The sequence below is a fragment of the Vipera berus genome (assembly GCF_964194415.1).
Source record: "Vipera berus genome assembly, chromosome: 2".
NCBI classification, from domain to species: domain Eukaryota; kingdom Metazoa; phylum Chordata; class Lepidosauria; order Squamata; family Viperidae; genus Vipera; species Vipera berus.
The window spans coordinates 282,354,877-282,426,965 of NC_138203.1; the positions used below are offsets into that span (position 1 = coordinate 282,354,877).

The 72,089-nt window shown below is 40.1% G+C and overlaps 2 protein-coding genes across 2 annotated transcripts in view; both read left to right on the forward strand.

The window, feature by feature from the left end:
* Positions 1–15,089: 15,089 nt before the first annotated feature.
* LOC308661348 (vomeronasal type-2 receptor 26-like) lies at positions 15,090–48,380 on the forward strand (the record flags this gene model as incomplete). Its single annotated transcript, XM_081316270.1, has 7 exons — positions 15,090–15,344; positions 17,663–17,726; positions 34,987–35,255; positions 41,481–41,777; positions 43,603–43,743; positions 46,077–46,203; positions 47,476–48,380. 7 exons carry the CDS (start codon positions 15,090–15,092, stop codon positions 48,378–48,380), a joined length of 2,058 nt encoding a protein of 685 aa, XP_081172396.1.
* A 13,839-nt stretch (positions 48,381–62,219) lies between these two features.
* The window catches only part of LOC308661351 (vomeronasal type-2 receptor 26-like), a gene marked incomplete at both ends in the record, with an annotated part of 20,098 nt that continues 10,228 nt past the window's right edge, over positions 62,220–72,089 (forward strand). The window contains one exon of the mRNA XM_081316272.1: positions 62,220–62,264. Within this exon, the coding sequence (XP_081172398.1) occupies positions 62,220–62,264 (45 nt within the window). The remainder of the gene's footprint in view (positions 62,265–72,089) is intronic.

Sequence of the window (72,089 nt, forward strand, 5' to 3'; positions counted from 1 at the left end):
CAGGAACCCGCCGCAAACACTACACTAAGCGTGGCGGCTCCCCCCTGAATTTTGCTTCCAGGGGTGGAAGTCTTTGAATGGATCGTTGTGTGCACCGCGGGCAGTATTGCCCCTCATCCTGATCCCCATCTGTGGTTCTGGGGGGTGGGTATTTCTGAGGCAGCAACTCCTGTTCCAGTGGACGGCCCCAGTGTTGCAGGTGCCGGATCCCCCCACTGTCTCTCCAGTTGCACCCCCAGGTGCTGTTGCGGCTGTGGTACTCAGCTTTCTCCTCTCTTAGTGAGCTAAAGTTTTTCTTCATCAGGTTAATAACTCTCTCTAGGGCCCACTCCTCTTCATGCAGGGAGCTCTCCATCTCTTGCCTCCATTCAGGTTGGTGGCCACCCCGCCTCAGGGTCACTTTCCTCAATGCTTTTCCCCACTCATTTTTCCTTCAATGCCCATTGACCACCGCAGCTTGTGGTTGTGCGTCTCCGCCACCTCTTTCCTGGAGGAATCAGATGCTTCATCTTCTGATCGTTGGTGGTGTTTTGGTTGAGGGGAAAACTCCCTTTCCATGGGGCTTTCCTCCTGCCTTGCTTCATTGTTAGACATTGTATTTTTTGTGAAGTCCCCCAGTAAGGGTTTTCTTTCCAGGTTGACTCTTACTGCAGATCCTGTCTAATGTCAGGACCCACCCCAATCCACATCTTAGGAAAGAAAAAACTCTTGAGCCAGGAATTGTCCAAAAGGAGCTTTTACTAAAACATGATTGGTAATAATAATAATAATAATAATAATAATAATAATAATAATAATAATAATAATAATAATAATAATAATAATAATAATAATAATAATAATAATAAATTTAATTTAATTTAATTTAATTTATTAATATTTCTATACCGCCCTTCTCCCGAAGGACTCAGGGCGGTGTACAGGGCAAGAATAAAACACAGAAATTTACAAAAACTAAAAGATAATTAAATACATGCCCGATTAAAAATACAGTTGATACATGGTAAAAAAACCCAATAAAAATAGTAAAAAAACCCCCACCAATCCCCCCTCAGGCCAGGCCGGCTTGTTCAAATAAGAACGTCTTTAGATCGGTGCCACCAGCCGACATTCTCTGACCGGTGGCACCCTGAGGAGGCCCTCTCTGTGGGACCGCACAGGGCGGAGGGAAGTAGACGCCGGCAGCAGGTGTTCCCTAAGGTACTCCGGACCCCTGCCATGTAGGGCTTTAAACACCATTACTAGCACCTTGAATCTCACCCGGAAGACAACTGGCAACCAATGCAGCTCACGGAGCAGAGGTGTGACATGGGAGTATTGGGAGACTCCCAACACAACTCTCGCGGCTGCATTCTGTACCAGTTGGAGCCTCCGGGTGGTCCTCAAGGGAAGCCCCATGTAGAGAGCGTTGCAGTAGTCTAGACGAGAGGTCACAAGCGCGTGAGTGACCATGCATAAATCATCCCGGCTTAGATAGGGCCGCAACTGGCGCACCAGGTGAACCTGGGCGAAAGCCCCCCTAGTCACAGCCACCATGTGATCTTCCAAGGTGAGCCGTGAATCTAGGAGGACTCCCAAGTTGCGAGCCCTATCTACGGGGGGTAATAATTCACCCCCCATAGAAAGAGATGGAATATCCGAATAGACCCGGGATGAAGGTATGCAAAGCCACTCGGTCTTGTCGGGGTTGAGTTGAAGTCTGTTCCTCCCCATCCAGACCCAAACCGCCTCCAGGCAATGGGACATCACGTTGAGGGCATCACTGGGGTGGTTTGGGGTCGAAAGAAAAAGCTGGGTATCATCAGCCACGAATGATCTCACCCAGCGGTTTCATATAGATGTTGAACAGGAGAGGCGAGAGGACCGACCCCTGAGGAACTCCACAAACGAGAGACCTCGCGGTTGACCTCTGCCCTCCTGTCAACACCGACTGCGAGCGTCCCTGGAGATAGGAGGAGAACCACTGTAAAACCGTGCCTCCCACTCCCAATCCCCTGAGACGCCGCAGCACGATACCATGGTCGATGGTATTGAAAGCCGCTGAGAGGTCTAATAGGACTAGAACAGAGGAATGACCCCTGTCCCGAGCCCTCCAGAGATCATTCACCAGCGCGACCAATGCCGTCTCCGTGCTGTGCCCGGGCCTGAAACCCGATTGGTACGGGTCTAGATAATCCGCTTCATCCAGGACCAAAGGGAGCTGATGCGCCACCACACTCTCAACAACCTTCGCAAGAAAGCGAAGGTTGGAGACCGGACGAAAGTTGTTCAATACAGCTGGGTCCAAGGCAGGCTTCTTGAGGAGGGGCCTCACCACCGCCTCTTTCAAGACGGCAGGGAAGCTACTCTCACTCAAAGAAGCTGATATAACTGCCTGGAACCAGCTGCGTGTCCTCTCCCGGGCTGCATAAACCAGCCAGGAAGGGCACGGGTCCAATAAACATGTGGTGGAGCTCAGTCTCCCCATAATCCTGTCCACTTCTGTCCATAATCCTGTCCACTCCTGTCAATAATAATAATAATAATAATAATAATAATAATAATAATAATAATAATAATAATAATAATAATAATAATAATAATAATAATAATAATAATAATAATAATAATAATAATAATAATAATTTTATTTATATACCACCCTTCTCCCGAAGGACTCAGGGCAGTGAACAGGGCAAGAATAAAAAAAATACAGAGATACAAAAGTTAAAAAAGAATTAAATATATGCCCACTAAAGACAGTAAATACAAATATTAAAATAACAATAAAAAACCCCACCAATCCCCCATCTGGCCAGGCCAGCTTGTTCAAATAAGAACGTCTTTAGATCGCGGCGGAAGGAGCGCAGATCGGGCGCCATCCGGAGCTCAACCGGTAACTGATTCCATAGCTCCGGGGTGCCCACAGAGAAGGATCTCCACCTGGGGGCCACCAATCGACATTCTCTGATCGGTGGCACCCTGAGGAGGCCCTCTCTGTGGGAACGCACAGGGCGAAGGGAAGTTGATGCCGGCAGCAGGTGTTCCCTAAGGTACTCCGGACCCCTGCCATGTAGGGCCTTAAACACCATTACTGGTACCTTGAATCTCACCCGGAAGACAACTGGCAACCAATGCAGCTCACGGAGCAGAGGTGTGACATGGGAGTATCGGGAGACTCCCAACACAACTCTTGTGGCTGCATTCTGTACCAGTTGGAGCCTCCGGGTGGTCCTCAAGGGCAGCCCCATGTAGAGAGCATTGCAGTAGTCCAGACGAGAGGCCACGAGCGCATGAGTGACCGTGCATAAGTCATCCCGGCTTAGATAGGGCCGCAACTGGCGCACCAGGCGAACCTGGGCGAAAGCCCCCCTAGTCACAGCAACTATGTGATTTTCCAAAGTGAGCCGTGAATCTAGGAGGACTCCCAAGTTGCGAGCACTATCTACGGGGGGTAATAGTTCACCCCCCATAGAGAGAGATGGAATGTCTGGAATAACCCGGGATGCAGGTATGCAAAGCCACTCAGTCTTGTTGGGGTTGAGTTGAAGTCTGTTCCTCCCCATCCAGACCCGAACCGCCTCCAGGCAATGGGACATCACGTTGAGGGCATCACTGGGGTGGTTTGGGGTCGAAATGAAAAGCTGGGTATCATCAGCGTACTGATGATACCCAACTCCAAAGCCACGAATGATCTCACCCAGCGGTTTCATATAGATGTTGAACAGGAGAGGCGAGAGGACCGACCCCTGAGGAACTCCACAAATGAGAGACCTCGAGGTCGACCTCTGCCCCCCTGTCAACACCGACTGCGAACGTCCCAGGAGATAGGAGGAGAACCACTGCAAAACCGTGCCTCCCACTCCCAATCCCCTGAGACGCCGCAGCAAGATGGTCGATGGTATCGAAAGCCGCTGAGAGGTCTAATAGGACTAGGACAGAGGAATATCCCCTGTCCCGAGCCCTCCAGAGATCATTCACCAGCACGACCAATGCCGTCTCTGTGCTGTACCGGGCCTGAAACCCGATTGGTACGGGTCTAGATAATCAGCTTCATCCAAGAACAAAGGGAGCTGCTGCGCCACCACGCTCTCAACAACCTTCGCCAGAAAGCGAAGGTTGGAGACCGGACGATAGTTGTTTAAAATTGCTGGGTCCAAGGCAGGCTTCTTGAGGAGGGTTCTCACCACCTCCTCCTTCAAGGCGGCGGGAAAACTACCCTGACTCAAAGAGGCAGTAATCACTGCCTGGAGCCAGCCTCGTGTCCCATCCCGGGCCACATAAGTCAGCCAGGAGGGGCACGGGTCCAACAAACACGTGGTGGAGCTCAGCTTCCCCATGATCTTGTCCAACTTCTTCAGGAGTCACAGGGTCGAACTCTTCCCAGATTAAATTGACAAGGCCGCCCGTATCCTCAACGTCAGACTCTGCCCAGTCGGAGTCCAAACCGGTCCGGATCCGAGTGATTTTGTCCAACAGAAATCGGCTAAACTCCTCGGCTCGACCCTGCAAGGGTTCCTCCCTCACCTCCTGATTAAGGAGAGAGCGAGTTACCCTAAACAGGGCGGCCGGGCGATTATCTGCGGACGCGATGAGGGTGGCAAAGTGGTTAGACCTTGCCACCCTCAACGTCACGAGATAAGTTCTCGTAAACGACCTTAGTCGTAACCGGTCGGATTCGGATCGGCTTTAGGTTACAAACCATGGGTTTTTTTGTATATAAGTTAGAATCTCCTTCAGACTGGTGAGAAATCCTCAAGTGCTGGGATTTGTGTTGCAAAAAGCCACTGGTTCTTCTAACCAGTGTGTGCATTAGGTTTTGACTGAATGAGATGAATATAATCATAACTGGTTGGAGGTCCTGTTGGTCCATGTGGGAAATTAGATGCAGATCTGAAAGACAAAGTTTATTCTTTTGAAGAAAGCAAAGTTCACATTCTGGACAAAGAGGACCACTTGTTTGAAAGAGGGGTCAAAGAGACCATCTATGTTAAAACCAAACAGCCATCTCTCAATAGAGGGTGAGGGATACAACATCACCTATCTATTTACCACACAATCCTTTCAAAAGTCCCAAGAAGGTTCCACATCCATTTGCACTTTGATTGAGGTGACTCTGAGAATTCAGATAAACCCCCAAGTGTCCTCAATCACCCTCAGAGAGTTAATGACCAGATGACTGCAAAGAATGTAAATCTTTCCATTCCCCACCATTCAATCAGGACTGAAAAAGCTTCTTGGGTGAGAAGCAAGACATTTTCAAGGGGGAAAAAAGTTCATTTGCCTTTTGGAAAAAGCACCCTTGGGACAAAATATGCCTGACTTACCCTCTTTGAGGGACATGTTCTCGTGACCTCAGCGCCATCTCATCTCACTTCAGTTCTAGAAACTAGGCAGTCAGTTGTCTTAGTTCACCAACATGGAAGCCAAATCAAATAAAGAAATAAAATGTATAAAGAAAGGGGGAAAAAACATCTCCTTTAATGTTAACAGCTCTAATTGGTAAGGAATTTTTCCTTTATAACTTAACTGAAGAATAGTTTTGAATTACTATCAAAGGGAACTAGCTTTGCAGTATTTTATATACTCCAGAAGAAACCTTTCCAGATTCAACAAGTCAAAAATTTCTTTCTTCATCAGAGATTTGTTGTATTTTAACAAATCTAATAGAATAAAAATGTATTATAATAATGCTTTTTGCCTAAAATTTAATATAAGTTCATCATACTTTATAACAATAGATATATGAAGAATGGAAGAATGCATCTTAATGCAGCCATAAAGAATAGAATAGAATAGAATAGAATAGAATGGAATGGAATGGAATGGAATGGAATGGAATGGAATGGAACGGAACGGAACGGAACGGAGTGGAATGGAATAGAATAGAATAGAATAGAATAGAATAGAATAGAATAGAATAGAATAGAATAGAATAGAATAGAATAGAATAGAATGGAATGGAATGGAATGGAATGGAATGGAATGGAATGGAATGGAATGGAATGGAATGGGAATAGAATGGAATGGAATGGAGTGGAGTGGAGTGGAGTGGAGTGGAGTGGAGTGGAGTGGAATGGAGTGGAATGGAATGGAATAGAATAGAATAGAATAGAATAGAATAGAATAGAATAGAATAGAATAGAATAGAATAGAATAGAATAGAATAGAATAGAATAGAATAGAATAGAATAGAATAGAATAGAATAGAATAGAATAGAATAGGAGTTGGAAGGAACCTTGGAGGTCATCTAGTCCAGGCCATGCTCAAGCAGGAGAACCTATAACATTTCAGACAAGTAACTGTCTAGTCTCTTCTTAAAAACCTCCAGTGATGGAGTACCCATGAAGGCAAGCTGTTCCACTGGTTAATTGTCCTCACTGTTAGGAAGTTTCTCCTTAATTCCAGGTTGCTTCTCTCTTTGGTCAGTTTCCAACCATTGTTTCTTGTCCTGCCCTCTGGTGCTTTGGTGAATAATGTGACCCCTCTTCTTTGTGATAGTCCCTCTAATACTGGAATACTGCTATCATGTCACTCCTGTTTCTTCTTTTCTTTAGAGTATCCAAACCCAAGTCTTGCAGCTGTTCCTCATATGTTTTAATCTCCAGGCCATTTTAGTTTCTCTTCTCAGAACTTTTTCCAAAGTCTCAAGCTCTTGGTTGCAGTATTCCAGGTGTGGTCTTACGAGGATTTTATAAAACAGTACTAATAATTTGCATGATCTTAATTCTATGCCTCTTTTTATACAACCCGGGATTGTATTAGTTTTTTGTTTTGTTTTTTGGCTGCTGCTGCACACTGCTGGCCTGTAGTCAAGTGATCATCCACTAGGACTCCAAGGTCCCTCTCCTAGTTACCGTTTTTGAGCCAGGTCTCACCTAATCCTTTGATTTTCCCTGCCTAAATGTAAAACTTTTCTTCCCTCCACAAAGAGGAAGCCATTAGTTGTTATTTAATTCTAAAATCTTTTCCCAGTTCCTTCCTTCCACACTTTATTCAGTAGAAAATTCATTTATTGCCATGAGATATGCCAGAGGTAAAAGTCAGGAACTATATGAATCTTTCCCTGTATCTCCTACAATCATTTGGAACTAGTTAGAGAATTCATATTTCTTCAAGTGAAGCCCAGAGAGATGACTCAACTAAACTTCATATGTACCTCCATTTTTCATGGATGCTTAGTCCAGACACATTTTCTTTGGCATTCCTTGTTTTTCTCCTTAGCCTTTACCTCAATCCAAATGTGTGGAAAATTGTCATCCTGGATTTGCCAAGGGGAAGTGAGAAGGACAGCCAATTTGTTGCTATGACTGTGTTCCTTGTCCAGAGGGGACCATCTCCACTCAGGAAGGTGGGTGACACAAAAGAAAAGAGCAGACTTATGAGATTCCTCTACACCATTTGCTCAATAGTAGTAACTGTGAGAGGGATCTCGGAGTCCTAGTAGACAATCACTTCAATATGAGCCAGCAGTGTGCTGCAGCTGCCAAAAAAGCCAACACAGTGCTAGGCTGCATTAACAGAGGGATAGAATCAAGATCACGTGAAGTACTAATACCACTTTACAATGCTTTGGTAAGGCCACACCTGGAATACTGCATCCAGTTTTGGTCACCACGATGTAAAAAAGATGTTGAGACTCTAGAAAGGGTACAGAGAAGAGCAACAAAGATGATTGGGGGATTGGAGGCTAAAACATATAGGGAACAGTTGCTGGAATTGGGTATGTGTAGTTTAACGAAGAGAAGAGTGAGGGGTGACATGATAGCAGTGTTCCAATATCTCAGGGGCTGACACAAAGAAGAGGGAGTCAAGCTATTCTCCAAAACACCAGAAGTCACAACAAGAAGCAACGGATGGAAACTCATCAAGGAGAGAAGCAACCTGGAACTAAGGAGAAACTTCCTGACAGTTAGAACAACTAACCAGTGGAACAACCTGCCTCCAGAAGTGGTGAATGCTCCAACACTGGAAGTTTTTAAGAAGAGACTGGACAGCCATTTGTCTGAAATGGTATAGGGTTTCCTGCCTGAGCAGGGGGTTGGACTAGATGACCTCCAAGGTCCCTTCCAACTTATTATTATTATTATTATTATTATTATTATTATTATTATTATTATTATTATTATTATTATTATTATTATTATTATTATTATTATTATTATTATTATTATTAGAAGTCAATTTAAAGAATATGTTCAAGTTCAAAAGTTATCTTGTTTATTTTCAAACTGCATAATTTCTTATCTAAGGGGAGGAATAGCAAAAACATTTTGAAGGAGGGACAGGATAGAGATAGGAGGGTATGGCACTTTGTCAGTGGTGTTTTTGTTTATTTTGAAACACACAACTTCATACCTAAAAGGAGGAAGACCTTAAAGGGGAGGCTGAATAGAGATGGGAATATATGACATTAGGGGCAAGTTTTACTATAGCCAAACAAAATATCACTTCTGGTTTTTATTTTGAATCTCTCTTTCTACCTTTATCTTTATATAAATATCTGAATTCTTTGAAACTTGAAGAATTGTTTTAGATCCATCCTTTGGAATGATCTTTGCAATTTATTCTATGCAGGTCTCCTCTTGAGCATCACTAGAAGGAATTGCTGACCCACATTCAGGTGATATGTGCAGTTATGGGTGCACCTCCTTACATGAATGTTATCACTGATGAGAGTAGTGATTCCAAATGATTTGCAGAACTAGTTTTTGCTATTTTTTCTATTTTTAAAAAGTATATATTCTTATCTTGTTTCTGTGGAGAAGTAAAGAGATGTATCTTAGAAAATCCTCCTGGTATCAATTGTTTTCCAAAGAAGTTATTTCTTGAAAAGTGAAAGGATAGTAGATTAAAGAAATGTTTCTTTTGGGGTTTGCAGATACAGAAATATGCACCAAGTGTCTGGATGATAAATATCCAAATAAAGATCATATGCAATGTATCCCCAAAGTTAAATCCTTCCTGTCTTATGAAGAAAATCTGGGGATCATCCTGATCTCTTTTGCCTTGCTCTTGTTTCTAACCACAATGTTTGTATTAATCATATTCATTAAATGCTGAGAAACTACAATTGTCAAAGCCAACAACAGGGACCTCTCTTACATCTTTCTGGTCTCCCTCCTGCTCTGCTTCTTGTCTTCTTTTCTCTTCATTGGTCAACCAAAGAAAGTCACCTGCCTTCTCCGACAAACAATGTTCACCATCATCTTCTCAGTTGCCATTTCTTCTCTCTTGGCGAAAACATCACAGTGGTGCTAGCTTTCTTGGCCACAAAACCAACTCCATCATCCTTTCTTGTTCTGCTGTCCAAATTATCATCTGCTCCATCTGGCTGGGAGTATCACTCCCATTTTCTGACTCTGACTTCCACTCTCAGCCTGGAGTGATCATCCTGCAATGCAACGAAGGCTCAGTTGTTATGTTCTATACCACCCTTAGCTACATTGGCTTCTTAGCTGCCATTTGCTTCACGGTGTCCTTCCTAGGCAGGAATCTTCCTGGGGCTTTAATGAAGCCAAACTGATCACTTTCAGCATGATGGTCTTCTGCAGTGTCTGGGTGACTTTTTTGCCCACCTATCTGAGCACCAAAGGGAAATACATGGTGGCTGTTCAGGCTCAGCAGAATTTCTGAGGGGTTCTCCCTAACCAATAAGACCGGCTCATCCTAAATATGGCTGCTACATGACTATTAGCAGACACAACGAGAGTGGAAAAATATTGCTGTTTCACTATCTTTTTCACCATGAGGTAATCTCTTTTTTATATATACAAGTTTTATTGATTTTTAATATTTGCATATACATATATTTGTGAAACAATATGGTGGTTGGGTAATTAAAATAAGAAATAACCATTTGTAAATAGTTCAGGTTACATCAACAGAGATGCCCTCTCTAATTCCCTTAGTGATTACATAGTCAAAATAAGCAAGTTAGTATATTTCTAGTTATAACCAAATAAATCTACAAAATTCAAAATATATTTTCACTAATACATATCAATATCCTGTTTTTAAGTTTTATCTAATTGCAATAGAATATTCTTGCATAGCCTATAGTATATGTATGTATGTATGTGTGTGTGTGTGTGTGTGTGTATGTATATGTATATGTATATGCATATGTATATGTATATGTTAAGTGTTTGTTAAGTATTTATATATATAAAGCTTAATTTTGGTTGACCCACAATTCCCTATTTCAATAAAGGATAATTCTTTTGTCTACACTACTTATATTGTTCATTACAAAACAATCATATGTTTTACCATTAAAGTCTAATTTTCATCTTAGCAAATCACCAGTTATTAGAAATATATTTTTTGCCTTAACCATTCAACAATTATTAAAATGCTATCTTTTATATATAAAATTCTAGATTCTATACTATAGTTCAAAAATAGGCACTGAATATTCTATAAGGCATCTTAAGGTAAAGGTAAAGGTTCCGCTGCACATGTGTGCTAGTCGTTTCCGACTCTAGGGGCCGGTGCTCATCTCCGTTTCAAAGCCAAAGAGCCAGCGTTTGTCCAAGGACGTCTCCGTGGTCATGTGGCCGGCATGACTAGATGCCAAAGGCGCACGGAACACTCTTACCTTCCCACCGTAGTGGTCCCTATTTTTCTACTTGCATTTTTACGTGCTTTCGAACTGCTAGGTTGGCAGAAGAAGGCATCTTAACCATACATCAATTATTAAAATATTATCTTTTGATATGTCATTCTAAAATCTATAATATAATTCAGAGTTATATTTCCTAAGTCTAAAAGCTAAATGTAAAACCAGTGGTATTTCTTTAGAGATTCCCCTTAATCAATAGAGAGATTTTTTTATAGTCTATCTTTAGGGATCCCAAAAGAGAATCAAGTTCAGTCTTTTAAATCTAACTCTTGCCTTCCTTTTGTGCCAATTATACTTTGGTCTTGGTATCTTTAAATTCTCAAATGTATCTTCCTTTCTTCCTGTACCCCTTATTTGAGTCCAGGGAGTGTATCCAAATGTCAGTTTTGCAAGAAACATGTCCCCTCTGTAACCATTGTATTTTTGCTTTAGTAGTTCAGTTTTTGGTGATTGATATAATATAATTGTCATTAAATCAGTCAAATCTTTTTGTTCTTCCAGTTCTATCTGGGTTAGGTAGAAAGTAGTAGCTGACGTAGTGTTTTTTTCATTTGATTAATTGAATTCTCAGTATAGTGTATTTGAAGGCCTTTAGTATCTTCACTCTTGGTGTTGCTTTCTTCAGGTGCTGTTGCTTTTTAGCTTGTAAGTTTTGTAGTTGCTATTAAAGTTTGGACTTAAAGATTTTCTGTAGGTTGCTTTTGTTTTTCTTTGAAATCTCCTGTTTTAGTGTTAGTTTCCACTTCTTCTATTTGGTTTTGGGTTATCTTTTCCTCATTTAAGATTAGAGTTTGATTTGGTGGCTTTAAATTGTCAGATTTTTCATACAGCTTGGCTTTAATTTGCTCTGTCATTGCCAAAATCGTGTCCAGTATCAGTTTATAATCAAGTGGTGGGGTGTAATCATCCATTTCGTTGTTATTTACAGTTAAATCTTCCATGGAGGCTGTTTTAATAATAATCAAAGATTTTCCACCTCCTGAAGATTTGTATTCAGTGCCAGGTGTTCCCACACTTATCTTCAAGGACAGCTGTGTTATTCAGACAGCTTTCACAACAGAAAAAGGAAATTTACTTGCTGTACCAGGTTTTGCCACAAGATGTCATCAATAACATAACATGCAATGTAAGAGGGTTTTTTCCAAATTATTATAGAACTTTTGTAGAATTAGTTCAATTTTTTTCTTTAATTCACAGTTTAAAGAGAGAATAGGATAGTGAGTCCCCAGCAACAAAAAGAAGCTTTTTAGTAAAAGCAGCTGAAACTGTTTAGATTCTTTGCTGCATTAATTGGATTTCTTTAGTAACTTTGAGGCTTTAAGCTTTGTTCCCAAAGTAGATATTCGCCATTTTCTCAAAAAATGGGGAAGGAGATTTTCAGGAAAGTCCCACAGGAAGATGATTAAGGGAATAGGAAAGGTAAAAGCTCACCCAGGTCCTCCAGATTGCTTTGTAGTGCTAGGTGGTAATTTTGGGCTTTCGGTAGGGAGCAGCTTAGTGATCGGCCATCTTTATGGCTGGTCTCTTCTTCTTCATGCCAAAGGAGATGATCCCAGATTCCAGCAGTGGGCTGCTGCCCTTCCACGATCACAGGGAAGTCCTCCTCTCAGTAATCGCCCCTCCAGGGTGATTTTTTCAGGATCCTCCGAACAAGAAAGAAATGGACGGCAGGAGACAGACTGTCCCTGCACGTCTGGAAGCACTGCATGCACGAACCGGAAGCCAGGTAATCTCTAATATGGACTCTTACATGTGGTTGGTCAGATTCCCTTAGAGTTTTCCTCCAAAATTCTCTACAAACCCTTCAGGTGTTTTAGCCCCTGGAGCTTCTCCACCAACCAAAGTACACTCCAGTATTAGCAAAAGTTGGAGGTGTGACCAAAGAACCAATCCACCTGCCCATTTCAGGTAGGGACTAAGGCCTTACCTGGATCAGCAGATCCAATGAAAGCAAACTTGTTAAACATAAACCTGACATTCAAAAGAAACAGATGGATTTGGTAGCCAGACATTGTGAGTAGAAACCTAATAAACATAATGGGGAACAAACTTTGAGTAGCAGATCAGATATCACCAAGTATGACCCACCTTCTATATGTTATGATCAGGATGGTTGTATCTATTCTGCTTCTCTTTCTCACTCAAACTCCCTGTTGCCTCTTATAAACCAATGTGGGAATATCAGTGCGCTCCTCTTCTAGATAGGAAACATAACCCCAAGAGGGGGAAAAAATGTCTCTGAGGCATCAGGAACACAGGGAATGCCAATCACACCTACCAACCATTTGGCAATCTTTCCAGGTAGGGAGAATTTTCAAAAGAATCTCAGGGATGGATAGGCCAAAAGGGCCCCTCTTCACCAACTGTGTCCACAGAAAAAGAAGAGGGACCTCAAGTTCCCCGCAAAACAGTTTCTGGAGGGTGAGGCAAAAATCAGGTTACACTATCCTCTATGCTATGGACACTGCCACCATCACAGGTGCACACCTGACAGCCCAATATTTGTTAAATAAACTAAGATACTTCAAAATATAAAGGATCTCAGTGTCAGAGAAATATGGAAGGGCAATGGAGAGAGCATCAAGGACAAAATATTAAAATGTTCTATCCACTCTAAAACTTTCTCCCTATGAACCATATGGTACAATCCACAGTCTGACATTTTCCTGCTCTTAGTCAGCTCCCATCCCAAAAAAATGAATGTTTCTAGAGAACAATGGAAATCAAAATTTCACTTCACTCACAAGCAATTTTAAAATTATCTCCAACGTAGGATTCATATAGGAAGATCTAATAGAAAACAAAACCATAAATGAGCCCACCTCTTAACATTAGACAGGGCTCAAGGGTACTGATTACTTAATAGGCATTAGAACACAGCACTAGAGTTACGTGTCACTAACCTAGAATATCACCAAACTCCATACACTGTAGCTGTAACTGAAGTTGTCTCCAGTGCTCTCTGGAGACAATATCTCACATTGAAGGACAGCAGAAGACATTATCTGCGTGTTGAGCTATCTTCCTCCAGCATCAGTTTCTGGACATGTCCTGACAGGAATGACCACAACCGTTACAGGACACTGCCTCTGAGGGTGGTTTTGTGATTTTTCACTAAGATACTAAAATGCTGCAACTGTCCCTTTACAATGTGGAACCGTGGAAGGAGTTCAGAATCCCAAGAGAAGTTTCTTCTCACTATAATTTTCATAACCGTGGTCTTTAAGACCTCTTTTGCTACTTCTTGGCTCTGATGTAAACATCGGATTGAGGAAAGATGAAAGGAATCTTGCATCAGAAAAGGATAAATGCCATAGGTCACACTCTGTGTGGCACAGGTTTTTGGACAGGCAGAGATTGTGCTTTTGAGTCTACCTTTCTCTCCTTTCCAAGTGAAGATTGGTTTGTTTCTATCTGAATCAGGAAAGTGAGATTGCTTTGATTTCTTCTAACTCTTCTTGTTGTTCATGTTTAGAAAAAGGAAGGGGATTGATTCAGCCCTATAAGTTATGGATCTTCTTCTTCTGATTCTGCTGGTTTCTCAGGCACTTTCTGTGAACCTTAGAATGAAATGCCCATTAAATTTTGAGAACCAGGATAGGGAAAAACCATGGAACTATTACAGGCCAGGAGACCATTTCATTGGTATAGTCACCACTGAAACAACATCATCATCTAGAACATTACCGTTCAACAAGGCTCCTTCTAGTCAGTCTCGCTCGTAAGTTATTCAATGTGATGGAATTGCATTCCATCCATTTGCAGTTCTAACACTCTTCTTTTCTTTTGATTTCACTTCCTCCTTACTGATACTGCAGGACCTGCCTAATTTCTTGAATCATTCTGATTTCTATGTCTTTCCTCTTTTGTTTTCTATTGTGGAAGAGACAGAAATCCAAACATAAATCAAATAAAACCTGAAACAAGTCAAGATTATTTATTCATTATTTATTCAATACTGATCTCATCACCTGAATACTAAGTTTGGTTTAAAGTAGTAACTTTAGGGTTGCAGATTATTCTGCCCACCTCATTTCCATATTTATGTAACCATTCATTGATACAGTATCCAATGCCTGATCCATAGAGAAACAGAGGATTACTTTTTACAATTGCTTTTCTGGATCACTTATGAAAGGTCCCCCTTCATTATATGATGGTTCTACTTCAGTGATTGAATGATTTTGAATACAGGTTACTGGACAGATGGATATTAGGATTGGTAGAAATAATAGTGTATTTGTGATTCTTAATCATAGTAGAGGATTATCTCCATCCCATCTTCTCCATGCTCATAAAAATTACTTGCTGATGGGTGGCTATCATTTGCCTTTGGCTTTGGATCTGCAATGGCATAAGACACATTAGGCTTGTGGAAACAAAGAGGATTAAATTGAAAAATAATTTTGTTGTTTCTGTTGATGATGATGGTAACAAAATGAATATTTTTACAGTAGGACAAATTATTTTAAACAGCTAATCCTGATGTTTGCCATTCAAACGGTCAACCAGAATCCCCAGTTTTTGCCCAATCTCACACTTGGCTACAACATCCATGACAACTATGTCAGTACCCTTGGCACTTCAGATGCCTTGATGGACATGCTTTCTACTGGGCAAGCCAATGTTCCCAACTACAGCTGTGGAAGGAAGGAACACCTTTTGGCTCTTCTTGATGGAGCTAAAAGAGAAACCTCCATTCAGATGTCAACATTAATAGGAGCCTACAAAGTCCCACAGGTTTGTATGTGTGTGTTTCTCTATCTAGTAAGGTGAGTGGAGAGATCTTGGGTGAGCAATAGATCCAAGCATATTTTTTTCTATGGAATTCAAGAACCGCTTTTCACCATGGTCTTTATGGATGTCATGGTTATGGATTGGCATGCTCTGTGGGTAACTGGGGGGAAAAGCAGACATATTCTGTTATGACACCATTCCCATTGCTTTGGGCACTTCTGATGCACATTTGTGAAGGTGACAAGAGGCTCTGTGTCCAATCAAAGTGTCTTCTGACTGCTAGTTGGTGTTCATAGATGTGCTGTGCTAGTGTTTTGCCTGTTTATCATACAAAGTGGCTGTTGCAGTCCTTACATTGCATGTTGTAGATGACTTCTGTTTTTTCTTCTGGGGCTGATGGGTATTTCATGAAAGGAGATGATTTAGAACAAGGTCATAAGTGAATTTGCTGCACGAATTTAAAGAAATGGTAACATTCCAGCTTCCTGACCCCAATGTATTATAATCTATAGTGCAAAGGTTACTGAAATGCTCTTATGTACAGCTGATGTTTAGTACTAAAAATATGTCACTAAAAGGGCTTCAGCTGTTGCCTTCAGAGCTGATTTGTTCTGTCTAAAATCCAGAAATATATTTAGTAGACTAAAATTAAAACTATAGAAAATGAGAGAATAGCCAACATTCTTTCTTTTAGAATACACACAATTTAATTAAACACCTCTTGAATTGTACAACTAGTTTGTTTTTTGGTTTTTTTGCACAACTGGAGAACGAGCTAAGAAGATTACTGCAGAATGAACTCTGGATACTAAAGGGAAAGATACAGCCATCCTCATTAAATATAGCACATTGAAATGGATGAACCACTACAAATGGACCTTCCAAATTGCAAAGAATTTCAATGCAGAAATGCAAAACTATGTTATCATGGCATAATATTCAAACAATATCTGAACACTTGAATGCAATGGTTAGTTAGGGAAGATTTAACCAAATCCCTTTTAACAGAACATGCTTATATTTGCAGAGATCCAGAGTTAGAAGAAATAAAACACCTATTATTCCAATGCCAACTGTATAAGCAAAGAGAGATAAGTATCTTGGACTGTACAATGGACCAGTGACCTATTGTGATCCTTATATTAAAAAGAAACATATTTCCTTATGTGGTCAGAATTGCAAAACAATGTATAATAGAGGCATTTATTTCAACAAAACTATTCTTGGAGATTCTGTGGATCAGCTCTCTCCACACCTTCCAATCTCACATTGCTTCTTTGAGCTGTTCTATGCTTTGGCTGGTATCAGCTTTGAGGTTGTCCAGCCACCATGTTCTTTGGCGGCCTGGTTTCCTTTTACTGCTAATGTGGTACAGAACTATGAGTTGCATTCTTTATTATTTTTTTCTTTTTAACTTTTTATTTTTATATACACTCTTGTTAATGTTCCAAATGTTATACCCTGCATCTTGATATGGTTTGAGTAACTAACAATATACTATTCTAATATTTCCATGAGTAGCATTTATTAAAACCTAGTGTTTTGGACTTGATCTGATTCCAAATGTAGCATAGTATTCTTCATTGCTTTTTTCAGATCAGTGATGCAACTGTTTCAGAGGCTCTCAATGATAAAAGTCAATTCCCTTTTTTCCACCGGATCCTCCCCCCAAAAGGTATCACGTATCCAGCAATTGTCCAACTGCTCCTCCATTTCAGATGGACTCTGATTGGACTCTTTACTTCAGACACAGAGGAGGGAGAGAATTTCATGAGGACTTTCACTCCTATGCTAGTTAGGAATGGAATTTGTGTTGTTATATCACGACGATTCTCAGCAATTGGACATACAACACCCCTCACAGATGCCATCTCTAATTGGAGACAAGTCAATGTCTTTGTGAACTATATAGAAACGGTTATCATTTGGGAGAGAATTCATACTGTCCAGTTAACTTTTGAAGGTATGCCAGGACGCATTGAAGGGAAAGTCTGGATACTGGAAAGCATTGAACATTTGGTTTTGGGACAGAGAAGCCTTTACAAATATGTCCATAGTATTTGGAGCTTTGATTTTCAGTGGAAAAAAAATCCAAAAGATGACGCCCTTGGAACCAAACTCTTTGTGAAATGGGAAAATCAGTATTTTCGCTGTTCTTTTTCAAAGCACATTTTTTCTGTCAAAGGCCGAAAAAGATGCACCCAGAAAGCACCACTGGAGCCTGGAGAGGAAAGAAGGAGGATATGGATCCCTTTTCACCACCATTTACACAGTCTTATTAGAACCCTGGCCTACACCTTGAAAGCTGCATATTCTTCCAGATCCAGGGCAAGAAGCAAGAAGGGCAAAGAGAGGTTGGGGGCTCTGAGGCTGCAGCCATGGCAGGTATGTAGTCCCTACCAGGATCCATGAAACTTCAGGAGAGACGGAGAGGAACCTTCTCAACCCCTCTGTGCTTGCTACAAAAGGCCAACAGTTTCACCAATCTAATCACTCAGGGAACAACCTTGCAGGGGATGGGAGACAAGAGACCTCTTCTGGGAGGACTACTAGATTCTGCAACAGTTTTTTTTTTATTAAAGAGTTTTACAAAAAAATTTTTACAATATATATCCCCAAAACCCACCCTCCCCAAACCACCCCCCTTCCCCACCCACTTCCCAGAGCTGAATACAGGGTTATAGATATAATAATCATATTCTAACTAAGATTATCCATTATAAAATTAACCAAATTCATAATGTGCTTTAACTCCCCTTTAACATAGATACATTCAAATTATTAAAAACATAATAATAATAACTTAAACAAAAATATAATCAATACTAATACTAAAATTAATAACAATCTAAAATCTACTCATAAGCTAAATGGAACTTTTTAGTCCCATATTTATTCTGAATATAATCTATCCATCTCCAAACTGAAATATATCTTTCTTGCGAGTGATCCTTCAAATAAGCAGAAATCTTAGACATTTCTGCAAGATTCGATACCTTAAGTAACCATTCTTCTGATTCTGCAACAGTTTTGTTCCTTATGCCATCCATCTTGTAAATTCGCAGGATATTTTTTTTCTCGCCATGTACATTTATACATCCGGACTAGACTGTGTTGCTTCTCTGTGTCATATATGTGTATGTATGTATGTGGGTATATACATAAATTTTGTCATGTTTATGTAGTGTATATTGGAGGTGGTTACCCTTTGAGAGCTGAATGCAGTAAACTTTCATTTTAATGTATGCTGTTTAGTGTACATTTAAAGTGGCAATAAAGACATTCTATTCTATTCTGTTCTGTTCTGTTCTGTTCTGTTCTGTTCTGTTCTCTTCTCTTCTCTTCTCTTCTCTTCTCTTCTCTTCTCTTCTCTTCTCTTCTCTTCTCTTCTCTTCTCTTCTCTTCTCTTCTACTCTACTGTAGTCTACTCTACTCTACTCTAGACCCTATAATGCTACCTGTTTTTGTTAGTGGCATCAACTTCTGAGAAGACTAAGCAGAAGTACTGTATTTCTTTAGATTGTTTACTATAGCCAGGTTTCTCTTAACATAAGAACTGTTTTCATTGTGATTGCACAGTGCTTTCGTCTCTTGTTAATGTACCTAAAAAGATTTTATCCCCCTTTCTAATAGATTTAAACAGTTGCTCCTCTTTCTGTGCTTTAGCAGCACTAACAACTCATTTGGCTTCCTTTTGTAGGTTCTTATACACCTCAGTATATTTTGTTGAATAGCTATCTGTATTAATAGCAACATAGAAGTATAGACTTCCGGTGGCGACGCGGCGCCGAAGACAGCCGTCTCCGGGCTGTCCGCTCCGCAGCTGTGTTTATCCATCGTAAACAGCGCCGATCAGCTGTTTAGATGGATTTGAAGCCCCCTCCTCGGGAGAAGAGGAGGGGGTGAGGCCCCAGGTAGGGGTTGAGCTTTCCGGGGCCGCCTGAGCTGAGAGTTTGGGCGGCTGAAGGATTGAGCCCCCCCGAAGCCTGGGTTGCTCCGAGCTGCGCAGCGTCTCTGCTCCGTGATTTTTGGAGCAGAGCCAGGCGTTAGCAACCACCCCTGCCAGAAGGAAATACCCTGGAGTATCAAGATGCAGGCAGAGCGGTACAGGAGGTCATGGTGATGTGGACTTTTATTTTTACTCTCTAGCTCAATGGATTTTATAGCTTCAAAGTGAAAGTGCGCAACAAGTGAAAGTGGGGAAAGATGGCGGCCAAAACCTCTAAAGCTCTTCGGAGTGTGGGGTCTTCCCCGGTGCAGCAGACCTCGTTGCAAGCTTTGCTTCCTCCTGCATCTCCTCCGGCATTGACGCTTAAGGATTTACAAGATGCTTTTGAAAAGCATTCACAATTAATGTCTGATATGATGGATGAAAAGTTGAAAAAGCTGGAGGAGAAATTGGAGAAGAAGATGGAAGAGAAGTTTAGAGCAATGAGGGTAGACATGTTGTCTATAATTGAAAGTGTAGCTGAATGTGTGCAACAGCTGGAGGAAAAAGTGGAGGATCTCAGTCAAAAGAACTCTATATTAGAAGTAAAGGTATTAGAGAATGAAAATATAAGGGACAAAATGGACGGAGAATTGAGCCTTGTTCAGTACCATCAGATGCAGTATGCTATTAGAATTAGGGGCTTAAAAGAGAATTCTAAAGAAGATTTAAAGCAGCTGATCTCTGAGGCTTTGGAAGTGGTATTGGGCCAGCCAGCATCTGAAATTGAGGGAAGTATGGATAAAATTTTTCGTGTAAATTCATGGATTGCAAGACAGAGGAAGTTACCCAGAGATGTGGTGGTCTATTTTACAAAGAGAGTAATTAGAGATGAAGTCATTCAAGCTGCTTATGATACTAAATTGGTAGTTGCTGAGCAAGAAGTCCTGGTTTTAAAAGAGATTCCTCCAAAGATTTTAAGGAGAAGGAAAGATTTTGCATTTCTTACACAGGAACTTAAGAAATGTGATATCAAGTTTAGATGGGAGATTCCAGTCGGACTGGTGGTGATGCACGAAGGTAAAAGACATCGTCTGGTTACTGTGGCCCAGGCACGTGATTTTTACAGCAATGTGTTAAAAGCGACCCCCCTATCACTTCTGGAAGCTGCAAAGGGATTTGGCGAGGGAAAGACTCAAGATGTTGCAGATAGACAGACAGAGGAGAATGGTGTTGGAGTGGATCAAGTTACAGTCTCATCAGCTGCTGCTGGAGAGCAGAGGATGTCGCGTGCCGCCCTAAGACGAGCGAGACGAGAGCAAGAGCAAGACCAGCAGAAAGTCATGGAACCTCTAAAGTGTACTTACAGTGAAGTTGTGGGAAGGGCGCGGTCCAATGAAGTTATAGGGGCCATGTCAGACGTGCTCCAAAAGCTTTGGGGCGTCAAGATTGGTGACTAAATTTCTAATCTAGAATGTCAGTGGATTAAATTTATCATAGAGGAGAAAGAAAGTTTTTCAATATTCAAAACAATTTAAGACTGATGTTATTTGGTTGCAAGAAACGTATATTAGGGTTATGGACTAAAAGTATTTATTGAATTTAAGATTGGGTACGCAAGCTCTTAATTAACAACAAGTTGACTTTTCTTAACTTACTACATATAAAGGGTACTTAATTGGATTTTTTTATTTTTTTTTTATTTTTTTTTCATTGGAGATTGGAATGGTGTTCTAGACGTATAGATGGAAAAAGCGGGGTGCTAGATTGAATAAATTTCTTTTTTATTTGAACTCAAGGATGATCTGGAATTGTGAGTTTTTTTGTTTTTTTTGAAATTAATATGAATTAGTATTGGGACTAAGAAATTTCATTTAGCATTGGAGTAAAGCTCCTTTTTTGTTTTCTTCCTTTTTTTTATCTGTAATATTAATATTGTTTGTAATCATTTTACATGAGCTAGAGGGTGATAGAATTAATAGTTTATTGTAGATAGCATATGGATGCTTATGTTTGTTTTTCGTTTTATACCCTGTATTTAGCTCTGGGAAGTCGGGGGGGAGGGGGGAATGGGGGAGAGGGATAGGGAGGGTTAGATAGGGGTGGGGGAGGGGGGATTGATAAAGTTAAAATGTACTGTAAAACTTTTTAAATAAAAAAAAGAAGTATAGATGACCATGAATTAAGGAACATTGACAATCATTTCAGTACAATTTTTAAGACTGTTTTAAGACTGTTTTTAAGACACTTATTTATCACAGTAGTCAGCCCTCACTTAAGGTTCAGTTTTCTAATCAACACTTCAGGAAGTACATTGTTACTACTTCATAATAATAATAATAATAATAATAATAATAATAATAATAATAATAATAATAATAATAATAATAATAATAATAATAATAATAATAATAATAATAATATAAAGTTGGAAGGGACCTTGGAGGTCATCTAGTCCAACCCCCTGCTCAGGCAGGAAACCCTATACCATTTCAGGCAAATGGCTGCCCAGTCTCTTCTTAAAAACCTCCAGTGTTGGAGCATTCACCACCTCTGGAGGCAGGTTGTTCCACCGGTTAATTGTTCTAACTGTCAGGAAGTTTCTCCTTAGTTCTAGGTTGCTTCTCTCCTTGACTAGTTTCCATCCGTTGCTTCTTGTCCTGCTTTCAGGTGCTTTGGAGAATAGCTTGACTCCCTCTTTTTGTGGTAGCCTTTGAGATATTGGAACACTGCTATCATGTCACCCCTCACCCTTCTCTTCATTAAACTACACATACCCAATTCCAGCAACCGTTCCCTATATGTTTTAGCCTCCAGCCCCCTAATCATCTTGGTTGCTCTTCTCTGTACCCTTTCTAGAGTCTCGACATCTTTTTTACATCGTGGTGACCAAAACTGGATGCAGTATTCCAGGTGTGGCCTTACCAAAGCATTGTAAAGTGGTATTAGTACTTCACTTGATCTTGATTCTATCCCTCTGTTAATGCAGCCTAGCACTGGGTTGGCTTTTTTGGCAGCTGCAGCACACTGCTGGCTCATATTGAAGTGATTGTCTACTAAGACTCCGAGATCCCTCTCACAGTTACTACTATTGAGCAAGGTACCACCTATACTATACCTATGCATTTGATTTTTCCTGCCTAAATGTAGAACCTTACTTTTTTCACCATTGAATTTCATTTTGTTAGATAGCGCCCAGTGTTCGAGTCTGTCCAGATCCTCCTGTATTTTAAGCCTATCTTCTGGAGTATTGGCTATTCCTGCCAGCTTGGTGTCATCTGCAAATTTGATGAGTTCCCCATCTATCCCCTCATCTAAATCGTTAATGAAGATATTGAAGAGCACTGGGCCCAGAACAGAGCCCTGGGGCACCCCACTACATACTTCCTTCCATGTGGATGCAATTCCATTGAGGACCACACGCTGAGTACGGCCTGTCAGTGAAATCTAATTATATCACCAGCATTCAGCAATCTATTAAGAAAGTATAATGATATTTACAAATGTGGTATGGTATCAAGTCAGATAGTAGGAGATTGTGAGTTCAGATCTCACCTCAACCATGAAAGCCAGCTGGATGACTTTGGCCAATCACTCACTCTCATCCCAAACTGCCCCACAGAGGTTTTTCTTGTTGTTGTTGTTTGTAGGAAAAATAGAAGAAAATCTGTTGGATATCTGTATTATTTGTAAAAAATAATAGTTGGAAACAAAAAATCAAACAAACTTGGGGACAGAAGCAATAGATGCTGTGTAGGGAACAATCAGATAAGTGTGGAGGAGACTGCGACTGCATAATAGGCAGAAAAGGAGAAAGGATCCTCCCTAATTTCTCAGGCTGCAAAAACAGTTGGTGGGAGATTTGTATTTTCAGATTTGCAAGATCCTCTTAATGTACCTAAAAAAATCTAGGTACATTAGCTTATTAGATTTCCATCTCATCTTCCTGGAAGAAGACTAGTCTGGAAACTTTCTTCTTGAGAACTTCATGCTTTCCTATAATCACTTTTTTCCCCCAAGGCATGAATAATCTCTTTGTGGGTTTTTTTTCTATTTATTTGTGATGTGTTTGAAAATGTTCCATTTAATTGACAAATTTGGCCATTTATATTTTGTCAATATTATTTTCAATATTTATATATTTATTTGTATTTTCACTTTTGAAGGTGGTGGTAACATTTGTTCTTCCAGTTCACATTATTTGTAAGTTAATTGTAGAAGAAAGATTCAAATGTGAAAAGACCACCTGGGATAAGAAACCAAGGTTTTCGTTTTTAAAATTCCTGAATGTTTCTTTTCTAGTTCCATCCATTTCTGCAGAAGAATGAGTTTTGCAATATTTCCCATCGGAAATTGTACTTGGACCAAAATGGAGATGTAGCAGCAGATCTGAATGTCATAAGCTGGGTGCCTCTTTCCAAGTGGAGTCCCATCGACAAGCAAATGGGGAGTTTTGAAAGGCAGAAATTTATTATCAGTAAAAATACTCTTTCATGGCTAAAGTTGCAAAACAAGGTGGGAGAAATATTGGTGTCCTTCCTCTATTTCTGAAAGCCACAGGACCCATTTCAATTTGCCTAAGCCCATTCATCACGATGGTTGACCTTCATTGAGAATTGAATGTGGGGAGTAGAAAATCTATATCTTCCTTAAACTGTTCAGTACCATCAATCAAGGTGCCCTTTACATGCTAAAATATGGAAAATATGGATTCTGCACTGTCCAACTTGTGGATGGTGGGTGGTGATGCTGGGTGACAATTTTTTAGGATTCAAGTCATGGCCCTTTTCTGCATCCTCTGCAATCTGATATATATGCATGAAACTGGTGAGACATGCCCTCAAGTGCCAATGATTGTGGTACTTTGCTGGTTCCTTGTTCTAAAATAGCAAAGGAGAAGGCAATTCTGTTAAACAGTTCCCAAGTTCAGGTTTGGGCTGAATCAAATGAAATTGAATCAGGACTGGATAGATAGTTTCTTGGTCTCCTATGTCAAATATGCTTTGGGATTCAGATTGTGCTGGATGAAAGAGAAAGTCCATAATCAATAATATATTGGCCAGAATTATCCATGGTATCCTTTCACCCAATGGGATACAGCAATAAGTCATCAGCTCATTAGAAGGAAGTCCAAGGCATTCAGCTCACCTGAAATTGTAAAAACTGGTCTGATGCAAGATAATGGCCTAGCCCAGAAAACTGGAGCACTGAAATATGACTTTGATCCATAGAAAAGTGCTTCTTAATCCTAGAAGTAACAAGGGACAAATTTGAAAGGAAAAGTTACTTAGATTTGGCCTTTGGCTTTTAAGAGGGCACTTCATCTGAAAATCCCTTGAATGCAATTGTTTATCTTCATTGTTAGCTACCCTAAATCCCTTTCTGGGCAGAAATGAAGTTCAAAATTTCAATAAGCATGGCTTTACTGAAATAAATAATTTTATGGCAGTTGATGTCACCAAATAGTAGTTCTTCAACAGAAAAGACCTTGTCTTGAATATTTATCTGGGCCTTGGAAATAACTTTTTTCAACATCTCCTGCAGCAAAAGACGGTTGACCTTTTGAGGGACATGTTCTCGTCATCTTACTTCTACATCATCTAACTACAGTTCTAAAAAACTAGCCACTTGGTTCTAATCTACTTTGACCAAGATGGCCAAGTCATATAAATTAAAGAAAAAATGCAAATAAACAAAGAACATCTTTAAATTTGGCAGCCCTAATTTCTAAGATTTTTTTCCTTTACATTGTTGCTGGGGGACTCTTTTAGACTCCTTTCAAAAGGGAGCAGTTTTGCAATGTTTTATGTAGTCTTTAACAAACCTTTGCAGATCCTACCAGTCATAGCTTTCTTTTTCCCCTCACAATTTCATTCTCTTTTTATAAATCTACTAAAATAAATCTTTCATATTTTTTTGGAATTTTAACATACATTAAAATTATGGATGTACGATGAATCGATTAATTAATGATAATATAGCCATGAAACGGATCCCACTGGTTATCAATTAGTGCTTAAATCTTTTCTTTATTCTATCGCTCTAGACTTTATTATGTAGAAAAATCCTTCATTGCAATGAGATATTCCAAAAGCAACAAAGATGAACTAAATAATCAGTCAGTAATTGTATCTCCTGCAACAATTTGTAATTAGTTAACAGTTTGTATGTATCTAAGTGAAGGCCAAAGACTGTTTGGCTAATTGTTTTAACCTTTGTTTTCTATGGATGCTGAATCCTAACACATTTTGGGGGGCATTCCTTGTTTTTCTGCTTAGTCCCTGCCTCAGTCCAAATGTGTGGAAAAATGTCGTCCTGGATTCGTCAAGAGGGCTCAAGAAGGAGAGCCAGTTTGCTGCTATGACTGTGTTCCTTGTCCAGAGGGGACCATCTCCACGCAGGAAGGTGGGTGACACCAGAGAAAAGAGCAGGCCTTGTGGGAGTAGATTCATCAGAGCATTTTAATGGAAGTGCAAGTTAAAAGGTAGATTGAAGCTCAGCTGTTTTCTTCTTTATTTTGAAACTGCACAAGTTCTTATCTGATGGAAAGAACAGCAAAATGAACTTGATGGAAGAGATAAGTGGCTGTGGCAGATTGGGCAAACTTTATTAGATAAAATCTAATAGATAAATTTACTAGAAAAAATGCCAGATAAAATCTGTTTTGTTTAAATGGATGTTTTCCTCTATATTTTGACTTCTAGGAATATCACATGTCTTTGAAACTTAGAAAGATTATTGTGATCTACTCTATATGGACCTTTATAAGAAGGTATCATTGGTGCCCAATGAGGTACTATAGACAATTATGTGGACACCTCATTCCATCCATATTGCCACTGCTCCCATTAGCCATTCCAGATTATTTCCATGACCAGCGTTCTCTACCACCTTACTATAGTTCATCAGATATATCAAAAAGTGCTATCCTGCAGGACTCAGGAATGTGTCTAGAAAGATTAACTGATTCATTATTAACCTCTAACACTGCGGAGTCCTATAGAGGTTCTGCACATTAAACATGAAATCCTTCTTGGAATTTCATAGAACTTAGCTTTATATTTATATATTAATAGCAATAGCACTTAGACTTATATACCATTCACAGTGTTTTATAGACATCTCTAAGCAGTTTACAGAGCCAGCATGTTGCCCCCAACAATCTGGGTCCTCATTTTACTGACCTCGGAAGGATTGAAAACTGAATCAAACTTGACCCAGTCAGAATCGAACTGCTGAACTGCAGACAGCTGGCAATCAGCTAAAGTAGCCTGCAGTACTGCATTCTAACCACTTGACAACACACAGTTTATTATTGGTATAATAAATATAATCTTATTTCTTTATTTTGGGGAGATGTTAAACATGCATTTGGGAGATTGTTTCTGGTATCAGATGTTGTTCCAAAAAGCTACTTCTTAAAATATGAATGGAGATATTGTTAAAAAAAAACAAAAAACAATCCTTTTGGTATTCTCAGATACAGAACAATGCACCAAGTGTCCAGATGATCAATATCCAAATGAGGAAAGAATCCGATGTATTGCCAAAATTATAACTTTCCTGTCTTATGAAGAACATCTGGGCATCATCCTGGTCTCTTTTGCCTTGCTTTTGTTCCTAACTACAGGCCTTGTTTTAATCATAATCATTAAATACCAAGAAACTCCCATTGTCAAAGCTAACAACCGGGACCTCTCTTACATCCTCCTGGTCTCCCTCCTGTTTTGCTTCTTGTCTCCTCTTTTCTTCATTGGACAACCAAGGAGAGCCACCTGCCTTCTCCAACAAACAATTTTCAGCATTGTCTTCTCAGTAGCTGTGTCTTCTGTATTGGCCAAAACAATCACAGTGGTGTTGGCATTCCTGGCCTCAAAACCAGGAAACAGGATGAGAACGTGGTTGGGGAAGAGCTTGGCCAACTCCATAATCCTTTCTTGTTTTTCTGGCCAAGTTTTCATCTGCTCAATCTGGCTGGGGGTTTGTCCCCCATTCCCTGATTCTGACTTTCACTCTAAGCCTGGAGAGATCATTCTGCAATGCAACGAAGGCTCTATTCTCATGTTTTACATTACCCTCAGCTACCTGGGCTTCCTGGCTGCCACCTGCTTCACAGTGGCTTTCCTGGCTAGGAATCTCCCTGGGGCCTTCAACGAAGCCAAGCTGATCACCTTCAGCATGCTGGTCTTCTGCAGTGTCTGGGTGACTTTTGTGCCCACCTACCTGAGCACTAAAGGGAAATACATGGTGTCTGTTCAGGTCTTCTCCATCTTGTCCTCCAGTGCTGGTCTCCTATGCTGCATCTTCATTCCCAAGTGCTACATTATCATTCTGAGGCCAGACCTGAATACAAAAGAACAGCTTACAACTAGAAGGTTATAACAAGTAGAAATGCAAAAACATGATACAGGGGAATTTTGACTCTGAACATGTTTCAACAAGACAGATGTAGGAAATGGTCCAAATAGTTTTCCATACATGAGTTGGGCCAAATATTTTGTTTAAAGTAATTAAAGAGCAGTTGGAAGATAGAATAGTGAGGAAAATAAATTCTTGGAGGAGTGGGAGCATGTTAACAAATTAGAAAAATGGAAGGGAATTCATGGGGCAACCTTGATGACCTCGTATATCAGTTCATTTTATCCAAACTGGTAATGTATCTGTTAGGACCCCCAAACCCTCTTCCCTTTCCTTAGCCATATATTCTGCTTTTGGGGCCTGCATTTTGTTGGGGGGAGGGGGAGCTTGCATCTGCTTGGGGTAACTTTGCTATATTTCCCTCCTCCCTCCATTCCCTTCAGATAGGAATATGTCTCCCTATATCAGGGAGACAGTTGCAGAGAAGTGAAACTGGAGAAGACCTTGAGATGCACGACAACTGTGCCAGTTACCCACTCATCAGACCACCTGTGGATTGGTGGGATTTCAAATGGTCATTATGACTTTGGTGGGAGGAGGAATATTGCTTGCTTAACTATACCATTTCGGCAGGCTTTTCCCCAGATCTCGCCTTGACTTTCCTACTGTCACTGACCCTTAATAAAGTATCCTTTTGAGACAATGCCTGTTTCAAGAGTTCTGCTTTCTTTGGTGGTTATTTGTAGTATCTGATATGGCCTTTTTATTTACCCAATCTCTTTCTTAAGGATAGTAACAGTAGATAGGTGCATTTTGGTCATTATGAATAATAATGCTTACATGATCTAACAAAAATGTCGATGTGTGATTATCACTTAGTACTTTGAGGACACAAGTGGATTATTTTGTCTCTAGGATTACTTCCTACTGTTTTCTGGAGAGAAATTCCTCAAACTAGGAAGGAAGGGAAGTGAATACAGTGCTCAGTCACTGTGATTGGTGAACGAAAGTTTCCCAAATAAAAACAAATAAATCTGCTATGGCTCAAAGCTGGGAGCAGGTCTAAATGTTAAGTTGAATTAAAGCCTGGGGAAAAAGTAATAACAGGACATTGATGTATATAAGATTGAATGCAAATGCAATTAAAATATGAATAAGTTAAAAAATATTGATAAATGTAACAAAAATGGTTTTACTTAGCTGAGGACAGGAGGGAAGTGAAAGGCAAGGGAGAAAAAGAACGATACACCCAAGAATTCCTGAGAATAGCTAGAAGAGATAAGAATGCCTTCTTAAATGAACAGTGCAAAGAAATAGAAGAAAACAATAGAATAGGGAGGACCAGACATCTTTTCAAGAAAATTGGAGAGATGAAGGGAACGTTTCATGCAAAAATGGGCATGATAAAATGGGCATGGTAATGACCTATAAAGCTCTAAATTTGAATCAGCTGGCCTGGTCTGATGGGTTTGGGAATTTTAATATTAATTTTAATTAATTTTATTGTAATTGGGCTTAATATTTAATTCTATCTTAACTTTTGTACACTGTATTTTTTATTGTATTTGTTGCCCTGTACACCGCCCTGAGTCCTTCGGGAGAAGGGCGGTATAGAAATTAAACTATTATTATTATTATTATTATTATTATTAACTGGGGGATTGAGTTAGAGAGGGTGGTCGGAGTATCCTGGTGGTGATGTGCAGAGGATGAGCCATTCTTGGGGACATCTCATTTTTTAATCTATTCACATTTTAAAGTCTTCTGCTTTTACTCTCAGGGCCTGACTACAAAATTGTTTGTGGACCTAAATGAATATACAGCTCTTAAGGTTTGTGCTGCAGTCCGGAATGTGAGTTAAATGATGTGATTGTCCATAGACAGGATCTTTCAATATCTTCCCTGGAGAGAGTCTCCAGTTCTTCTTTCCTTGGACATTTTGGTCAGACTTTCACAGACAAGCCATGTTTGGAATAGGAACAAGCAGATACTTTACTTACAAATTATAGAGTGGAAAAGTAAAGGGCCTGAATATCGCTAGATGTTGCTATTTTATAAAAAAATGCACTGAGGTTTTGTGAAAGGGAGAGGCCTCCACAACAACTGCAACTGCAAAGTGAAATTGTACATAATTATCATAATCAACAGTTTTTCTATGGTAGATTTTATTTATTTTTATTTATTTTTATTTTAATCCCATTTATATCCCGCCCTTCTCCGAAGACTCACTATAAGTAAGAGGTTTCTGAACTCATGAACTCAAAGTCAATCATAGCCTCTGAATAATAAATGACAGTGATGTGACTCCATTTGTTGAAAAAAGTAGCAGTGTGGATCAAACCAGTCATATTTGATGTGATGTATGAAACATACATCACATCCCGAGTGCCGCGTAACAGAGTGAGCACCGGTTACTCGTCCCAGCTTCTTCCAACCTAGTAGTTTGAAAGCACGTAAAAATGCAAGTAGAAAAATAGGGACCACTACAGTGGGAAGGTAACAGTGTTCCGTGCTGCTTTGGCGTCTAGTCATGCTGGCCACATGACCACGGAGACGTCCTCGGACAAGCGCTGGCTCTTCGGCTTTGATACAGAAATGAGCACCAGCCCCTAGAGTCAGAAATGACTAGCACGCATGTGCGGGGGAACCTTTACCTTTACTTTTTATGAAACAATAGAAACATCATTTTGGAGGAGCAAAAACTTAGCTGACTTGAAAAAGAATGAAAAAGAAAGGAGTGTATATAAAATATTATTTCTTTTATATCAGAAAGAGGGAAATGAATAGAATAGAATAGAATAGAATAGAATAGAATAGAATAGAATAGAATAGAATAGAATAGAATAGAATAGAATAGAATAGAATAGAATAGAATAGAATAGAATAGAATAGAATGGAATGGAATGGAATGGAATGGAATGGAATGGAATGGAATGGAATGGAATGGAATGGAATGGAATGGAATGGAATGGAATGGAGTGGAGTGGAGTGGAGTGGAGTGGAATGGAATGGAATGGAATGGAATGGAATGGAATGGCATGGCATGGCATGGCATGGCATGGAATGGAATGGAATGGAATGGAACGGAACGGAATAGAATAGAATAGAAATGGAAGGGACCTTGGAGGTCTTCTAGTCCAGCCCACACTCAAGCAGAAGAACTTATATACCATCTCAGACAAGTGACTGTCCAGTCTCTTCTTAAAAACCTCCAATGATTGAGTGCCCATGCTGTTCCACTGGTTAATTGTCCTCACTGTGATTAAGAATATTAAGGCACAATTTACTGTCCGTTTGAAAGGTGGATTTCAAAATGTTGGCTTCTTCAAGCCCAAACAGATTTCAGCAGGCCCCCACACACACACTTTTGTGATCCAGATGGCTTCGGACAAACTCCAGAAGCCATTTGATGGCTTGTAGCTGTATGGAGGGTTCCAAGAGGAAGTTCTTTGACCAACACTGAGTGGGTGGTTCTTAAAAATTGAAGGAATGCCAGTCCCTTCAGTTAAAAGGTTGGAAACCTACATCCTAGGGAAAAATCCTTCAGAGATCTCTCCCTGGACAACTCACCTAGTTGGCCATCTTCCTGGAAGTGAGAAATTTTTACTTTCAACCTATACAAATCTCATGGCCAGGGAGAGATGAATTTAGTTCTAGGACTTTGAAGGAAATGATGTTTTATCTTTGAGATACCTGGAGAACTGATGCAAGACTATTCATGATAGGCAGGGCTCATTGTTAGTCCAGCCATGCAAAATCACTACCAAGAAAGTGTTGCAGCAGATTTTGTAACTGTGTATCTTTTTAGAATGGATGGATCCTTTATACATAATAAACTTTTAACTGTGTAACCCCAATATTCTAACTAGCAAATGTGGGGTGAAGGGCAATAAACTATAGTGGTTATCAGGCTGGCTGAGAAAATGCACCCAAGGAAGACTCATCAATGATTCCTTTTATAACAGCCATGAATTTGGCCATGATAATCTACTCTGGATTCACCAACATTTGAATAAATGACTTCGATTAAAGGAGAAAGGGAATGCATCTTAGAACTTCAGATGGAGTTCTAAAGCCATAGAACAGGGCTTTTCAACTGGTGGTACATGTACCACCTGTGGCTCTTTGCCACGTGGCAGGTGGTACGTGACTGCTAGCCAAGTGTAGCAGCGGAGGGGAATGAGCCGAAGCAAGCCAAACCTGAGGGAGAGGCAGCTGCATCTACAGTACTGTCTAGGCTCTGTAGAAGCCCCAGGAGCTGGCAGGGCTCCAGCTGATTGGCTCCAGCTGATTGGTGCTTCCCGAAGCAGCTTGTGGAGATAGAAGTAAACTGAAGAAAAAGCGGGGGAGGAAGAGAGAAGAGGCTATAAAAGGAGGTGGTTTGGGCAGGAAAGGGAAAAAAAAACACAACATGGGAAGAGAAGGAGAGGTCAGCCAACAGGGAGGAAACAGACAAAGAAGCAGCAGCTGTTGCTGGAAGAAAAGGTCCCCTGGTTTGTTTTCTCCAGCCATGAGAATGGAAACAGTGCTGATGAAATGAAAAGCCAGCATGTCAAAAAGAAGGTGGGTTTATTTAGTTCTGGATCAGCTGGCAGCTTGATTGGGTTAGCATAAGTATTTTTGTACAGTTTTTACAGCCTTTTCTAATTCAGAGGCTCCTCTGTGTGCTTTGGTTATTGGAATATTTTAGTGCCTTAATCACTACACCAAACTGCTCTGGTTCCTATCCATGCAATCCACTTAGCCTGGTCATTTCATTATGGCTGCATTCACATTTGTAACTTTTAACTACAGTTTGTTTTCTGAAGTAAAACCTGTTGGCTGACTGGTCAATAAATTATTGGAACCATGAAGTACATTAATTTAGTGAAGACAAGCTGAACAATAGTTTGTAATGAAATAGCCATGGACATTTTTCTTCCTGCAAAGATGACATTCACACAACATGCTTCATTAGATAAGGGAAACTTCTCATAGCCAAACTGAGACAAGAAACAGGTCTACATCCAGCCTCCTGAGAGACCGTAACAAACCACAAATGACAAGAGCCACCCTTCCTTCTGTCCCCTGGGGGAAAAACCACATATTGGCAAGGGCACATATGTGAGAGTAGAACTTCAAGGCCATACAGTGAGACAACCTCCTCACTTTCTCTGTTCCTCACTTCAGGATGAACCTGCCAGTTCTCCATTCAAAGCCAAGCTGTACATACCAAGTGACATTCATTTCTATCTGTTCTCCAGGTAAGAAACATAATCTCAACAATAAATCACCATGATAAACCAGGAATGCAGGTCTTCCAAATGCACCTTAAAGAACTTGTGTGTGTGTGTTTGTGTGTGTGTGTTTGTGTGTCACACATAGCTCGAGAGATGGGAATATCAAGTGGGGCCCATTTCACTAAGTGCATCCATGGCACCAGGGAAAGGGCCTCTACGTATCCCTAAACCAGTTTCTGGGTAGGCCTGTCAAGAAATCAGGTCAGACCATCCACCACACTGTGAGCACCACCACCATCTCAGCTGCAGACTTCACACCCACTCTTCATTTGGTAAACTATGAAGCTTCAAAATATAAAGGATTTCAGTGTCTTCCATGAATACTGAAGGACAACAGAGAATCGAGGAAAATAAAAATAAAAATGTCTATCCCTTATGTAAATTTCTCCCTATTTACCCAGGAATACAGCCTACAGACTGTCACTTTCCTGCCTCTCAGTCAGTTCTCATCCAAAAAAAAATATACTTCTAGAACAGATGGAAATGAAATGTCACTTCAGGCATAAGAAATTTTAAAATCAGCTCCAAATGAATATCTGAAGATCTCAGAGAAAAGAAAATCACAAAGAAGAACCTACTCTTAACATTAGGCAGGGTTCAAGGGTGCAGGTGGTGTTAGAGAGTTAAGTGTCAAGAACTGAGACAGCCAACAAACTGCATAGCTGCCATAATGGCAGACAGAAGAAGCCAATTCCCTGGGTATTGAAGCATCTTCCTCCAGCATCACTTTCTGGACATGTCCTGACATGATGACAACCATTATTGAAGAGTGTCTCCTGGGATTTATCTGCAACATTTTACAAAAATCCTTTTGTCCATTGCCCCTCTGTATATGGAGTCCCAGAAGAGGTCCGGAGGATAAATTATCACTCACAGTGATTATCACAATCCCAGACTTTGAGACATCTACTGCTAATTTTCCAATGACTGCCTTTGATAGTCTGAAGCAACATGGAAGGGATGTTGCATCAGAAAAAGATTTAAAAAACCTCTACTGATGCTGAATGGTTTGCACAAGATTTAGGACACAGGCAGGGATTGTGCTGCTGAATGAACCTTTCTCTCTTTTTCAGATGAAGCTCAATTTGTTTCTGTTTGAATAAGGAAAGCCACTGGATATTCAATTTTCTGAGAGTGCTTCGAAATCATCTAATTGTTTTTTGGGAAACAGGTGATTGATTCAGCTCCATGAATTATGGACTTCCTGTTTCTGCTTACAATGCTATTGGTGTCCCTGCCAGTCTCTGGGAAGCTTAGAATGAAGTGCCCACTGAATTCGGTGCACCTGGACAGAGAAAGACCATGGAGCTACTACAGGCCAGGAGACCATCTCATTGGTATAGTCACCAGTGCAGTAACACTATACCAGAAAATATTGTTTTTCAACCTGCTTCCTTATGATCAGTGTGACTTGTAAGTTATTCAGTGTTGTATTCCTTTCATCTGCAGTTCTCACACTCTCATTTTTTTCTCCTTATTCTGCTTACTCCTATATTTCAGGAAGTGATTAATTTTGTTGATTGATCAGATTTCTGTGGGTTTCCTCTTTTGTCTTATTCAGTGGAAGAGACACAAATACAGTGATGGACCAGAAAAAAAATAACTGAAAGAAGTCCATGTTATTTTCCTTTCCATGTCCAAACTACAATGCATGACTTGAATACTGACTTCTGTTTAAAGTAGTGATTGTTGTAGTTAATCCTGATGAGCTCATTTCCATATTTTTTTAAAAAAACTGGTTACTAATATTCAATGCCTGATTCTTATAAGAAGAGAAGATGATTTGTTTTTAGAACAGCTTTTCTGGGTCTGTGCTGAGGAAAAAATACTGCTGCTATACATAGATTTTTGTCTATCTGCTTATCTGCTTCCCATTTTCTCAACATTTACAAATATTAAATGTTGATGGATAACTACCATTTGCCTCTTGTTTGTGATCAGTATTGGCTTCAGACTCACTAGCCATGTGTTGATAAAGAGGATGAAATTGGGGGAAAAATGTATTTTATTACTGCTGTTGATGATCCTTGTATTAATCAAAGCATTTCTTTTTACACTAGTATACCTTATGCTCCCAAAGGAATAGAGCGCTTTATTTTCACCACTCAAATGATCAACAAGAATATCCAGCTCTTGTGCAATCTCACACTTGGCTACAATATCCATGACAACTATTTGAACATACTTGGCACTTCAGAAGTCTTGCTGGACATGCTTTCTACCGGAAAAGCCAATGTTCCCAACTACAGCTGTGGAAGAAAGGACAACATTTTGGCTCTTCTTGATGCAGCTGACAGGGAGATTTCCATCCAGATGTCAACATTAGTAGGCACCTACAAAGTCCCACAGGTTTGTATGTGTGTTTTTCTATATAGTAAAGTGAATGGGGTGGTAGTGGATGCATGATAGATCCAACCGTATCTTCTACATCCACTGTAGGTGTCATAGCTGGGCATTGGGATACACATTAGATTGGGAGCATGTATCAAAATAGTCGTATTCCTCCATGATGCCAACTCTATTGCTTTGGGGGCTTCTGCTGCATACTTGTGAAAGTGAGGAGAGGCTCTGTGTCAATCAAAGGGTCTTCTGTAAGATAGGAAAGTGTAGCACTGATGGAAAGCTCACATTTTCTACATGATGTTAGAAAAATGATGATAATGCCGAACAAATGCATATTTATGAAAATAATTGTGAAAGAGATGATTTGCATCCATCAAAGTAAGGGACTGAGTTACTTGGCATTAAATTCACAGATTTTCTGGAGAAACCTTTAAACCATACAATGGGGACAAAAATGTCAATTGATACAGGACATTTTTGTCCCCAGCAATCTAAAACTAATAGGGTAATCAGTGCTTGTAACATAGAAGTTTGTGTGTGTAAGAATATTAATCTTGCTGTCAAAGGAAATCAAACTTTCGACAGTGTGTGCTATACCATGTGCACAAATAAAACAGGTGGTAAGGAAGTAGGCGAACTCAGACACAAAACAGGTTGTGTAGAAAGTAAACACAGTGTCAGTCATAAAGGACTCAAATGTCTATACACCAACACACAGAGTATGAGAAATAGGCAAGGTGAATTAGAAATTGAAGTAAATGAGTGCAGATATGATATTGTTGCAATTAAAGAAACATGGTGGGATGAAACCCACAAATGGAATATGCAGCTAGAAGGATTTAAATTATTTAAAATTATTTTTTAAAAAATAGACAAGTAAAAGAAAACAAGCAAAAGAGGAAGTACAGTTGCACTACATATAAGAAATAACTATATCTTTACAGAACTACAGAACAACAATGATGAAAACTGTCTTGAATGCATTTGGGTCAATATAAAAGGGGTAAAAAATGACATTGCCATAGGTTTATACTATAGGCCACCCAATCAGAGGAAACTGATGAACATTTTGCTAGTGAGTTTATTAAGATATTTAGGAAGCACATCAGAATGGTAATTGGGGACTACCCTGACATCAACTGGGAGACAAACTCTGCACAATGGAATATCAAACAGGTTCCTACAAAACCTAGCAGACAACTTTGTCTCCCAAAAAAGTAGAGAAGGGAACTAGGGGATTAGCCATATTGGATTTAATTCTCACTAACAGAGATGAAATGATATAAGATGTTGAAGCAACAGGAACCTTTGGGGGGAGTGATCATGCAATATTGGAATTCAAAATTACGCAAGTACAAGCAATAGCACAAAGTCAAAGTAGAGTCTTGGACTTTAAGAAAGCTAATTTCAATAAACTAAGAGCTTGGGAAGGATTCCATGAATGAGAATCCTCAAGAGGAAAATGACCCAAGAAGTTTGGGAAACTTTGAAAAGTGAGATTATAAAAGCCCAGTCTAGCAATGAAGAAGAAAAGTAACAGCTCTCAAAAGAAACAAGCATGGCTGCATACAGAACTCTGTTAAATTGAAAGACAAAATGGACAAGTATAAAAAGTGGAAAGAGGGGCACATATCTAAGGCAAAATATCAGCAAATAGCCTGAGCCTGCAAAGAAGAGGTGAGGAATGCTAAGTCTAAAAACACACTAAGGACTGGGACAAAAGTCAAAAATAGCAACAAAAAAGAGGTTCTTTCAAATGTAAAAAACAAGAAAGAATTTAAGGAAAAATTGGTCTATTAATGGGAGAAAGTGGCAAGAAGGTAACAGACAACAGGGAGAAAGCAAAGCTGTTTAACTTGTATTTTGGATCCGTCTTTACACAAAGGGAAAAAACAGCCCAACCTATTAAAAACAGTACTGTAAAAACCAGATTAGGAACACAAGTTAAGATAGGCAAGAAAATGGTAAGTGAGCACCTGACCAGCCTAGACGAGTTCAAATCACTAGGACAAGATGGATTACACCCCACAGTTTTGAAGGAACTGGCAGATGTGATGTCAGAATTACTGAACTATATCTTTCAAAGATCCTGGAGTACTGGGTAACTATCAAAAGATTGGAAAAGAGCTGATGTAGTTCCCATCTTCAAAAAAGGGAAAAAAATAAATCCAGGAAATTACAGACCTATCAGTCTGACCTCAATACCTAGAAAGATTCTGGAAAAGATAATCAAGCATTGAACCAGCAAACACCTAGAGGCAAACACCTAGACCAACTGCACTCAATGTGTAGTCCTCAGTGAAATGGCATCTACATGGAAGGAAGGAAGGAAGTGGAAGGAAGTGTGTAGTGGGGTACCGCAAGTCTCTGTTTTAGGTCCAGTACACTTCACTATCTTCATCAATGATTTGGATGAGTGGATAGATGGGGAACTCAATAAATCTGCAGACAACACCACGCTGGCAAGAATAACCATTACTCCAGAACATTGGCTTAAGGTACAGAAGGATCTTGACACACTTGAATATTCGCTACAATCTAACAAAATGGAATTCAATGGTGAAAAAAGTAAGGTTCTACATTTAGGAAAGAAAGAAAAAAACAAATTCCCAGGTACTTGGCTCACTACTAGTAATTAGGAGAGGGATCTTGGAGTTGTAGTGGACAATCACTTAAATATGAGCCAGCAGTATACTGCAGGTGTCAGAAAAGCCTAACCTGAACTATTTATAACTGGTTATCTCCTATTTTAACTACCCAACCACCATATTGTTTCACAAATACATGTATATGTAAATATTAAAAAATCAATAAAACTTGTCTAAAAAAAAAGAAAAGCCTAAACAGTTCTAGAATGCATTACAGATGGATAGAATCAAGATCATGTGAAGTGTTAATATTACTTTATAATGCCTTGGTTAGACCACACTGGAATATTGCATGCATTTTTGGTTGTCAGGATGTAAAAAACATGATCAAACTCTAGAAAAAAGTGCAGAGAAAAGCAAAAGTGCAGAGAAAAGCAGCCCCTGTAGATAGGGCTCGCAACTTGGGAGTCCTCCTAGATTCACGGCTCACCCTGGAAGACCATATAGGAGCTGTGACTAGGGGGGCCTTCGCCCAGGTTCTCCTGGTGCGCCAGTTGCGGCCCTATCTTAGCCGGGATGATTTGTGCACGGTCACTCATGCGCTCGTGTCCTCTCGTCTAGACTACTGCAACGCTCTCTACATGGGGCTGCCCTTGAGGACCACCCGGAAGCTCCAACTGGTACAGAATGCAGCCGCGAGAGTTTTGTTGGGAGTCTCCCGATACTCCCACGTTACACCGCTGCTCCGTGAGCTGCATTGGTTGCCAGTTGTCTTCCGGGTGAGATTCAAGGTACTGGTAACAGTGTTTAAAGCCCTTCATGGCATGGGGCCGGAGTACCTTAGGGAACATCTGCTGCCGGCATCAAGCTCCCTGTGCGTTCCCACAGAGAGGGCCTCCTCAGGGTGCCACCGATCAGAGAATGTCGATTGGTGGTCCCCAGGGGGAGATCCTTCTCTGTGGGCGCTCCGGAGCTGTGGAATCAGCTACCGGTAGAGCTCCGGATGGCGCCCGATCTTCGCTCCTTTCGTCGCGATCTCAAGACGTTTCTGTTTGTTCAAGCCGGCCTAGCCTGATGGGGATTGGTGGGGTTTTTAGTCTTGTGTTTTAATTTTAACTTGGTGTTTTAGAACTTGATTCCAACTGTTTTAATATGGGCAATTATTTAATCTTGTTTTAACGTTTGTATTTAGTATTTTATTCTGCCCTGTGAACCGCCCTGAGTCCTCAGGGAGAAGGGCGGTATATAAATATTATTAAATTAAATTAAATTAAATTAACAAAGATGATTAGGGGACTGGTGGCTAAAACGTATAAATAATGTTTGCTTGAATTGGGTATGTCTAGTTTAATGAAAAGAAGGACTAGGGGTGACATGATAGCAGTGTTCCAATATTTCAGGGGTTGCCACAAAGAAGAGGGAGGTAAGCTGTTCTCCAAAGCACCTGAAGGCAGGACAAGAAGCAATGGATGGAAACTAATCAAGGAGAGAAGCAACCTAGAACTAAGGAGAGATTTCCTGACAATTAGAACAATTAATCAATGGTACAAGTTGATACAACTTGTGGGTGCTCCAACATTGGAAGTTTCTAAGAAGAGATTGAGCAAATATTTGTCTGAAAAGGTATAGGGCAGGGGTCCCCAACCCTGGTCCATGGACCACTACCAGTCCACGGCATGCCAGCAACCAGTCCACACAAACAAGCAAAGCCCCATCCATGAGATGCAGGCAGCACACAAAACCATGTACCCTCCAGTCCGTTGAAAAACCTCTCTTCACGGCACCAGTCCCTGGTGCCCAAAAGTTTGAGGACCTCTCATATAGAGTGTCCTACCTGAGCAGGGGGTTGGACTCGAAGACCTTCAAGGTCCTTTTCAACTCTGTTATTCTGTTAATCCCAATCTTATATACTGTTGATAATCATATATGTTTTACAGCCTCATAGTGATCACTTCTGTTAATTAATCACTTTATTTAAAAATTTACAAGTATATTAGTCAAGATGTCAACTATTTTTACCCTTTATTATTTAGAATCAAATTCATCAAAAAAGCTTGAACAGCAAGAGATGATTTTGTACGAGATGAACTTTAGAAAAAAATGTTGTGAGTCCCACTATTGGCAGGTTGATTTACAGATATGTATAAATAATACCTCCTATATCCAGTTGGGTGGAAGATGGCAATAGTATTTTCTAACTATAAAAAAGTGTATAAAATACTCAAGCAATGATTGGTCAAATAGATATTGTGATAAAATAAATACTAAGTTCATATTGAGTAGAGTTGATAGTTGCTCTATGAACAAATAACAAACAATTCCTTTATTCATTCATTTATTTATTAAACTTGTTTGCCACCTGCAAAGTGACTATGAGCGGCTTACAATATTAAAATTGATAAAACTACAGAAAAAACATTCATAATAGCACTAAAAATACAATAAAAATACAAATTACCAACTATATCTAAAAAAATGGGGTGTGAGGGAGTAGGATGAGCAGGTTGGGAGGTGGAATCTGTTGTTGATCAATCAACCACCTCAAACGTGATATTCCCCCTTTGGGGCCACAAGCCAACTGGCAAATCCAGGTTTTCAGGCTCCTGCAGAAGGTCAAGAGATTCGGAACTGACCTCACTCTGGGGGACAAGATGTTCCAAAGGGCAGGAGCAATGGCAGAGAACATTCTTCTCCTGGACCTAGCCAACCAGAATTCCCTGACTGTAGCATGCCTCCTCTGCTGGCACAGATGGGGCTGGCTAATTTGTTTGGGGTGAGAATGTTAGGACTATGTCTATTGCCTAACTGGTTGGGTTGGCAATATATAAACCAAGACTGTATGGTTGCACTTAAAGCTGTAATGTATACCTTTAATAGTGAATGCACTGTGCTATACTTTCTGCTGATTGGTCAGCAATGTCCCTAATGGCCATAAGAGGGAGCTAGAGACACGGCTTCTCTCTCTCTGTTACAATTCATGTCTCTCTGCTATTGATTACTGTTTGTCCTGGTTTGTGGTTTGCTTTGCTACTGTATGCAGAACCTGAAGAACTGTGATTAATGTGTTTTGACTTACTGCCTGGTAAGGTGACTCTGTAGTGGATAATCCTTGGACTCTTGCTATCGGCTATACTTTAAGTATCTGTGTATGACCTGGACTGTTTCTTGGACTGTGCTATTACTTTATCCTACAAGTAAACTCTTTACACATCTCAGTGTATCTGTGTGGTTGCTGTACACAATTCATTAGTCTCACAATCCTGTTTTTCTGTGCAAGCTCTTGTGTTTTTTTTAAGAGTAGCTCTGCACATCCTTTTCAGACATGGTTCCTCAAGCTTTTGAGTTTGACTAACCCAGGGGTAGGCAACCTTGGCTCTTTTATGACTTATGGACTTCAACTCCCAGAATCCCAGAGTCTAACTGCATTAAATTGTAGGGTGATAGAGAAATAAGATTTGCATTTTGATTGTTATTCTTTAGTTAATTTGTTTCTCATCTTCCATTTTTATATAAAGTCTTTTTAATATTCTGTGTTTAATATTTTAATATTTTATTAAAACAAAGTTGAATTTATTAAAAAAACTCATATTTTGGACCTGACCTGAGTTCAAATATAACACAGCATTCTTCACTGCTTTTCCAGATCAGTCATAGAATTGTTTCAGAGACTCTGAGTGATAAAAGTAAATTCCCATTTTTCCACCGGATGCTCCCCAAAGAAGGGTTTCAGTATTCAGCAATTGTCCAAGTGCTCTTGCATTTCAGATGGACCTTGATTGGTCTCCTTGCTCCAGACACAGAGGAGGGAGAGAATTTCCTGAGGAATTTTCCTCCTTTGCTTGTCAGGAATGGAATTTGTGTTGTTATATCACAACAGTTCTCATCAGCTGGATATCCAGAACCCTTCAGGGATTCCAGCTCTCAGTGGAAACAAGTCAACGTCTTTGTTCACTTCACAGAACATATTATTGTTTCAAACATATTTCATATTTTTCATTTAACACTTGACACTTTGTCAGGACCCATTGGAGAGAAAATCTGGATCACCACAACTTTGGGAAACTATATAATGACCCATCTTGGATATCACAAATACATCCATAGTATTTGGAGCTTTGAATTTATGCAAAAAACAAATCCAAAATATGATGCTTTCGAACCCTTTTCCATTGTAGACTCCCAGTATGAAGAGAAGAATTTTCTGTGTTCTTTTTCAAAGCATATTTTTTCTGTCAAAGGCCGGAAAAGATGCACCCAAAAAACTCCAGTGGAACCAATAGATGACTTGAACGGGTTGTTTGTTGTAAACAGTGACTCTGTTTACATTATCTTTATGACTCTGGCCCATGTCTTGAAGGCTGCATATTCACCCAGATCCTGGAGGAGAAAGAAGGAGGCCCAAGAGACACTGGAGGCTCCAAGGCTGCAGCCATGGCAGGTATGGGGTTCCAATAAGGATCCAGCAAACTAAATTCCTCTGGAGAAGGAATCCATTAGAGAAAGAGGGGAATCATATCAAATCTCCTTGTGGTACAAAAGGCCAACAGATTTGGCCAATCTTATTGACCTGGTGTTGAAACATTTGAAACCTTTTCTTATGAATAGTATCCTTTTCCTAAGAGAACTTACTGCTTTTACAACTCCTCCTCTAGGATTTAAAGGAGACTTTCCCTATTTGAAGGATCCCTTTATTTTATATTTTTCATTTTATATTCTTAAGCTGTAAACAAGCTATCATAGCCTAACCCTCCTCTCTACAGAAATCCCAGTTAAATATTCTCTGACTGGTAGCTGCTCAGTCTCTGCATTAAGCCAACCAGTGAAGGGGAGACTGAATTTCTCTGATTCACTTGCTAAGCTGTAAAACTGCTCCTGTTAGGATATTTTTTTTTCTTTTAATTCAGCCAGAATATCATCACTGAGTTCATTTTACCATGTTCCACACTCTGGTATAACTGTGAACAGATCTTTAGCTTCTGTGTAACATCTTTCAGTTTTTGGAAGAGTGCCATATTCTTCCCTTCTCCAATTATGACACTCTGATAGAAAAGGTGATCACAGACTCCTGATTTTCAGCTCTTTAGATCCACATGGATCTTCTCCTCCTGGTCTTTCCTCAGGACTAAGAGCAGCTTCTTTGACCTCTTCCTTGACTTCATTACTCTTCCCTAAAGCTGATCCAGGTTTTCTGAAATGTCTTCTCCCAGCATGGTGCCTGCAAGGAGAGATGATTCTTGAGTAAGGTTCCCCCTAGATTAAATCTTCACATCCTGAGTGTCAAGTTTCCGATGTATGGGCTTTTCAAGTGACTCTGAGGCATTGTTTACCTTAAAAGTCCTTTATTAGCCTAATACACCGGCAAATGCTTGCTCGAAGGAAGCTGGAATCTGAAATCTCCGCCCCTTGCACAATATATTAAAACACAATTCTCCACCTTTCTAATTTTGTCATTAATCATATTCTCCAATTAATTTAAAGAATCAGTTTCCCTTCCGTTAGAAAACCCGCCAAGGTCTTATCTTCTCTAGTTAGAGATGGCCTTGAAAGGTGCAATCCTACTCCTCCCCCCTCCCAACCTTAAACTAAATCTCTTGTCAAGCAATAACATTCAATGTTAGCAGCATTGACACTGAGATTCTCATGGATGCATTTGCTTTCTTTCCATGAGCATCTCACTGTAGAAGAAAGAGTCATGCATGAAAATACCAGGTGGGATAATAAACCAGGATTTCTGCTTTTGAAATTCCTGGATGTTTCCATTCTAGTTCCATCCCTTTCTGGAGAAGAATGAGTTCAACAATCTTTCCTGCTGGAATCTTTACCTGGACCATAATGGAGAAGTAACTGCAGATATGGACATTGAGGTCTTGGTGATTTCACCGGAGGGAGATTTGATCAAAAGGAAAGTGGGGAGTATTGAAAGACAGAGAGTTATTATTAACCATATTGCTCTTTCATGGCTAAATATGCCTAATAAGGTGGGTAAAATATTGCTGTATTTTCTCTTTTTTCTAAAGATTATGACCCATTTCAAGTGGGCTAACTCTAGTTGCCATGATGGATAACCCTCACTGAGAGTTGATTGTACAGAAGAGAAAACTTAATATTTTGTTAGATTGCTTGGGGGGGGGGGACTTCAGTACTATTCACAAAACTGTCCTTCAGATGCCATGATAAGGAATATTCTTTTAAACTGATTTGGTCATGTCCAATATTGGATGTTGCATGATTATCCTTTAGGATGGAGACCATGGATCAAGCTGCTGAGAAATGTTCAAATGCTGGCATTTGATCTGACAATAGACTCAGGTTCTTTTAACCAGTGTCTGCATTAAGGTTTGGGCCAAATTATGAAATATAGTCATGACTGGTTAGAGGTCCTGTTGGTCCATGTGATAAATAAGCCTCACCTTGTTCAAATTGGGGACTGTCTCCCTTGAAAGGTCACTGATGTTCTATAATTTTTATAAGCAACCCAAACATGGCCAAAGTAATCCATGTTTCTCTTTCACCCTGTTGGGATGAGCCATAGACCTTTTGCTCCCCAGAACAATGTCCAAAGATTTAGGTTCACATGAAATCATAAAGGCTCTTTTTGATGTGAGAGAATTCCCTGCCTTGAAAACTGAAGAACTAAAACAAGACATTGATCCAAAGAAAAGCCCTTCCTTGTTTTGGAAATTACAAGGAAGAATTTGAAAGGAAACGCTACTTAGTTTTGGGCTTTGGCTTGTAAGAGGGCACGTCATCTGAAAAACCTGGAATGCATTTTTTATCTTTATTATTAGCCCTCTGAGCAAAAAGGAGAACCAAATTTAACATAAGAAATGTAGGTTTGTCTTCCCATGCAAGTTGGTATCCCCTAGTTTCTTCAGTAGAAAAAAACATACCTCTAGATTCAGAGATGGACACAAGTCTTCTATTCTTGTCCCACTTGCTGAAGATGAAAAAGTGCCTGACTTATCCTTTTCAAGGGACAAGTTCTCATGAACTCTCCTGCATCTCATTCTAGAAACTAGGCAGTTGGTTTTAGCCTTACTTGAGAGCCATATGAAATGAAGAAAGAAACACACAAATAAAGAAAGCCCTGATTTTTAAGGATTTTTCCCCCTTTCTATCTTAATTGGGGAACGGTTTTGGACTACTTTCAAAGGGAAGCAGTTTTGTAATGTTTTATATACTCCAGAAGAAGCCTATCCAGATCCTACTGGTCCAAAGTTTCTTTCTTCATTACAGTTTTATTTTAATAAATCTAATATAATAAAAATATAATACATCTTTTACCATAATTTCTTTTCTAAAATTTAATGTAAGATCATCATACTGTACTTTACAGTCATATGCAGTGCTTTTTTTGTAAAAGAAAAAGGTGCCGGAACTCACACATGTCATACAACCCGCCTTGCCTACCCTACAAGGTTCCATCAAAAAAAGGTGCCGGAACTCCGTTCTGAGCGTTCTATGAGAAAAAAAGCCCTGGTCATATGTCAACGCTGCTAACATCGAATGTTATTGCTTGACATGAGATGAAGAAGTAGCTATTTCATATGTTAAACTTGTGTATTGCTTTAAGACTTGTGTATTGCTTTAGTTTAAAGTTGGGAGGAGGGAAGAGTAGGATTGCACTTTCAAGGCCATTTGTCTGTCTAAAGAAGATAAGGCTTTGGCGGTTCTTCTAAAGGAAGAGAAACTGATTCTTTAAATTAATTGGAGAATATGATTAATGACAAAATTAGAAAGGTGGAGAATTGTGTTTTAATATATTGTGCAAGGGGTGGAGATTTCAGATTCCAGCTTCTTTCGAGCAAGCATTTGCCGGTATATTAGGCTAATAAAGGACTTTGAAGGTAAACAATGCCTCAGAGTCACTTGAAAAGCCCATATGTTGGAAACTTGACATCATATGTGAAACATGGAGAAATGCATGTTAACAAGGCTAGGAGGAGGAACCAAACTGATTGTAGCTTAATGCTTAAATCTTTTCAATTCCATCCCTCCAGACTTTCTTTAGCAGAAAAATACTTTATTTCAATGTTAGATGCTGAAAGCAAAGAGGAGTGAGTAAATGAACAATCTGCCAGTATTTATCTCTCCTGACTCAGTTTGGAACAAGTCAGTGAGTTCTTATTTATCTACGTGAAGCCCAGGAACTATTTGGCTAATGTTAATGTCAACATCCATTTTCATGCATGCTTAGTCCCAATCTATTTTCTTTTGAATTCCTTATTTTTCTGCTTAGTCTCTTCCTCAGTCCAAATGTGTGGAAAATTGTCATCCTGGATTTGTCAAGCGGAAGCAAGAAGGAGAACCAGTTTGCTGCTACGACTGCGTTCCTTGTCCAGAAGGGACCATCTCTACTCAGGAAGGTGGGAGACACCAAGGAAAAGGGCAGGCCTTGTGGAAGTGGATTCAGCTGAAACACTGTGACAAAAGTCCAAGTTAAAAGACAGATTGAAGCTCAATTATTTTTTTTCATTTTGCCAGCAGTTTGGCAGTTTGATTCTCACTGGCTCCTGGTTGACTCAGCCTTCTATCCTTCCAAGGTCAATAAAATGAGGCCACAGATTGTTGGGGGCAATAGCCTGACTCTATAAACTGCTTAGAAAAGGCTGTAAAGCACTGTAAAGTGGTTTATAAGTCTAAGCAGTATTGCTATTGCCCAGTTTCTTATATAGAATGAGGAATAGCAGAAAAACCTTGAGGGAGGGCCTAGGAGGAGATAGGAAGGTATAGCAGATTGGACAAGCTTTTTTACTTGCAGGAAAAAAAATCTCTTCCACTTTTTAGTTTGAATTCCAGATTATTTGCAGAACTAACTTTTTCTTCTAGCTAATTAAATTTCAAAAGATAGGCATCCAGAGTCAAGTATGTCTGGCAGGATCCAAAAAATGTGCCTACAAAGATTAATTGATTCATTAGTAAAGGTAAAGATTCCCCCGCACATGCGTGCTTAGTCGTTTCCAACTCTAGGGGCCGGTGCTCATCTCCGTTTCAAAGCTGAAGAGCCAGCGCTTGTCCGAGGACGTCTCCGTGGTCATGTGGCCGGCATGACTAGACACCAAAGGCGCACGGAACACTGTTACCTTCCCACCGTAGTGGTCCCTATTTTTCTACTTGCATTTTGATGTGCTTTCAAATTGCTAGGTTGGCAGAAGCTGGGACAAGTAACAGGTGCTCACTCTGTTATGTGGCACTCGGGATTCGACCCGCCAAACTCTCAACCTTCTGATCGACAAGCTCAGCGTCCTAACCCACTGAGCCACTGCGTCCCTTCATTATCTACCTCTAATAATGTAGGTTCTGCAAATTACACAAGAAATCATTCAGGTTCCAGGACTTCTTCCAATTTCATAAACTATAAAAATATAGCTTTTTTTAGAAAGAGTTATCCAATTGGTACCTGAGGTACACTTCCTCCTTCAGCTGGACAGCTGAGACAACATGCAAGTGAAGAACAGATTGAATAGGACTAGGGCTAGCACACAAACCTGTTTTACCCCATTGGTAATTCTTCCTGTAGAGATTTTAAGCAATGCTAATTGGAAAATGCTGCTAGTAACAATTGTTGTCCCAAGAAGGTATTTCTTGAAAGTTGGAAGTACAGAATAATACAAAAAATGCTTTTTTGTTTTCCTCAGATACTGAAAAATGCACCAAGTGTCCAGATGAAAAATATCCAAATGAAGACAGAATCCATTGTATCCCCAAAGTTGTATCCTTCCTTTCTTATGAGGAACATCTCGGAATCATTCTGATCTCTTTTGTCCTATTCTTGTTCTTAGCCACAGGATTTGTTTTAATTCTTTTCATTAAATACCGAGACACTCCCATTGTCAAAGCCAACAATCGGGATCTCTCCTACATCTTCTTGGTCTCCCTCATGCTTTGCTTCATGACTCCTCTTCTCTTCATTGGTCAACCAACAAAAGCCACCTGCCTTCTCCGACAAACAGTTTTCAGCATAATCTTCTCAGTAGCTATTTCTTCTCTCTTGGCGAAAACCATCACAGTGGTGCTGGCATTCTTGGCCACAAAACCAGGAAACAGAGTGAAGAGTTGGTTGGGGAAGAACTTGGCCAACTCCATCATCCTCTCCTGTTCTGCTGTCCAAATTATTATCTGTTTCATCTGGCTTGGAGTGTCTCCTCCATTTCCTGACACTGACTTCCACTCCCAGCCTGGAGAGATTATCCTGCAATGCAATGAGGGCTCTATTTTTATGTTCTACCTCACCCTTAGCTACATGGGCTTCCTGGCTGCCATTTGCTTCACAGTGGCTTTCCTGGCCAGGAATCTCCCTGGGGCCTTCAATGAAGCCAAGCTGATCACCTTCAGCATGCTGGTCTTCTGCAATGTCTGGGTCTCCTTCCTGCCCACCTACCTGAGCACCAAAGGGAAATACATGGTGGCTGTTCAGGTCTTCTCCATCTTGTCCTCCACTGCTGGTCTGTTGGGTTGTGTCTTCATCCCCAAGTGCTATATTATCATTCTGAGGCCAGACCTGAATACAAAGGAGCATCTTACGACCAGGAGAAATGTATAAATGTGAATTAGAGGAATTTCCACTCTCAACATATTCCAACAGGCCAAGCATAGAAATTGTTTAAAGTCATCTCCCATATATCAGCTGGGACAATGATTTTGAGCTGAAATAATCAATGGGCAATTGGAAGATAGTGTCCCCCATCCTTATCCATTATAATTGTAAGATGTCCTCTTTCGAGCAGTCGAGTAAGCATATTTGCCCTGTGCACTTAGGAAACTTGAAGCCTGAAATGCCACACCTGAAGTATTTGAAACTTGTGCAATAGGAATGTTGTCAATATGCAGAAATATTTTTGGATAGTTTTGGTTGTCTCAATATTTTTGGTTGTCTCAAAGTTCCAATATTTTAATTTTATCATAGGTTATCATTAACTGGGGTTTTTCTCACTATTGTACTCAAGATCTCAGCATCATCAGCAACTATAGGAGAATAGAGAGATACCTCCCAGCCAAATTAAAAGGATATTAAACTGGATTATCCAACTGGTCAAATTATATAGAAATAAAATAAGAGGGGAGCTGAAATACAGGCATATAAGAATTTTACAGACTTCAGGTTTGCCATCAGCGCCTGCAGACGCATGGAGGAGAACTCCCTCTTCAGCGTCCAGTCCCTTCTATCTGCCTAGAGAATTCTCTGTTACCATTATCACAGCCGTGTATAAACCCCCTGATGCAAATAGAGAAGAGGCCCTGAAGGCTCTCTGTCATAATAATAATAATAATAATAATAATAATAATAATAATAATAATAATAATAATAATAATAATAATAATAATAATAATAATAATTTGGAAGGGACCTTGGAGGTCATCTAGTCCAACCCCCTGCTAAGGCAGGAAACCCTATACCATTTCAGACAAATGGGCTGGCCAGTCTCTTCTTAAAAACCTCCAGTTTTGGAGCATTCACCACTTCTGGAGGCAGGTTGTTCCACTGGTTAGGTGTTCTAACTGTCAGGAAGTTTCTCCTTAGTTCTAGGTTGCTTGTCTCCTTGACTAGTTTCCATCCATTGCTTCTTGTCCTGCTTTCAGGTGCTTTGGAGAATAGCTTGACTCCCTCTTCTTTGTGGCGGCCCCTGAGATATTGGAACACTACTATCATGTCACCCCTCACCCTTCTCTTCATTAAACTACACATACCCAATTCCAGCAACCGTTCCCTATATGTTTTAGCCTCCAGTCCCCCAATCATCTTTCTTGCTCTTCTCTGTACTCTTTCTAGAGTCTCGACATCTTTTTTACATCGTGGTGACCAAAACTGGATGCAGTATTCCAGGTGTGGCCTTACCAAGGCATTGTAAAGTGGTATTAGTACTTCACGTGATCTTGATTCTATTCCTTTGTTAATGCAGCCTAGCACTGTGTTGGCTTTTTTGGCAGCTGCAGCACACTGCTGGCTCATATTTAAGTGATTGTCCACTAGGACTCCGAGATCCCTCTCACAGTTACTACTATCGAGCAAGGTACCACCTATACTATACCTATGCATTTGATTTTTCCTGCCTAAATGCAGAACCTTACTTTTTTCCTAATTGAATTTCATTTTGTTAGATAGTGCCCAGTGTTCGAGTCTGTCCAGATCCTCCTGGATCTTAAGCCTATCTTCTGGAGTATTGGCTATTCCTGCCAGCTTGGTGTCATCTGCAAATTTGATGAGTTCCCCATCTATCCCCTCATCCAAATCGTTGATGAAGATGTTGAAGAGCACTGGGCCCAGAACAGTTCCATTGAGGACCACACGCTGAGTACGGCCTGTCAGCCAGCTACGAATCCATCTGGTGGTGATGCTATCTAACCCACATTTTTCTATCTTATCAAGTAGTAGGTTGTGATCTACTTTATCAAATGCCTTACTGAAATCCAAGTAAATTAAATCTACAGCATTCCTCTGGTCCACTAGTTTTGTCACTTGGTCAAAGAATGCAATAAGGTTTGTCTGGCACAATCTGTTTTTGACAAACCCATGTTGGCTTTTAGTGATAACTTTGTTCTCATCAAGGTGTTCGCTGATTTGTTGTTTGATTATCTTTTCCAGAATCTTCCCATGTATTGAGGTCAGGCTGATAGGTCTGTAGTTTCCTGGATCTGTTTTTTTCCCTTTTTTGAAGATGGGAACTACATCAGCTCTCTTCCAGTCCTCTGGTAGTTCCCCAGTGCTCCAGGATCTTTGAAAAATATAGTTCAGTGGTTCTGAGATCACGTCTGCCAGTTCCTTGAGAACCTTGGGGTGTAATCCATCTGGTCCTGGTGATTTGAACTCGTCTAGGCTGGACAGGTGCTCACTTACCATTTTCTTGCCTATCTTAACTTGCATTTCTATTCTGTTTTTTATGGCACTGGTTTGGGTAGGTTGGACTGTTTTTTCCCTTTGTGTAAAGACAGATGCAAAAAACAAGTTAAATAGTTCTGCTTTCTCCCTGTTGCTTGTCACCTTCTTGCCACTTTCCCCCACTAATGGACCAATCATTTCCTTAACTTTTTTCTTGTTTCTTATATGTTGAAAGAAGCTTTTTTTGTTATTTTTGACTTTGGTCGCAAGCCTTAGTTCATTTTGAGCCTTAGCTTCCCTCACTTCATCTTTGCAGGCACGGGCTGTTTGCTGATATTCTGCCTTAGTTATGTGCCCCTCTTTCCACTTCTTATACTTGTCCATTTTATCTTTCAGTTTATTAGAGAGTTCTTTATGCAGCCATGCTGGTTTCCTTTGAAAGCTGTTATTTTTCTTCTTTGTTGGTATTGTGCTAGACTGGGCCTTTATTATCTCACTTTTCAAAATTTCCCAAGCTTCTTGAGTTGTTTTCCCCTTTAGGATTCTCATCCATGGAATTCTTCCCAAGGTCTCTCTAAGTTTATTGAAATTAGCTCTTTTAAAGTCCAAGACTCTAGTTTGGCTGTATTCTATTGCTTGTGCTTCCATAATGTTTAATTCCAATATTGCATGATCACTTCCCCCCAAGGTTCCTGTGGCTTTGACACTTTCTGTATTGCCCTGTTCACCGCCCTGAGTCCTCCGGGAGAAGGGCGGTATACAAATTAAATTATTAAATTAAATTAAATTATTCTATCATTTCATCTTAGTTAGTGAGAATTAAATCCAATATGGCTAATCCCCTAGTTCCCTTCTCTACTTTTTGGGAGAGAAAGTTGTCTGCTAGGTTTGTCAGGAATCTGTTAGATCTTCCACTTGGTGCAGAATTTGTCTCCCAGTTGATATCAGGGTAATTAAAGTCCCCCATTACTATTGTGATGCGCTTCCTACATACCTTAGTTAACTGACTAGCAAAAAGTTCATCTATTTCCTCTGTTTGGTTGGGCGGCCTATAGTATACACCTATGGCAATGTCATTTTTTCCCCTTTTATATTGATCCAAATACATTCAAGTTTACAGTTTTCATCATTGTTGTGCTCTATTTCTGTAGAGATAAAGTTATTTCTTATATAGAGAGCAACTCCACCTCCTCTTTTGTTTAGTCTATTTTTTTAAATAATTTAAATCCCTCTAGCTGTGTGTTCCATTTGTGGGTTTCATCCCACCATGTTTTTGTAATGGCAACAATATCATATCCACCCTCATTTACCTGAATTTCTAGTTCACCCTGCTTACTGTTCATACTCTGCGCATTGGTGTACAGACATTTGAGTCCTTTATGACTGACCCTGTGTTTACTTGCTACATAACTTGTGTGGTGCCTAAGTTCCCCTATCTTCTTAGATTGCCGGGGACAGTGATGTTCTTTTTCAATTAACTCACTGTCCCCGTTGTTTAGTTTAGTGACTTACAAACAGTCACTAGTGACTTACAAACATCAGTGACTTACAAACTACTGACCCGAGGGTGCATTTATTGCAGTGGGAGACTTTAACCAAGTGGATTTGAAAGCTACCCTGCTGTATTTCCATCAATATGTGGATTTTGTAACCAGAGGTGACAATACACTGGATCTTGCTTATTCCAAAATCAAGAAGGCTTTCAAAGTTATCCCCCACCCTCACCTGGGCTCCTTTGACCATCTCTCAGTGCTGCTTATTCCAGCATACAAACCTTTATTAGTCAGAGTGAAACCTACAGTAAAGCAGAGGGAGCTATAGAAGCATTACAGGACTGCTTTGAGTGCACAGATCGGGGGATGTTTAAGGAAGCAGCTACTGATAACCAACATACAAATATTGAGGATTATGCCACCATGGTGTCTGCATACACCCAAAAGTGCATAGAAGATGTCTGTGTCCTGAAAAGTTTTGTTGTGAGGGCAAATGATAAACCATGTATGACTTATGAGGTCCGCATGATGCTGAAAGCACAGAATGTGGCTTTTAAATCTGGTGACATGCTGGCACTTAGAACAGCCAGACCAAATCTGAAAAGTGCCATAAACGGTGAAAAGCAAGCCCATTGACAGAAAATTCAGAACTTTTTTCAAGACCCTACAAATACCAGGTGAATATGGAAAGGAATCCAGACCATTACGGATTACAAAGTGAATCCACCCTCTTTTACCGTTCTACTATACAGAGCGTCCTCTCGTATGGTATTGTGGTTTGGTATGCTGGTCTGACAGCCGTGGACAGGAAAGTATTACAGAGGGTAGTGAGCACAGCACAAGACATTGTGGGCTGTTCCCTGACACCACTGGATGACATCGCCAGGGCTCGTTGCCTTGGAAGAGTGAGGAAGATTCTCAGGGATGACTCACACCCTGGACGGTATCTCTTTACTCTCCTACCATCCGGTAGGAGATATAGGAATATAGCCAGCCGTACCAACAGGCTGAAAAATAGCTTTTATCCGTGGGCTGTTAGGCTTTTAAATGGGACATAATCTCTGTGAACTTATGCAGAATTGACTTGGGAGGCCGGTGTGTGGTGTAGTTGGTTCACATGGTGTGGTAGGATGGAGGGTTTGTTGTCACTGTGTGTTGGGGGGAGAGAGCACGGGGGGGAGGTTCAGCTAATCTCAATGTACACATGTTGTACTTTGACAATAAAGGTTTCTTATTATCATAAACAAATGGCTATCCAATCTTCTCTTGAAAACCTCTAGTGATGGTGCATCCACAACTCTGAGAGAGAAGCTGTTCCATTGATTAACTGTTCTCACTATCAGGAATTTCCTTCTTATTTCCAGGTTAGATCTCCCTCTGATGAGCTTCCACCCATAGCTTCTTGTCCTGCCTTTGGGTGCTATCAAGAATAAATTTACTCCCTCTTCCCTGTGACAGCCCTTCAGATATTGGAAGATGGCTACCATGACTCCCCTGAGCCTTCCCTTCATTTGGCTAAATGTATCTAGTTCCCTTAGCCATTCAGCATGTGATTTACCTCCAGACCCCTTTGTTGCTCTTCTCTGAACTCCTTCTAGGGCACCAGGATCTCTTTTGCATCTTAGGACATAGAATAGAATAATAGAGTTGGAAGGGACCTTGGAGATGCCAGAGCAGGAGACTGTATACTATTTCAGATAAATGGTTGTCCAGTATCTTTTTGAAAGCCTCTAGTGATGGAGCACATAGAACTTCTGAAGGCAAACTATTTAATTAATTGCACTCACCATTAGGAAATTTCTCCTTGTACTAGGTTGCTTCTCTCCTTGATTAGTTTCCATCCATTGTTTCTTGTCTTGTCTTTTGGTGCTTTGGAAAATAGTTTGACCCCCTCATCTTTGTAGGAGCCCCTCAAATAGTGGAATACTGCTATCATATCTCTCCTAGTCCTTCTTTTCATTAGACTAGACATACTCAATTCCTGTAACCATTCTTACCATGTTTTAGCCTCCAGACCCTAATCATTCTTGTCTTTCTTCTCTGCACTCTTTTTTTTTGTATTGTGGTGACTAGAACTGGATGCAGTGTTCCAAGTGTGGTCTTATAAGGCTTTGTAAAGTGGTACTAGGACTTCACATGATTTTGATTCTATTCCCTAAGGATGGGTTGCAGCACAAGTCCAAAAGTTTGGAAAACTAAACCTCTGGTCACCGTGACTGACTGAGATTAGATCCTGCAACATTATCCTGGGACACAATATATTTCCCTTAATTTCTTCTTCTTCTTTACTCCCTACCTCTTTATATGATTACTCATCTAGTGCATTTTGCTTGGAATTAGGTTCTAAAGACCATGAACATTGGCCACCCTCCCCGCCCTTAATTTTAGTTTAAAGCCCTTCTGATTCTTCCCAGTTCTTGTGAGATTCAATCCATCCCTTACCAGGAGCCCTTCAAGTAGGTGATGCAGACCATGGACTAAGAAACTGAAATTCTCTTGACACCAGTTTTTAAGCCAGTGGTTCATTTCTGAAATCCTTTGCTCCCTCATTGGATGTTGGCTTTTTGTTGGAACTATAGATGAAAAGACCACTTGGGCTCCTAATTATTTAATCTGAGGACCCAGATTGTTGGGGGCAATTAAGCTGACTTTGTAATAATGCCGCTTGGTGTGTGTGTGAAAGCCCTAATAAGCAGGCATATACATAGAATGAAGGCTACTGCTAAGTTTGTAAGCCGCCCTGAGTCTTCGGAGAAGGGCAGGATATAAATGGAATTAAAATTTAAAAAAAAAAACTTCCTTCTGTTTTTCTCCAGAGACACAATATACTTCCCTAGACTGACTGCCCACTCTGCAGACTACAGTTTCTATTCCACTAAGAATTAAATCACCAATACTCACCAGGTTTTTTTTCCCCTAGGGAAGTCTGGAACGCATTTATTCCTGTCACAGGAATGATGGGTTGTGCCTCTTTTTAAGAAACTATTGCTCTTTTATAGGTGTCTGCATATGTGTGTATATATATATATATATATATATATATATATATATATATATATATATATTCGACCCGCCAAACTGCCAACCTTCTGATCGACAAGCTCAGCGTCCTAACCCACTGAGCCACCACGTCCCATATATATATATATATATATATATATATATATATATATATATATATATATACATATATATATACATATATATATATATGTGTGTGTGTGTGTGTGTGTGTGTTTGTGTGTGTGAGTGTGTGAGTGTGTGTGTGTGTGTGAAATGTTTGTTAAGCATTCAGAATACACTTGCTTAGTCCCAGACACGGGACAAATCTTATTTTCTTCGGAGCTCTGGGAGATGAAACGTCGGAGACGGGGTCTAGAGTGCTGTTGGAGATCCAGCCGATCTGAGCCTGACCGATTGCGACTAAGAGCCTTTGCAAGGTCTTATCTCGCTGCAATGAGGACGGCGAAGTCTAATTACTTCACTACCCTCATCGCGTCCGCAAATAATCGCCCAGCCGCCCTGTTTCAGGTTACTCGCTCCCTCCTTCATCGGGAGGAGAGGGAGGATCCCTTGCAGGGACAGGCCTAGGAGTTCAGTTGTCATCTTGCGGATAAAATTGCTCAGATTCGGACCAGCTTGGACTCTGACTGGATAGAATCTGACAGGGAGGATTCAAGTGGTCTTGAAAGTGTTATCTGGACTGAGTTCGATCCTATGACCCCCGATGAGGTGGACAGGATCATGAGGAGGCTGAGCTCTACCACCTGTTTATTGGACCTGTGCCCCTCCTGGCTGGTTTATGCAGCCCGGGAGAAGACACGAGGCTGGTTCCAGGCAGTAATAACTGCTTCTTTGAGCAAGGGTGTTTTCCCTTCTGCCTTGATAGAGGCAGTGGTGAGGCCCCTCCTCAAGAAGCCCACCCTGGACTCGGAGATTTTGAATAACTATCGTCCTGTCTCCAACCTTCACTTTTTGGCGAAGGTTGTTGAGAGTGTGGTAGTGCATCAGCTTCCTCTGTTCCTGGAGGAAACTGATTATCTCGACCCGTACCAATCGGGTTTCAGACCTGGGCATAGCACAGAGACGGCATTGGCTGCACTGGTGAATGATCTCTGGTGGGCTCGGGACAGGGGTTGTTCCTCTATCCTAGTCCTATTAGACCTCTCAGCAGCTTTTGATACCATTGACCATGGTATCCTACTGCGGCGTCTCAGGGGGCTGGGAGTGGGAGGCACTGTTTTACGGTGGTTCTCCTCCTACCTCCTGGGCCGCTCACAGTCGGTGTTGATGGGAGGACAGAGGTCCACCCTGAGATCTCTCGTTTGTGGAGTCCCTCAGGGGTCAGTCCTCTCTCCCCTCCTGTTCAACATCTACATGAAGCCGCTGGGTGAGCTCATTCGTGGTTTCGGGTTGGGGTATCACCAGTACGCTGATGATACCCAACTTTTTCTTTCCACCCCAACCCAACCCAGTGATGCCCTCACTGTGATGTCCCGTTGCCTGGAGGTGGTCCGGGTTTGGATGGGGAGAAACAGGCTTCGTCTCAATCCTGACAAGACTGAGTGGCTGATCAAGAAGTTCTGGTTCTAAAAGAAATTCCTCCAAAGATTTTAAGGAGAAGGAAGGATTTTACATTTCTGGTGCAAGAGCTCAAGCAACGAGATATAAGGTTCAGATGGGAGATTCCAGCTGGGTTGATGGTGATGTATGAAGGTAAAAGGTACCGTTTGGTTACTGTGATGCAAGCGCGTGATTTTTACAATAATGTTTTAAAAGCAACCCCATTAACACTTCTGGAAGCTGCAAAGGGATCTGGAGAAGGAGAATATCAAGAGGCTGAAGATGGACAGATAGAGGAGAATGGTGCTGCAGGAGATCAAGTTATAACACTTTTGGATGATCCCAGAGAACAGAGGGTGACGCGTGCTGCTTTAAAACGATCAAAAAAGATAAAAGAACAAGATCAGCAGAAGTCTATGGAACTTTCACAACGTACTTACAGCCAAGTAGTGGGAGGTGGGAAAAGATTTGGATGAGGAATGTAAAATTTATATAAGTTTGAAATCTAAGAGAGAATTTTTACAAAATGTTTTATAGATGGTATTTAGACTTTAAAAAGCTAAGCATGTATCTGAATTATTAGCCTAAATGTTGGAGGTGCGGTGATAAAGACGTAATATATTTTCATATTTTCATATATGGTAGACCTGCAAAAAGGTTAAGGCTTTTTGGATAAAAATTTAATGGAATATACTAAGTTGATGTTGAATTTAATTACGGCAGCAAGACTTTTGATAGGATAGTACTGGAAAGAGGAACTGCCGACCATAGAAGAGTGGATTTTAAAGGTTTCCGACTTGGTCGAAATGGTGAAGATTTCGGCCTATTTGAAAGATTACTCGCAGGAACGCTATATTATGGAAGGGAGAAAATGGCTTGAGTTTACTCAGAATAAGTATAGGGTTAAGAAGTTTTATATTTGAATAAGTCTTCTTTCTTCTTTCTTTATTTTTTTTTCTATATTGGTTTTTTTTTATATATATTTATGTATATTTAATATTACTAAGGTTTGTTTTATCCTATATAAGCTAGAGAGTGATAGATTTTAGAGTTTGTGGTTGTTAGTATATGGTTGTTTATGATTGTTTTTTTTATATATACCTTGTACTTAGCTCTGGGAAGTCGGGGGGGAGGGGGGGAGGGGGGAGAGGAAGGGGGGGAGGGAGAAGGGGGGGAGGGGGGATTTTTTAAGGGAAAAATTGTATGTTAAAACTTTTTAATAAAAAAAAAAAAGACTGAGTGGCTGTTCATACCGGCATCTCGGGCTGACCAGCCTTCTCCATCATTAACAATAGGGGATGAGGTATTACCCCCCGTTGATAGGGCTCGCAACTTGGGAGTCCTCCTGGATTCACGGCTCAGTTTGGAAGATCATATAGGAGCCGTGACCAGGGGGGCTTTTGCCCAGATTCGCCTGGTGCACCAATTGCGTCCCTATCTGGACCAAGATGCTGTACGTACAGTCACTCATGCGCTCGTGACCTCCCAGTTAGACTACTGCAATGCCCTCTACATGGGGCTGCCCTTGAGGACCACCCGAAGGCTTCAACTGGTGCAGAATTCAGCCGTGCGAGTTTTGATGGGAGCTTCCCGATACTCCCGTATAACACCTCTTCTCCGTGAGCTGCATTGGCTTCCAGTTGCCCTCCGGGTGAGATTCAAGGTGCTGGTAATGACCTATAAAAGCCTAAATGGCTTGGGTCCGGACTATCTAAGGGAACACCTGCTGCCGGCATCATCTTCCCATCGTCCTGTGCGCCCCCACAGGGAGAGCCTTCTCAGGGTACCGCCGGTTAATGAATGCCGGCGGGTTATTGCCAGGGGAAGGGCGTTCTCTGTGGGTGCGCCTGCCCTATGGAACCAACTACCCACAGAACTTAGGACTGCCCCCGACCTTCGCTCATTTCGTCGGGACCTGAAAACTTGGCTCTTCGATCTGTTTGGTCCAGACTGTGGAGTTGTTAATTTAATTGGATTTTAGATTTACTCTTGGGGCTTGAATTTAATTTAATTTTTTTAATTGTTTTTAATTTTTTGTATTCATGGTTTTAACTGCCCTGTAAACCGCCCTGAGTCCTACGGGAATAGGGCGGTATACAAATCCAATAAAATAAATTAATAAATAAATTTCCTGTTTCAGCCTAGCCCAAGGCCATCTACAGGCAGTAGCCACAGCAGTGGCAGCTCATATTTGTGTAAATTTATTTTTTGGCTTGAAATGACCATATCGGTCTCCCTTTATTCTTTGTTAGCAAGCAAAAAAAAAATTACACACACACACACACACACACACACACACACACACACACACACACATATATGTTCATTTTTACAAAAACTGTTCCCTATTGTGTTCAATTTGGGTGTATCTGTTTTCTTCTTTAGTTTCATATATGGATGGGATCATTTTTTTAGATGCTGTTTGCTCCCTATTGTGTTTAATTTTAGTGTAGACTTCTTGCTTAGGTTGGTGTTTCTCACTTTGGGGTGAGCTTCAGTGTGGCTAGAGTTGCCTATAGACTCTTTACTTTTCCTTCTAGTAATTTATATATTTAATTTACATTTGATACATACATGGTTTGTTTTCTGTGGGCATAAGCTCAAACATGTGGCATACTTTGCAAGTCAGTATAATGTCAGTCTCTTTTTCTGTGACTTCTTTTCGTTCGCCAAATTAAAAATGTCTAAAAATTAAATATTTTCCCTGTTGTGAAGTATCAGCTTACAATAGCTTACAAAAGTTCTTGGCCCTTTATTCTCTGCCTTGAAAATTCATCACTATCTTCCCTGTCAGTCTTTTTTTTTTCTGGTTTTTTCCCCTCTTAGATCATTAAGAATTTAAACATTTCTAAAGATTTAAAATAAATAAACTTGTTTCAATGGTGAAAAAAGTAAGGTTCTACATTTAGGCAGGAAAAACCAAATGCACAGGTATAGTATAGGTGTTACCTTGCTTGATAGTAGTAACTGTGAGAGGGATCTCGGAGTCCTAGTAGACAATCACTTCAATATGAGCCAGCTGTGTGCTGCAGCCGCCAAAAAAACCAACACAGTACTAGGCTGCATTAACAGAGGGATAGAATCAAGATCAAGTGAAGTACTAATACCACTTTACAACGCTTTGGTAAGGCCACACCTGGAATACTGCATCCAGCTTTCATCACCACGATGTAAAAGAGATGTCGAGACTCTAGAAAGGGTACAGAGAAGAGCAAGAAAGATGATTAGGGGGCTGGAGGCTAAAACATATAGGGAACGGTTGCTGGAATTGGGTATGTGTAGTTTAATGAAGAGAAGGTTGAGGGGTGACATGATAGCAAGTCTTCTAACATCTCAGGGGCTGCCACAAAGAAGAGGGAGTCAAGCTATTCTCCAAAGCACCTGAAAGCAGGACAAGAAGCAACGGATGGAAACTAGTCAAGGAGAGAAGCAACCTGGAACTAAGGAGAAACTTCCTGACAGTTAGAACAATTAACCAGTGGAACAACCTGCCTCCAGAGGTGGTGAATGCTCCAACACTGGAGGTTTTTAAGAAGAGACTGGACAGCCATTTTCCTGAAATGGTATAGGGTTTGCTGCCTGAGCAGGGGGTTGGACTAGATGACCTCCAAGGTCCCTTCCAACTTTTTATTATTATTATTATTATTATTATTATTATTATTATTATTATTATTATTATTATTATTATTATTATTATTATTATTATTTTTATTATTATTATTATTTTTATTATTATTATTATTATTATTATTATTATTATTATTATTATTATTATTATTATTATTATTATTTATTGTTATTGTTTTGTTGTTGTTGTTGTTGTTGTTGTTATTATTATTATTATTATTATTATTATTATTATTATTATTATTATTATTATTTTGATTCTGCAAACTGGCCCATGCTAAGAAACTTCACTGATAGTTTCTCTGAACAAACAACTAGGAACAGCCCAACAACCCCTTTCCTATTACAAAGAATAATAAATTTTAAATATTTTTAGTTGTGCAAAGCCTCCCACCTTGGTGGCTTCTAAAATGGAAGGAGAAGCCCTGCCTGTCCTAGAAAAAAAAGCCCAGGGGATACTGGGGCCTTAGGAAGGCGGTTGGGAATGGTGGGGGGGCGGGGGGGCAAGATCGAGGAGAAAGTGACAATCAAGAAGGAGGGACCTTTAGGAAGATCTTCTTCTTCTTCTTCTTCTTCTTCTTCTTCTTCTTATTATTATTATTATTATTATTATTATTATTATTATTATTATTATTATTATTATTATTATTATTATTATTATTATTATTATTATTATTATTATTAAAACTGAAAAAAGAAATTGAAAAATTGAAAAAAATCATTTAAAATTGAAAAATAAATTGAAAAAATAGGAAAAAAGAAAAAAGAAACTTAAAACGTAAAAATTAAAATTAAAATTTGGAAACCATTTTTTTAAAATTCAGAGATTTTAAAAATATAAAATTCACAAAAGTTCTTGGCCTTCTAGGAAATGATATGCACTTCTTTTTGTTGGAAATCTCTGGCTGTTTTCTAGGGGATGCTTTGCTCTTAACTCTCCACTTCCTTCCTTGAAAGTTTATCCCTTTCCTCCCTGTCCAGAAGTGCTTTGGACTTATCCTTTTTCTCCCTGCCTTCTTGCCCTTCAGTTGCCTGGCCAATGCCAGGGTTTTCAGGTACAATGTGCTGATATGTCTATAGTGTCAATTTCCTGCCTCTTCGTCAGTTGTCACCTAAAGTATTTCTAGAAGAGATGGAAAATAAAACTTCACCTCAGGCAGAAGGAATTTTAAAATCACCTCTAATTTAGGATTAATATATGGAGTTCTCATAGAACATAAAATTCTAAAGAAGACCCACTCTTAACATTAGGCAGGGTTCAAGGGTGATTCCTTGGTGTGAAGAAGACAGGCAGCACTAGAGTCAAGTGTCAAAAATCTACACTGGAACAAAACTCCATAGCTCTGGGTGATCTTCCCCAACAGTTTCTGGAGACAATGTACCACAATGGAAGGTTTCAGAAGTCAATTCTCTGGATATTGAACTATCTTCCTCCAGCATCACTTTCCGGAGATGTCCTGACAGGAAGGATGAAAACCACTGTAGAAAAGGGTCCCCAGGGATGTATCTGCAACATGCTTTGCTCCAGCTGTACATGGAGACCTAGAAGAGGTTCAGAAGCCCCAGAGAACAAATTATCACTCACAGTAATTATCACAATCCCAGACTTTGAGACATCTACTGCAGTCTACACTGAAGCAACATGGAATGGATCTTGCGTCAAAGAGCAAGATAAAAGTTTCCACTCATGCTTGAACGGTTTGCATAAGATTTAGGAAACAGGCAGGGACTGTGCTGTTGAAGGCACAGTTTCTCCTTTCCAGAGGAAGCTCGGCTTGTCTCTGTTTGGAAGAGGAAAGCCACAAAATTCCATTTTGTGAGAGTGCATTGAATTCATCTAACTCTCCTTTGGAAACAGGGGATTGTTTCAGCCCCGTGAATTATGGACCCCCTGCTTCTGCTGCTGGGGCTGATGGGGCTGGTGATGGTATCCCAGCCAGCCTCTGGGAAGCTTAGAATGAAGTGCCCACTGAATTTGGAGCACCTGGATGGAAAAAGGCCATGGAGCTACTATAAGCCAGGAGACCATCTCATTAGTATAGTCACCAGTGCATTTACTATGGGACATAAAATTTTGAACTTCAACATGGCTCCTTACAATGAATCTTTCTTGTAAGTCCTTCAGTGTGATGGAGTTGTATTCCTTCCATCTGCATTTCTAACACCCTCATTTTTTTTCCTTTTTATTCCACTTGCTCCTATATTGCAGGAACTGACTAATTTTTTGAGATGGGCTCCCTCTTCTCTTTTTTTGAAATATAACAGAATTATAACAGAATAACTGAGTTGGAAGGGATCCTGGAGGTGTTCTGTGACAATCCCTGCCCAAGCAGGAGACCCTGTAATGTTACAGACAAGTGGCTGTCTACTCTCTTCTTAACAACCTTCAGTGATAGAGCAGCCACAACTTCTAATGCAGCCTAAGACTGTGTTGGCTTTTTTGGCAGCTGCAGCACACTGCTGGACCATATTTTAGTGATTGTCCAAGATCCCTTTCACAGTTTTACTACTATTGAATAGGTGCCACCTATTCTCTACTGGTACATTTGATTTTTTCCCCCCTTAAATGTAGAACTTTATTTTTCTCACCATTGAATCTAATTTTGTTAGTTAGGGCCGAGTGTTCAAGTCTGTTGGGATTGTTCTGTAGCTTGATCCTATCTTCTGCAATGTTGGCTATTCCTGCCAGCTTGGTGTCATCTGCAAATTTGACGAGTCCTCCTCCTATGCCCTCATCTAACTCATTTGCGATATTGTTAGTGCACTGGACCTAAGACAGAGCCTTGGAGTACCCCACTACTCACCTCTCTCCATGTAGATGCAGTTCCATTAAGGACAACATGTTGAGTGTGGTTGGCCAGCCAATTATGAATCCATCTGGTGGTGGTGCTGTCTAACCCAGATTTTTCTGTCTTATCAAGTAGCAAGTTGTGGTCTTCTTTATCAAATGCTTACTGAAGTCCAATTATGTTCACAGCATTTCACAACACTTTGAGGAAGAGACAAATTCAAAGACAGGACATAAAAAATACCTGAAAGAAATCCATGTTATGTTCATTGTAGTTTCCCTTGACAAGCTCAGTACCATATTTTTATAACAATAACTCATTGATATTCAATTCAATAGCTGATTCTTATGGGAATAGAGGGTGACTTGAATTTAGAATGGTATTTTTCAGACACATGAAATATACACTTCCTTATGATATTGTTACAAATAATGGACTGTTTCTGATTTGCAATCTCTCAATATTCACAAATATTTAATGTTGATGGGTTATTTGCCTCTGGTTTTGGATGAGTATTTGCTTCAGACTCAATAGTCATGTGTTGATAAAGGGGATGAAATGGTGGGGGGGAAAGGATATTTGATGATTGCTATTGATTATGCTGATATTAACTGGAGCATTTTTTTACAATAGAGTACCTTATGATAACAGGGAAAAAGAATGTGTTATTTTCACCACTCAAGTGGTCAACAACAATATCCAGCTCCCAAATAATCTTACACTTGGATACAACATCCATGACAACTATTTGAACACACTTGGCACTTCAGATGCCTTGCTGGACATGCTCTCTACTGGAGAAGCCAATGTTCCCAACTACAGCTGTGGAAGGAAGGACAACATTTTGGCTCTTGTTGATGCAGCTGACAGGGAGATCTCCATCCAGATGTCAACATTAGCTGGCACTTATAAAGTCCCACAGGTCTGTGTGTTTGTTTTTGTATGTGGTAAAGGGAGTTGTGTGGTAGTGGGCACATGATAGATCCAGCCATATCTTCACTATGGAATTCAAGAGCTGTTTTTCACTATGGCCATTGTAGGTATCATGGCTGGGTATTGAGATAACATTAGGATGGGAGCATGGTTCAAAGCAGACATATCTTCTCATGACACCATCCCCATTGCTTTGAGGGCTTTTGTTGCACACTTGTGAAGATGAGGAAAAGCTCTCTGTTCAATCAAAAAAAACCCCATTCTGTACAATAGGAACATGCAGCGTTGATGAAAAACTAACGTTTTGTACATAATTTTAGGGGGAAAAACATATTTTTCAATGCTGAACAAGTCCCATATTTATGAAAAGATTATCAGTCTTGCCTATACTTGATAAAACATAAATATGTCTTATAGACTCAGAATGAACTGAAAGGTGACATTTTGTACATAATCTTAGAAAAAATAAATATTTTTCCAAGCTGAACAAGTTCCTTATTCATGAAAAGATTCTCAGTCTTATCTATTGTTGATAAAACATAAATGCTGTATGTCTTATAGACTCAGAGTGATCACTATCAGTAATTAACCACTTTATTTAGAAAGTTACAAGCCTATGAGCCAACAACTTTTTCCCCTAATGCAGGGGTGTCAAACTGCCGGCTCATGGGCCGCTTGCATCATACGGAGACCGCATCACCCAGTTTCAGAAATGCAAAAAAAGTCGCAATATGTCACAACATATTACGTGACACAGCGAGTTTGACACCTATTCACAATCAAATGCATCATAAAAGGCTTGAAGAATAATAAAGATGACTTTCTATCAGCTGAACTATTCAATGAATATTCCAGGTTGTGAGTTTCACTATTGGCAGGTAGATTTACCCCCCTATAGTTGGGGGGAAGATGGCAATAATATTTTCTATTTTAAAAAGTGTATAAAAAACATCCTAGTTATTATTCTCCCATTGGTCAAATAGATATTGTGGCTAAAATAAATGCTCAGATCCTCTTGAGTAGAGTTGGTAGTAAGTAGATGAACAAAGAATTTGTAACTGAAGAACAAGCAAGCTTTATTTATTTGTTTGTTTATTTATTTATTAAATTTTTTTGCCACCCATCTCACTGTGAGGTGACTCTGGGCAAGTTACAATATTAAAAGCAATCAAACTATACCCCCAAAATATACGTAATACTATTAAAAATACAATGAAAATGAAAAGATTACCAACTTTAACAATAAGATGGGGAGTGAGGGAGGGGAATGTGGAATCTGCTATTGATCCATTATTACCCATTATTAACCCATTGGGGCACCAAGCCAACTGGCAGAATCAGGCCTTTAGGCTCTTGCAAGAATGGTATACGGATTCCTGCTCAAGCAGGGTATAGAATTGGAAGCCCTTCAAGATCCCTTTTGTCTCTGATTCTATTAGCTGATTCATTGTTTATTTTTTCTTGAATCATCCAATTACAAAATACGTCTGTGAGGGAAACAGTTATGGTCTTTATAGATGTTAGTGCAGAATTTGACACATTAAACAGAGAAATATTATGGAGGAAATTGATTGCCCTTAAAATGGAACTGGCTCTTTCTACCAGCACGTATTTGAGAGGGTGCTTTGGGTTCAATGGAGCTATCAGGACCTATGTTTACCAAGATGTAACACAAGGGTCCATGCTTGAACAATTGTTATTCTATCTAGACACTAACATTTTACCTCCACTAATGAACAAACATGAAGTACTCATGCCTAATCAACAAATTATTCAAATATGTTCATCAAAACAAACTTCAGCATTTTTCATTGCTTTCTCAGATCAGGGATAAAATTGCTTCGGAGATTCTGAGTGATAAAAGCAAATTCCCTTTTTTCCACCGGATGCTCCCCAAAGAAGGGTTTCAGTACCCAGCAATTGTCCAACTGCTCCTCCATTTCAGATGGACCTTGATTGGTCTCCTTGCTCCAGAAACAGAAAAGGGAGAGAATTTCCTAAGGACTTTTCCTCCTTTGCTTGTCAGGAATGGAATTTGTGTTGTTATATCACAACAAATTCCAATGACTCTTCATCAAGCACCCTTGGGGGGTTCCAGCTCTAAGTGGCAACAAGTCAATGTCTTTGTTCACTTCACAGAATATATTATCGTTTCAAGCACATTTCGTACTTTTCATTTAACACTTAAAGACTTGCCAGGACCCATTGAAGGGAAAGTCTGGATCACCACAACTTTGGGAAAATATTTGATGTATCATCGTGGATATCTCAAATACATCCATAGTATCTGGAGCTTTGATTTTCTGCAAAATGAAAGCCTCGAATATGGTGCCTTTGAACCCTATTTCTTTATAGATCGCCAGTTTCAAAATAAGTCTTTTCGCTGTTCTTTTGCAAAACGTATCTTTTCTGTCAAAGCCCAGAAAAGATGCAGCCAAAAAGCTCCAGTGGAGACCGAAGAAAAAAGCGGCAGCATCCGGATTGCAAATAGTGACTCTGTTTACATCCTCTTTATGACTCTGGCCCATGATTTGAAGGCTGCATATTCATCCATATCCTGGAGGAGAAGGAAGAAAGTCCAAGACACATCGGAAACTCCAAGGCTGCAGCCATGGCAGGTAGGGAGTCCCAACAAGGATCTAGCCAACTAAATTCCTTTGTTGAAAGAATCCACAGGAGAAAGAGGGAAGCCATCTCAACCTCCTTGTGCTACAAAAGATCGACAGATTTGCCCAGTCTTGTTCCTTGGGTAATAATGTACTAAGGAGCCAGCATCAGATATATTTTATATTAAAAATTACTAATTTTAAAAGGCTGTTTTCATCTTTAAAAATATTCCTGTATGTATGGTTTGTGATTAGCACTACAGAATTTTAATTTATAAATTTGAAGGATTATCTGAGAATATCTGATGGTCTGAGCCTCAGCTGTTGTTTTGTTTGTTTTTCCCCCTGATGTGAATGGCCAATGAATCATACTGGAAAAAGGAAGGTGACATTCAGCTGTTTATTCCTGCAGGAATAGAGAGTCTCACGCTTGGGACAGAGGTCCAAATGAAGGGCCCTGATAAAAAGTTGGCCTAGCTGTTTATACAAAAAGTTTCTTTTCGATAGCCAAACCTTCCTAATCCTATCATTGTCAGGAGTTTTCTGCTGCACGTCTGTAGTTTCTTTGTCAACTTTGCAAGAAAGATGGCAAATGAAGGGGGAACTTAGACAATCCATTGGGTAATTTAATAAATGCTAAGTTTTGATGGCTTCTTTCTACATAACTTGATCAATTGAAAGGTGGAGAAGGAATAGGTAGAGAAGGGAACTAGAGGGTCAGCCGTACCGGACTTAATTTTCACTAACAGATGTAATAATAAAAGGGGTTGAACTTACAGGAATCCTGGGGGGGGCGGGGGGACTGACCATGCAATATTTGAATTAAACATAATGCAAGCACAAGGAATACAAAAAAAATCAAATAAAGTCTTGGACTTTAAAAGATCTGATTTTAACAAATTTAGAGAGTGCTTGGGAATGATTCCATGGATGGAAATCTTGAAGGGGAAAACAATCCATGAAGCTTGGAAAATTTTGAAAAATGATATTATAAAAGGCTAGTCTAGCACAATACCAATGAAGAAGAAAAATAAAGAATCTGAAAAGCAACCAGCAACCAGAGCTCTCTGATATACTGAAAGACAAAAAAAAGGACAAGTATAAAAAATGTAAAGCGAGGCACAGAACTAAGACAGAATATCAGCAAATAGCCTGAACCTACAAAGACGAAGTCAGGGAAGCTACAGTTCAAAATGAACTAAGAATTGCAACAAAACTCAAAAATAAAAAGAACAACAACAACAAACACTTCTATCCACATGTAAAAAGAAGAAGAAAATCAAGGAAACAAGTGATCCATTAATGGAAGAAAATGGCAACATAGTGATGAGGAGCAAAAAGAAAGCAGAACTCCTTGACTCATTTTTTGCATCTCTCTTAACATAAAAGGGGAAAAGCAGTTCCCCTGAAAAAGTAAAATGCAGATTAGGAAAGCAAGTCAAAATAGTCAAGAAAATGGTAAGACACTCTAAGGTAAAGGTAAAGGTTCCCCTGCACATGCATGCTAGTTGTTTCCAACTCTAGGGGGCGGTGCTCATCTCCGTTTCATAGCCGAAGAGCCAGCGCTTGTCCGAGGATGTCTCCGTGGTCATGTGGCCGGCATGACTAGACGCCAAAGGCGCACGGAGCGCTGTTACCTTTCCACTATAGTGGTCCCTATTTTTCTACTTGCGTTTTTATGTGCTTTCAAACTGCTAGGTTGGCAGAAGCTGGGATGAGTAACAGGCACTCACTCTGCTACGCGGCACTTGGGATTCAACCCGCCAAACTGCCGACCTTCTGATCGACAAGCTCAGCGTCCTAACCCACTGACCCACCGCATCCCTAAGACACTCTAGACAAGTTCAAATTACCAGGACCAGACGGTTTACAACCCAGGGCACTGAGATGTAATCTCAGAACCACTGAACCACATCTTTGAAAGATCCTGGAGCAGTGGGGACCAGATGATAGAGAAAGAGTCAATGTAGTTCCCATCTTCAAAAAAGAAAACAAAAACCCACTATGGCTGGAAACTTCCCTACATTCCCTTCTGATGTGTCCCTCTCTTCCACACTTAAAATAATCTTGTCAGTTTTTACTAAATTTCCCCCTTCTTTGCATTGGAAGAATCTTGGCTGTCATTCTGGAGTCTGGTAGCCAGGGTGCCTTTGATCGTTCTGCAGGATAGCAAAACATTTTTAAGTCCTCCCTCCTTTCTGTCCTTCTCTTTCTTTCCCTCTTTTTCTTTCTCTTCCTTTTTTATTTCTCTACCTTCCTTCTTCATTTTTTTCCCTTTTGATCGAACATGAGCTTGGCAATTCTGCACGACTCTGGGCGCCCCAAATTAAACCAGTTAGATACAATCTTGTGGAAATGGTCTTTTATTGTCACTTGCAGACTAATCTACCGAGGCCAGAATTCGTTGGTCTTTGGGGTTGTTCATATCCAAACAGGTAGAGGCAACCCTTGCTTCCAGAAGGCGAACCCAGAAGGCATCTGGTATTTCCCCTTCCCTTTTTTACATTGTATGCTGGAACTCAGATCAGTTTAACGGCTTATGCCAAATTTCTTGCAAAGCCTCTAAGAAACTCCCTTTGGACCAATTTTATTCCTCCCAGTGTGTTGCAATGTTTTTTTTTAATATAAATCTTTATTTACATTTCGTGTTAAAAACACACCATACACCAACAAAGACAAAAAAAAACCATTTACAATATACAAAAAAACGAAGAAATAAAAAAATTGATTATAACATTGTGTTGCAATGTTATAATCCCAGTCAGGATGACTCAGTGACCAGGCAACTCTCACTGGGGCAACATCTCCAGCCGTTATTATGACTGGCCATCTGGCAATTTCCTTGATATTTTCAAACAGCTTCAAGATTTCATCCTTCATGAGGAGGAAATGTAGCGATTGTATCATATCACTCGATGATGGAGCGTGGATTCCATTTAGGGTCCATTTCTTTCTCCAGCTGGGAGAGAAGTAGCAGGCTGCTGTTTGGAAAAGAGGTTGCATTTATTTTCTCAGTAAGAGCAATAGCAGCAGCAACTGGATTTTATATGTAATAATAATAATAATAATAATAATAATAATAATAATAATAATAATAATAATAATAATAATAATAATAATAATAATAATAATAAAAATTGGAAGGGACCTTGGAGGTCATTTAGTCCAACCCCCTGCCAAGGCAGGAAACCCTATACCATTTCAGACAAATGGCTGTCCAGTCTCTTCTTAAAAACTTCCAGTGTTGGAGCATTCACCACTTCTGGAGGCAAGGAGTTCCACTGGTTAATTGTTCTAACTGTCAGGAAGTTTCTCCTTAGTTTTCAGTTGTTTCTTTCCTTGATTAGTTTCTATCCATTGCTTCTTGTCCTGCCTTCAGGTGCTTTGGAGAATAGCTTGACTCCCTCTTCTTTGTGGCAGCTCCTGAGATATTGGAACACTGCTATCATGTCACCCCTCACCCTTCTCTTCATTAAACTACACATACCCAATTCCAGCAACCGTTCCCTATATGTTTTAGCCTCCAGTCCCCCTAATCATCTTTGTTGCTCTTTCTAGAGTCTCGACATCTTTGTGTCCTTTGTTCCAAGGTATTTTGGTGTAGGTGTTAAGATGGGCTCTTTGTGTGATTTTGGAACTGGGGGACAATATTTCTCACCTTTGTTATAAGTTTCCCTTTTGTCATGTAAAGTGTTGTAGCTGATCCTTGAGGGCAAAGGGTACGCATATGGGTGCCTTTGATGTTCTAATTTATCTGTAGCCTGGGTGATCAATATCTCTCTCTTATGTGGTCAGCTCAGCCCTTTGGAGATCACTTCACTATTTAGTATTTTGTGAATTGTTTTTTTCTGAATGGGCAACTTTGTATCTTCTAAATGAAATATAATTTCCCTAGATCAACTTAATTTCCCTAGATTTAGATCGGTAACTTTTTTAGTGGAAAAAAAGACAGGAAGCTTAATTCCTGCTTAATTCTTGTGGGGATTTGTTGGAATAAGACAGGAGGGAATATTTGATTTTCAATTCAATACATATTCAATACATATATTGTTGAGTACTGGGTTCTCTTCTTGAAGCAAGAGACGAGGCGAGTGAGTTCAGGCAGGAACATGCTTTATTTGAGTTGCAGGAACTGAACTGAGAAGCAGAGCTGCAACGCAGCTATTTGTACTCTGGCTACTAGGCGGTGGCCAATAGGTTTAAAGCAACCTATTGTCGCCCTAGAGCCAACCAATGGCTGTCCTGGAGACTGACTATCTGAGGAGCTGGTGACCATTACCAAGCTCCCTGCTTAAGCAATCTCACAGCATTCAAACCCACATGGTACAACTCAAGTTAAACTAGGCCCAATACATTACATACATGATTGACAAATTTTGCTGAACCATTTTCATTCACTTATGAACTTAGTGATAACTAAGATTCATACATGAAAATATCTGGTGGTGTCAGAAACAAAGGTGTCTACTTTTAAAATTCCTGGTTGTTTCCATTCTAGATTCACCCCTTTCTGGAGAAGAATAAATTCTACAATCTTTCCCATTGGAAGCTCTACCTGGACCAAAATGGAGAAGTAGCTGCAGATATGGACATCCAGTGCTTGGTGGTTTTGTCCAAAAGACGTTTGATGAAAAGGAAAGTGGGAAGTATTGAAAGACAGAGACTTATTATAAACCAAAGGGCTCTTTCATGGATAAAGTTGCTCAACAGGGTAGGTAAAATATTGTGGTGCTCTTTTCTTTTTCTAAAAATTGTGACCCATTTCAGGTGGGTTAATTCTAGTCACCCTGGTGGATGATCTTCACTGGGAGATGAACATATGAAGGATAAAACATACAGTTTTCTTAGACTGCTTAAGGGGAGGGCTTCAGTAGTATTCACAAAGGTGTCCCTCAGCTGTTATATGGAATAGGAAATACTCTTTTCAACTGATTGAGCCATGTTCAGCATCAAATGCTGCGTGATTATTCTTTTGGTTACAGACCATGGTCCTTTTTGTATCTCTTCTATAAGTTAGAATCTCCTCCAAACTGGTTAGAAACCCACAAGTACTGACATTTGTGGGTGCGCCGGATCTGTGAAACCGTTTACCAGTTGAGCTCCGGATGGCTCCCGACCTTCGCTCCTTCCGACATGATCTAAAGACCTACTTGTTTGAACAAGCCGGCCTGGTCTGATGGGTTTGGGTTTTATCATTGTTTTTATGTAATTTATTGTTGTATTGTATTGGGCATTATGGTTTAATCTCTTTTAATTTTTGTATCTCTGTATTTTAGTATTTACTGCCCTGTTCACCGCCCTGAGTCCTTCGGGAGAAGGGTGGTATACAAATTAAATTAATAAATAAATAATAAATAAATTTGTGAATAGCCCCCGTTTCTTTTAACCAGTGTCTGCACTAAGGTTCAGATAGAATAAGATGAA